General features: G+C 39.5%; 1 protein-coding gene and 1 long non-coding RNA gene across 2 annotated transcripts, besides 1 other annotated feature; one reads left to right on the forward strand and one right to left on the reverse strand.

The window, feature by feature from the left end:
* Nucleotides 21732–22610: an enhancer, noted in NCBI's record as "OCT4-NANOG-H3K27ac hESC enhancer chr7:123634231-123635109 (GRCh37/hg19 assembly coordinates)". NCBI's record gives its function as "activates a minimal SCP1, AML or CMV promoter by ChIP-STARR-seq in naive and primed H9 embryonic stem cells {active_cell/tissue: H9 hESC(naive and primed)}" and the evidence as "EXISTENCE:reporter gene assay evidence [ECO:0000049][PMID:30033119]".
* LOC105375483 (uncharacterized) lies at nucleotides 22177–55201 on the forward strand. Its single transcript, NR_133947.1, has 5 exons — nucleotides 22177–22272; nucleotides 22483–22657; nucleotides 26578–26704; nucleotides 40666–40762; nucleotides 53956–55201. It is a non-coding gene; the product is annotated as an uncharacterized LOC105375483 (long non-coding RNA).
* Nucleotides 55202–58475: 3274 nt separating this feature from the next.
* Nucleotides 58476–60622, reverse strand: TMEM229A (transmembrane protein 229A). Its single transcript, NM_001136002.2, has one exon. It carries the CDS (start codon nucleotides 60556–60558, stop codon nucleotides 59416–59418), a length of 1143 nt encoding a protein of 380 aa, NP_001129474.1. The 5' UTR covers nucleotides 60559–60622; the 3' UTR covers nucleotides 58476–59415.
* Nucleotides 60623–72089: the final 11467 nt, after the last annotated feature.

Consider the following 72089-nt stretch of genomic DNA (forward strand, 5'->3'; position numbering starts at 1 on the left):
ATCAGCTGGCTGCATAAAGGATCTTCTAATTCCTTCATCACATGTCTCAAAATACTAATTTTAAAAAGCCAATCATCATGGAATTATTTTATTTTGTTTATTTTTTGAGATAGGGTCTCAATCTTTACCCAGGCTGGAGTGTAGTGGCATGATCTCGGCTCACTGCAACCTCTGCCTCCTGAGCTCAAAGGATCTTCCCACCTCAGCCTATGTGGAGGAGCTGAGACCACAAGCACGTGCCACCATACCCAGGTAACTCTTTGTATGTTTGGTAGAGATATGTTGCCCAGGCTCTTCTCGAACTCCTAACCTCAAGTGACCCTTGTGCCTCGGCCTCCCAAAGTATCGTGATTATAGAAGTGAGCCACCATGCTTGGCCGATAATTTCATTTTATATAAGCACTACTTTTACCTGCTTCTTCTGCTTCAAACCACACACTAAATTATTTCTGGGGTACATGGCTTTTACCAATTAACTTGTTTCTATTTTGACAGTATGCTGCTGCCTAGTGTCAAGTCAGATCAAATTTTGGCAACGTTTTGCCTTTTCAACTCCAGCCTTCCCTTCTTAAAACAGATCTATGCTAATATATTTTTGGAACAAAAAGTATGAGATGCCACTTCAGCATTTTTGGCTTAATACTCTTCTCATTAGCAAGAATGTTGTCATAAACAAAGCACATGGGCTTTGGTATTCTATCACACATAGTAGAAAGAAAAGCCAAAGGATATTTGATATTTTTTGTTAGGTTTTTTTTTTGCTTGTGACATTTTTATAACTTAAGCCAGTTCTAAAGTAAAGATAGATGCTCATTATCATCATCGCAGGACACAGATTCACTAATTCCTACCAGTGGGAAGCTGTTCTGACATATCATGACAACACTGATGAGTATACAGTGCTTGTCTACAGGAGCAGCCCATAATAGACATGAAAATAATGTGTACAGCAAGACGATTTGGGTAAATAAAATAAAAATCACTGCTGCATATCCGTGTGCATTTCTGTTTGTGAGTGTATGTGTGCATCAGGTACATATCCACATGCCTGATTCACAGACCTCCCTTTGATCCCCTTCCGCAGACATCAGGCTAAGATCCCTGCTGTAAAGGAGTGGACAGCCCCTTCAACTGAACCCCAAATTCAATGTGATGACAAAGATCCATGTGAGCCCAATGAAAGGAGAAACCTCCTTTCCTGGTGGCCTTAGAAAAGGCTTCACAAGGACCCAGTAGATAACACTTGAGCTGCAGCTTCAAGGTGGAGTAGAAGTTTATTAAGTCGAGAAGAGGAGAAAGGATATTCCAGGCAGAAACTAAAAAGGGAGATGTCATAATCTGGGAAATGTCGGGGAGTGTGGGTGACACTAAGAAACTAAAGAGTTACGTGGGAAATGTTTAGCTATCGAGACAGAGCTAACTGCTCAGGCTTGAATTTTAACTCTACTATTTATTTCTTTGATCCTGGACAAATTATTTAATCTCTTTTTGCCTCTGTTTTCTCATTTTTAATATGGGAGAGCAGTCGGGGTCAACATGTGCTAGGCATCTTTCGTTTACCCACTTAAGATTAGTTTAATCCCTCTTTGCCACGCTAAATACACGAATGCCCTCTAAATATGGATACAGCCACTCCCTCTTCGTTAAGGGTGAGTAACAATAACAATAATAGTAGTAATTCTAGTAGATGAAATATAAGGAACCTCTACTTTATGTCAAGTATTCTAATAAGTGCTTTGCATGCACCCTCACATTTGTTCCTCATAATACTTGAGATAGAAGCTGTCATTATGTCCATGATGAGGAAATTGAGGCTTAGATATGCTAAGTGACATAGCCACGATGACACAGATAGCAGTAAGAGAGTTGGGACTGAAATCAGATTTTTTCCTCTCTGCTGTGTTTTAAATTTCCCCTGGTGACTGATTTTCAATTGTATTCGGTGAACTTCATGCTCTGCCCCTCAGGTTGATGCCTCCCGTGGATGATCTGCTCACATCCCATTGGCTTCTTTCCATGAAGCTGCTTCTCAGATCATCCTGCCCTGCTGGCTGCACACACCTCAGTCTGAGTGCAAGTAATACATGCCTCCACTTGACCTGGAATTGAGGAAACAGCTTCAGCTAGAGCCCAGGGGTGTAGGACCCTGCTTGTCTGGGAGAAGGAATTTGAGGGACTAGTGAGTTATTGTCAGGCCTGAGTAAAATACTTTTGGCCATTAAAAGTAATGGCCAAAACCACAGTAACTTTTGCACCAACTCAGTAGTACCCCTGATACATCTGTGTGGCATGAAAGTGTATTGTAACTGCCTTGAGTTTCACTTGTATGATCAGGAAACGAAACACAGAGAGGAGAGAAAGAAAAAGAACACCAAATAATAAAACAAATTCTTTTAAAAGACGCTGATAGCGTCGGGGCATGGTTCTTTTCTGGGGTCCATACAAACACGTGCTGTTCCTTTTCTGAGGAATCCTGTCAGGCTACAACCAATGGAGGAGCCTGTTCCGCCTGGGGGAAATGACTGCAGCTGGATCGAGCTTGATTTATCTGTTGTTTATATTTTTGAATTTCCTCCTTCATATCTTTTCCTGTAAAATTATCCATCTGGCTTAAGGTTATAGAAAGGGAGTGTTGATTTCTGCCATTTTTATTTATTTAGGTTGATTCTGTGAAGTAGCATGGTAGAGTAAATTGGGACAGAGCAGAAAATGGGGCTTGCCCACCACTCCACTACTCTCAGGAAGATTAGGGCTAAGGATGCTATTGTCCACAGCCCTGTAAATCCCCTGGACTCCTTTCTGATTCTGATTCTAAAACACTGTCTGAGGCTTCCTGCCACAGTGGTGGCAGAACTATCTTCCTGCTTAAGATAGTTACATTGAAAGTCACACAGATGGACTTTCTGGGTGGCATCATCTGCTTTTTTTAGTATCCCTCACCCACATTTTGATTATACTATATATTTTGAGCTAGATTGTTGTCACTTCAAAGGCATATTTGTAGATATAAATTAGCAAGGGATTTCATTCAGCCAAGTAACAGAAGAGACACTTTGGCCTGAAACCTTTCTCCAAGATTACTTTCTTTACCATAAAAAAGTATTACTACATACTCTTGCATGTAGTAACCATTGGGTCTCCCACATGAAAGCCTCTAAATGAGGAAATCAGAATAAAGAAAATATTTATATCTGAATCACTTTGAACACAAAAAGGGGTGCTATACAAATGGATACTTGCATTAGGGTTGCATTTGAATTGATGGCTGGTCACACTGCAGTTTCATTTTAGTCCATTCCTAGCTTGAGGAAGTTGCACCTAAAACCCAGACATGTTTATAAGGAACCTGTGCAGCCAGGCTGTCAAGAACTTAAGTTTCCTAAGAACGAAGCAAGTTCTCAAAATACCTCAGGAGCTTTTAATTAGTCCTCACAACTCTCCCATGAAGTAGGACATTTTTTATCTGCCTCCAAGCAAGTGGTAAAACATCTATTTGACTTAAGGTCACAGAGAGAGAGGGGGAGTGCCAGAGAAGACCAAAACAAGAACTGAGCTTGATGTGAAGCCAAGCCCTGTTAGCTCAACAAAGTCAAGGAGATGAGCACAGGGGGACTTGGCAGTGCAGTCGGTGTTTTTCACAGTGATGATAATACAGTTCAGCAGACAAGGATGCTAAATGTATGCCTTGTGCCTTTCCTTAGACTGAAGAGGCTCAGATAATGGGGTGGGATGAGGATGGGCCAGTGTAGGTGAAGAGGAAAAAGCAGAGATCAAAAGCCATGTGTCAAGATAAGCAGCAGGTAGAGAGAGAGACTGAGGCTGAATGTAGAAGTGATGAGGATGGGGAGAGTGGGATAGAAAAATCCATCAGAAATAGATCTAGAAAGATGGAGGAGGAGATTTGATTGGCCTAGGAGTCAAGGTAGGAAGGTCGAAGTGGGTAGGTATGTGGCTTAAGATCATACAGACTATGATGCTTAGAGACTACCATGCCAAGGGTAAGAGTGGGAAGTTATTCGCCAAAGACTTGGACTCACATTCTTTCCCTGATGTAGATGTGATCTATCCCTCATGAGGGTTTTACTATTTTGTCTGTAGAAATATTTGCTGGCTTTCTTGGGGGTATAATGGAGTTTATAATTCTCAGTGTGGAGAAATTATAGAAAGATTCTATCTTCAGCCTACAAAAGCTACCAGGTTACCCCTTCTCAAATCTGATTTAATTCTGTAGTGCTAATTTGATCTTCTCTTTAGTTGGGTCTAGATATTGCTTGTGAAATCCTTTCCATTCTACCTGTGTTCTCCTCATTCTAACCATCATTCCCAGAGCTGTCCATGACTGACTGACTTGCTTCTACTCCCTAAGTCTTCCTTCCCCTCTTGTCCTTGGAGCATCTATCTTGAAGTGCTTTTCTCCTCCTTCTCTGTCTTTTATCTTAAACTCCAGTCCCAAAATTGTATTGCCTTTGTGTGTGAATCGTTAAATGAGTTTCCCGCTTCTTCATATGGAAACCAGGTCAACCACCATCTTGCTCGTTGCCAATGGATTTGGTATCTGGGGTATGTGGGGATGGAAGAAGTGGATATGCTCCCAAACCATTCTTTATTACACTCTCCCCACTAGTGTTATAAAACAGTTGCAACAAGTCTCACATCTCTAGGAAGATTATTTACAGTGTGACCACATAGCAAAAGTTTTCAATTCCTTTTTGAGTTAAGATAATAATAACAGTAACAACAATAACAAAAAAACCAGCTAATCTTTATTAAACATTTACCAAGCCCCAGACATTGTTCTAAATGTTGCACATACAGTCATGAGTCACTCAACAACAGGAATACATTTTGAGAAATGCATCATTAGGAGATTTTGTCATGGTGTGAACCTCATAGGATGTACTTACACAAACCTAGATGGTATGTATATTTGCTTTTACTTATTTAGAGACAAGGTCTTGCTATGTCACCCAGGTTGGTGTGCAGTGGCACAATCATAGCTCACTGAAGTGTTGAACTCCTGGGCTCAAGCAATCCTCCTGCCTTAGCCTCCCAAGTAGCTAGGAATACAGGTGTGTGCCATCACTCCTGGCTAATTGTTCTTTACTTTTTTGTAGAGACAGGGACTTGCTCTTTTGCCCAGACAGGTCTTAAACTCCTGGCCTCAAGGGATTTTTTGCCTCCACCTTCCAAAGCTCTAAGATTACAGGTATGAGCCTTTGCACCCAGCTCATATTTGTATTTACATGTTTTTTTAATATAAAAAACCAAATGTTCCAATGCCACTTCTGAATATCAGTCTTTTCCACACCTTGGTCTGCAATGCCAATATCCAGTGCCATATATCAGGTTTCTATATATGCTCCATTATAATTTTATGGAACCTTCTTGTATATGCAGTCTTTCATTGACTGAAATGCAGTGGTGTGACATATGAATATGTTTAACTTATTTAATCCTCACAACCATCCTATGAGGTTGGTACTATTATCAGCTGCAATTTAAAGATGAGGAAACCAGGCCTAGAGGGCATTAAGTAACTTGTCCATAATGGCTAAAATACAAAATGATGGTGAAAGTATAGAACAACCAGAACTCTCACACTCTGTTGGTGGGAATTTAAAATGTTACCACCACTTTAGAAACCTGGCAGTTTCTTATGAAGTTAAACATATATTTACCATACAATCCAGCCTTTCCACTCCTAGGCATTTACCGAGGAAAAAGTCAAAAAACATGTCCCCACAAAGACTTGTTGTGAATGTTCATATTAATTTATGTTATGTTATGCTTTATGCATAACAGCAAACAACTCTAAACAACCCAGATGTCCCTTAACTGATGAACGTATAAGCAAGTTGTGGTACGTCCACACAAGGGAATACTCTTCAGCCAATAAGAAAGAACAAACTTCTGATACATATAATAATATGGGTAAATATCCAAAGCATTATGGCAATCAAAGGAAGGCAGACACAAAAAATTATAGAATATGGGATTGTATTTATATGAAATTCTAGAAAAGACATATCTCTAGTGACAGAAAGTGGATGAGTGGTTTCCAGGTGCTGGGAGTCAGGAGGGGAGATTGACTATAGAGGGTAAGAAGGAGCTGTTTTGTTTCTTAATTGTGGTGATGGTCACACAGCCATACACATTTAACAAAACTCATTGAATTATACATTTAGAATGGATGAATTTTATTACATATAAAATAAAACTTAATAAATCTGCTTTTAAGGAGAAAAATAATGCACAGCTCACTTAAAAAATAAATCTAACTGTTCTAGTTCCAGAGATGGAAGCAACATGCTCTCAGACTCTAGGCAAATCACCTCAATATTTATGGCAACAATTTTCTTCTCTAACATGAGATTGCTAATAAAAGTCTAACACATGTAATTATTGTAAGGACAAGTTAAGATAATGAATAATAGATGAGAAAATAAGAATGAAAGAATGTCACTTTCTGGAATAGGACCTCAAGGTCTCCCAGAAAGTCCCTCTCCTCTACCCTATTCTGTCATGAGGAGGCTCTGCTCAAGATAAAGCAGCCCTTTGGTAGCTATCACATGATACTGGAAAAGTGACCCCGCCAACTCAAATTAATGCTTTCTATTTTAAGATGTGTTTATGGAAACTCCTAAGTCCGTCCAATGAAGATATATATCAAAATGAAGCAATATGAGAAGAAGAGATAGAGACATACCTAATTCTAAATTGTTAAACTTATTCTTGCAGTATAACTAGCTAGCATGGTTTGTGGAATCAGACAGATGTAGATTTAAGATCTGGATGCACGCTTCTGAGCTGTGAACCCATCTCTAAGGTTTTTTCATCTGTAAAATCAGGAAATTGTGATGAAGTTTACATGAGATAAAGCATAAGAGAACTTAGTGTGATGCCTTGCATAGAAGAAGTATTTCATAATAATAATGATAAATTACTAATTACTGAATTTATTATTATTACTGGGAATATTGCAACTGATAATTTCCAATTTAGTTTATGTATAACTTCTGCTTTATCATTGCTAAGAATTTTTTCAAATCAAATGTCCTGTGTCTAGCTTGCTATTCTCATTTGATAAACAATAAGTGTTTTAAGATTAAAGATGTGTTTATTCTAGGATTAGTAGGATACCTGGAAATTACTATTGACTATTATTAGATAAGATACTCATTCTCCTTAGGCCTCAGTCTCCAGAGGGTAGAAAAAGTTGCAACCCGCCTTCTAAATTTTGATAAGGATGTCATCCGTATTTAGGAAGCTGCTATCCACATTCTAACCCCTGAGAAAATTACTCCACAGGAGGAACAGTCTTGATGACAGATGTGTTTCTTCCTCAGTGATCATTTCTAATTTGATAATTTATTAGTTGATCTCCTCTTTGGTCTGAGATCAATAGAGCATTCCACAAAGCTAGGTTCCTTGTAGGCTTCCTGGAGCCCTGATGTCCTGATCCTCCTTCTATTCCCATACTTTTTCTCCCCACATAGTTGATGGCAACTCCTCTGATTGCTCAGGCCTGAGTCCTTGAAGTCACTCCTGACATCTCTCTGACACCACATGTTCAATTTATCAGAAATCCTGTTGGCTCTGCCTTCAAATATGTCCAGAATCTGACCACTTCTCACCACCTCCACTGCTGCTAAGCTAGTGTGAGTCACTATGCTCTCTGGCCTGGCTGACTGCCACAGCCTCCAACCTGGTCTCCATGCCTCTAGTACTTCTATTTTGAAGATTTTTGCTTTCTTTCTTTGTCTGTCAAAATCAAGTAGATATAGTAGTGCTGTTTTGGTCTATTCAGGCTGCTCTAACAACATACCATAAATTGGGATAGCTTTTAAACAACAGAAATTTATGTCTCAGTTTTGGAGGCTGGGAAGTCCAAGATCAAGGTGCTTTGAGATTTGGGTGGAGACACAACCCAACCATATCACTATGCTATCCTGGAGAGGGTCCTCTTTTGGTTCATAGACAGCACCTTCTAGTTGTGTCCTCACATGGAAGAAGGGGGCAAGGCAGCTCTCTGGGAGCTCTTTTATAAAGACATTCATTCTGTTCATGAGAGAAGTGCCCCAAAAGCCCACTTTCACCTTAGGGATTAGGATTTCAACATATGAATTTTGCGAGGACAGAAATACATAGACCATAGCAAGTATGTATTCTCTAGAAAAATGAGATTAAAAGGTTCCATAGTCTGTTAAACATATGAACTACTGAATTTTTTATCCTTATGATCAGAGAAAACTACAGAATGTAATTTCTATTGAAAGACTAATATTAGAGAATTAACCAGGAAAAAAGCAACTCTGAAGAAAATTTGCAATTCATCAAATTGCTCCAGATTAATTTATGTTATAGAAGCAAACTAAATAAAAATAAGAATGATAGGCCAGGTGCAGTGGCTCATACCTGCAATACCAGCACTTTGGGAGGCCAAGGTAGGAGGATCACTTAAGCCCAGAAGTTTGAGACTAGCCTGGGCAACATGGCAAGACTCAAACTTTAGAAAAAATAAAAAAAATTGGCCAGGTATGGTGGCACACACTTGTCATTCCAACTACTCAGGAGGCTGAGGTGGGAGGATCACTTGAGCCTGGGAGGTCAAGGTTGCAGTGATCCATGATTGCACCACTGCACTCCAGCCTGGGTGACAGAATGAGACCCTATCTCAAAAAAGAAAAATAATAATAATAAATTTAAAAAATTAAAATTACCACCTGATAAACTTATTACTTCAAAATAAAACAAATTTTATCTAGAATAAGATTAATATACTAATAAATATCCTCTGTAACCAGAAATGTGTAGAGTCACCTTCAGTAATTGTTTTAGCTAAAATTTATTGATTATTTTGGATCATTTCCAGTTCACAACTCTATTAATTCACAATTAGTTCTATAATTCATGATTATTACTATAATGTTTTTTATTTTATTCTTTTTATAACAATAGTCTTATTGAAGTATAGCATACATAAAGTATACAGATTACACATCTGCAGTTTCAAGCATTTTTACATTGAAATCTTTTTGTATTCTTTCCCAGTTACCACCCTCCCCATCAAAGGTAATTACTGTCTGACTTCTATTACCCTAGATTTTTTGTTTTATAAATTTATATAAACAAAATCATAATAGTATACACCCTTTTGTGCCTGCCTTTCCCCCTGCAACATTATTTTTGTGAGGTTCATTCATGCTGTTTTGATGGTAGTTTGTTCATCTTCATTGCTGTTTAATATTTGGTTGCATACAAACACACACACACACACACACACACATATATATGATTTATATAATAAACCACTCCTAGGTTATACCTAAGAGAAATGTATAGAATGCGCACCAAAGAAGAGGTTCAAGAATGCCCATAGCAACACTAGTCCAACTTAAATGTCTAGTCAACATTTTCTCCCATTCTGGCAGCTTGACTTTTTATCTCTTAATAGTCTATGTTAAAGAACAAAAGTTCTGCCATATGCAGTGGTACATGGTTGTATTCCAGTTACTTGGGGTCTAAGGCAGGAGGATGACTTAAGGCCAGGAGTTTAAGATCAGCCGAGGCAACATAGGAAGATCCCCCTTTTTTTTCCTAAAAAGAAAGGAAGACAAGTTCTTAATGTCAGTGTTGCCTGATTTAACAGCGTTTTTCTGTAAGACTAGTATATTTATGTCCTGCTTAAGAAATCTTTGTTTAAACCAAAGCCATTAATACTATCTAGGGGATAACTATGTGTATTAGTCCATTTTCATGTTTCTGGTAAAGACATACCTGAGACTGGGCAATTTACAAAAGAAAGAGATTTAATGGATTTACAGTTCCACATGGCTGAGGAGGCCTCACAATCATGGTGGAAGGCAAGGAGGAGCAAGTCATGACTTACATGGCTGGCAGCAGGCAAAGAGAGAGAGAGAGCTTATGCAGGGAAACTCCTCCTTATAAAACCATCAGATCTCACTGTGACTTCTTCACTACCACAAGAACAGCACAGGAAAGACCTGCCCCCATGACTCAATTACCTCCCACCAGGTCCCTTCCACAAAACATGGGAATTCAAGATGAGATTTGGGTGGGGACACAGGCAAACCATATCACTATGCTATTCTCAAGAAGACTTATTGTTTTACCTCTCATGTTTACACCTGGAATACACCTAGAATTTTTTTTTATCATGGAAGATAGGGTCAAAATTAATTTATTTTCCTATATAGATATCCAATTTAACCAGTGCCACTTACTGATAAGACCATTGTTCTTCAGTATCATCTTAATCAACTGGTTTTAAATAACACTAACCACAGGAAGTAAAAGCTGAGAAAAATGTTCTTTTTCATCACTTATACTGTATCTTTTTGCTTATGTAAGTATCTGAAATCTATGGTAAAAGATTTCTCTAAAGTTTTTATTTTCTGCTAATGCAGACTAACCAGTCTTAAATTTTAATGATTCTTAAACCAAGGCGACAGCAAGGTCTGACTATGGTCTTGAGAAAGTGACTTTTATTGATTTTTGTTTTGCTTTTGTTTCTTTTTGAATAATTGTCAAGAAATAAAATGGATAAATGCTTAGGGTCAAATATTTTTCCCAAGATAAAGCATATTTTTGTTGAAAAAATCTGGACTTCTATATAAACAAAAAAGAAGCAGCCTAGTCACTGAAATGTAGTTAGCATCATATATCTGGAAGATACGTAAGTTTCATAAATTATTGAAATAATGTAAACATTTTTAAAAGTGTTGACTTCTAAGGTTCATGGAAATTGTACACTCTGCTTAGATGTCAAGAAATGTAACATAATGTGAAGAACACTGGACTTAGAGCCATGCTCCTGGGTTCCTCTTCCTGCTCTGCCACTAAACAGCTTTGCAACTCTTCTTCATTTTCTTCTTTTTTACAATTAACTGGGCCAGATCGGTAGTCCTGAATTCTTTTCCTGCTATGACTATGTCACACATGGTTCATCGTGCAGCCTACCCCTATGTGCTGGCATGGATCACAGTCTGACCCCTATTTATTAGTTTCATTTCCAGTTTTACCTCCACCTCAAGGAAGCTTTCCTGAAAGCAAGAAAATAAAAGGCTCCTGGGTAGCAATGCAGTGTCATTCTCTCTAATTGATTAATAATATTTTTTTGAGATGGTGTCTTCCTCTGTCACCCAGGCTGGAGTGCCGTGGTGCGATCTCGGCTCACTGCTACCTCTGCCTTCCAGTTTCAAGTGATTCTCCTGCCTCAGCCTCCCAAGTAGCTGGGATTAAAGGTGCCCACCACCACACCCAGCTAATTTTTTTATTTTTAGTAGAGACGGGGTTTCACCATGTTGGCCAGGCTTGTCTCGAACTCCTGACCTTGTGATCCGCCTGCCTCAGCCTCCCAAAGTGCTGAGATTACAGGCGAGTTATTACTCCTAAAAGCTTTCTCTTGGCCACATTAAGCTGAGAGCTTAGAATTGCCTATAACTCCTAATAAGTCTTCTTTTTTTTCCCCTCAATTTTTGTTACCAAAAAGACCTAGATATTATTGGCTTTTCTTGCAACACAAAGATGATTGCTGATTTTTCCAGCAGTCCTAAGGAAATGTGTAGTTTCTCCTATGCATTCTCAACTAATTCCACCTTGTGACAAAAGGCATGTATTTATCTGCCACGTGATTAAAGGTTAAAGATAAGTTTGTGACTATAAGATATAGTGAAATTAATTGACAACTTGTACCAACCATATGTCATTGAATCAAATACGCCATCAACTGTAAGATGAACCATCATTTTAAGCACAGCAAAAGAAGATGCTGTCAATTAAACTGTTAACATTACCAATTGTAAAATATGTCCCCATTTAGAAAATATTAAAATGCATTACAAGTGTCTTGGAATCTATGAAATACAGTAATAATTATTTCTCTATCAAAATAATTTGTTCCATCATATCCAAGAAAAGATTATAGATATGAGCATGGTAGTCCCCAAACCTGGCTCTTAAACAGAACTACCTGGGGATTTCTAGTTTCCTCTTACCTGTTGTGTCAGAATACTGGGGAATGGGCCCAAGGAATGTATATGAAAATAAGCCAGCCAACAATTAAAAAAAAACACTCCCCACTTAGTTCTGATGGTCACTCATATTTGAAAACTATTGGAACAGAGGAAGCCCATCTCTGATAATTGGCCTTACATCTCTATTATTCTGCTTCTGTTGCCTAATACCTAGAACCAGCAAAAGGGGAAGTTAATGGAAGAGATACCTGGTATGTTGCTGTTTTTTTTTTTTATCTTTCATAAGGAGAAAATGGATTGATGGAATAATGCTTTTCATATTTTTTGAAAATTGGAAATGTGAATTCTATTAATGCTGGCATAGATTCTTGGCAAAAAGTATAAAACAAGTATTAAGCAGATAGTTTGGTATTTTAAAAAAGAATAAGTTGATTACAAGAACCATAAGATAGACTTGATAACAGCTAAATTAACCAATTATTTGTTTTTATTTTGCAAGTAAAATCACTAGGTTATCCAGGGATGATATAAATATAGTGTATTTTAAGTGCTGCAAGGCATTTGACAAGCCTCCTGTGATATCCTTGAGTACCTGATGATGAAATATGTACTAGTTAATAGTAAGCAAATTCAAGTTTCAAGGCTGGGCAAATAAATAAAGCAAGGTTATATCCTTGGCCTTATCTATTAATAACACGTTTGTCCAACTTGAATATGGCCAAGGCTGGGAGGGCTCACTAGTACTAAAACAATTCAAACGGAGTTTGACTATATGATCTTGGCATGCCGGGATATTAGGGCAAAAACAAACCTTCTGTAATTGAAAACTGTGAAGTCTCATATTTAGTTTAAAAATATAATTCAAGGTTGGGTGCAGTGGCTCACGCCTGTTATCCCAGCACTTTGGGAGGCCAAGGCGGGCGGATCACGAGGTCAGGAGATCCAGACCTTCCTGGCTAACACGGTGAAACCCCGTCTCTACTAAAAATACAAAAAATTAGCCGGGCGTGGTGGCGGGCGCCTGTAGTCCCAGCTACTCCGGAGGCTGAGGCAGGAGAATGGCGTGAACCCGGGAGGCGGAGCTTGCAGTGAGCCGAGATCGCGCCACTGCACTCCAGCCTGGGCGACAAAGCGAGACTCCCTCTCAAAAAAAAAAAAAAAAATATATATACATATATATATATAAAAATATATATATATACATATATATATTTCGAAAAGTATGGTATATGTACAGTTAAGATATCTGAAAAAGTCTTGAGCATTTTAGTTGATTTAAAGTTTACTGTAATTATAAGGTGTAATGTGATTGTTGAAAAGCTAAAAGTATTAGCATGCTACAAGGAAACTTGCCAGCTCCCTTAATAGAATAATTTTCCAATTCTCCAGGCTTGGTCATGGACAGAGAGTCTCCAGATAGGGAGGGGCAGCTGGACCTCACAGCTCTTGTCTTACCTTTTAAGAAACTTCATGGGCACCAACAAATTGCACCCTGTATATTCTTATTCTGGCACAGCCATAATTTAAGCAGATTGGATAGTCTTATGACTATAATTTAACTAAAGCCTTCAGGAAAATGGAGAGAATTTCTATATAAGAAGCATCATATACAATTGGCTTCTGGGAATGGCTTTTCTTAATAACAGAACCCTAGCTGTCCTCTGGGTCCACTGTGGGTGTGACCCCTGCCCAGTGAGAGGGTTATATCTCCTTGTTAACTACCTGGTCTGCCTCCTTGTGCAGTGTCTATTTTCCCCATCACCCCAGAGCCCTCCAAACACTTCTGAAGACTCAGAGTAGAGTGAAGAACATGATTCTTTTTTTTTTTTTCTCATTGTAGACTCTCTTCCAAGTTATAATTCGATTCCCAGGATTTATCTTTTTCATGGATAACTGGCACTGGGAGTGACTACTTCATTACAGTGAGACCTCAATTTCTACTCATGTGGTTGGCATTACAATACACTGTGGCCTCATTAGGACAACTGTGTCATAATGCAATAGTCCAACATTAGTATGAGATACACACATGTGGGCAAAACAGGGATATCTTCTCCTTCAAACCATATTATTACCATATTATAATTTAATTACATTATATATCACATATAATATAATATCTCTCATTCTGTGGTATACAAATTTCATACTAAAATGTTATATTCAATTCTGCATATCAAAACTCAAGAGAAACTTTGACAAACTGCTGTGGTTCCCAAAGTACATCTTAAATGTGGTTCCCAATCTGGTTCCCAAAGAGCCAGATTGAAAAAATTAGAAAAGAGAGCGGCTGGTCACAGTGGCTCACGCCTGTAATTCCAGCACTTTGGGAGGCCGAGATGGGTGTATCACGAGGTCAGGAGTTCGAGACCAGCCTGGCCAGCATGGTGAAACCCTGTCTCTACTAAAAATACAAAAAATTAGTCAGGCATGGTGGCGCATGCCTGTAATCCCAGCTACTTGGGAGGCTGAGGCAGGAGAATTGCTTGAACCTGGCAGGCAGAGGTTGCAGTGAGCCAAGATCGTGCCACTGCACTCTAGCCTGGGTGACAGAGTGAGACTCTGTCTCAAAAAAAAAAAAAAAAATTAGAAAAAAGAAACTTGGGAAATAGTACAGGAATAGTACAAGAGATATGATAGCTCTCCTCAAATTCCATTTAGATGAGGAAGCACTTGATATTTGGACAATGTAACTGTTAAGGTTTTTTTTCAACTCATTGTCTACCGATTCTCTGACTTGTTATATTTTTTCTAGATGGAGGTACTAAGACCACTTGGTATAAATTACAGGGAAGCAGACTTTGACTCAATATGATTAAAACCAAAAGCCATCAAATACCTAGAACTACCCCTATAAAATAGACTCTATTATGATTTCAGTCCATTGTTTAAACTCTCTAAAAATTACCCTGGAATGAGTGCTGGTAGGTGAGTGGTTAATAGTACTGTATCTGCTTGGTTCAAACCTTCGCTCCACCACTGCGGAGTTGTGACCTTGGTTATGGTTTACAAACTGTGTTTCTCAGTTTCTTTAACTGTAAAACTAGATAACAATAAGGTTTTTAGGGACAAAATAACTTATAATTTAAAAATTCTTAGAACAATGAATGGTAAATACTAAACACTTAATAATTACTGAGTGTTGTTAGTTCTTTCCAAACACTAATGTTTTGCGATTCTAATCTTAGCTATTTTGCTAAGAATGCATCTGGCATTCTTCGTAGATAAGAAAGAGTCTATTAATACAAAACTCAGATAAGGGAAAGATTGAATTGTTGGGCTTCTCTGGTTGTGTGCTATGGCTTAAAATTTTATTTAGTAGAAATATGGAGTAGATATTAAAACACATAAGTTTATGCTGTTATAAAAACAATTTACCATTTGGTGCTTGTATATGACTAATTTAAATTTGATTTAACATTAGTTTAAAAATTAAGTATAAAAATAGTAGATACTGAAACAAATGTAAGCAGGGTGGAAGTACATAAGTAAATTAAAAAATTCTTTTGGACTACATTTTAAGCATATAAATAAACATATATAATTTTATTTAGTTCACCAAAAATAGAGTAATATTTACAAATTGCTTTGCAGTTTCCTTTGGTACACTGTTACATTTTAAAGGAAAAATTCCTTTGAGGACGCAGATTTTTAAAAATTCTGTAAAGATTCTTGATATGCTTATATCATGTAAAGTTGTAGGGACTGTTTGCTTCAATGGAGCCTTGCTCCTTGGGGTCCATGGCTTCAGTCCAATCATGCCTACATATCACAGATCAATTCAACTTAAAAAAAAATAAGTTACCCGCAGTCTTTCTAGAACAATTGTTTATAACACTTCTCCAGGAATGTATTTATTTATTTATTTCATTATGAATAATTTATTTATTAACAATTCTTTATTGACCGTTTAGGTTGTTCCTTTTTTTTTTTTTGAGACAGGGTCTCACTGTGTCACCCAGGCTGGAATGCAATGGCATGGTCTCAGCTCACTGCAGCCTCCATCTTTTGGTTCAAGCAATTCTCATGCCTCAGCCTCCTGAGTAGCTGGGATTACAGGCACGTGCCACCACGTCCTCTAAGTTTTGTATTTTTGGAGAGACAGGTTTTTGCCATGTTGCCCAGGCTTTTCTCAAACTCATGGCCTCAAGGGATCTGCTCACCTTGGCCTCCCAAAGTGCTGGGATTACAAGTGTGAGCCACCACAACTGGCCTTGTTTCATTTTTTATAGTTAAAAACAACACTTCATAGAGTGTTTAAAAAGTCAGAAACATAGGACTAATTTATTTTCAAACAATGTATTAGTAACATTTTGATACGATATGCTCAATATATTTTCCTTCAACTTCCACATACCATCTCAGGTAAGTGTCTCTAAAGCAATAAATCCAATAGTTAATCTAAAGTATGATATTAAAAATACACCATATTCTCTGTGTTTCCAGACTTTTTTTGGACAAGATTTGGGGTATTTTTACAATTACTTATTATTTCCTTGAATAGGCAGATATTTAAGCATTTAGAAATTGGGAAAAAAATTCAGTGGAAAATAAATGCGTGGCTTCCAGATCTTATGCCCTACATAGAAAGTAATACTTGGAAAGTGATACATTAGCTCAGAGCCATGATCAACCTTTTCCTGTGTAGTTTCTGGCTTTGGTGTTATGTTTATTTATTTATTTTTTAGAATTAGCCATTTTTTATATATTTTTTATTTTTCCATAAGTTATTGGGGTACAGGTGATATTTGGTTACATGAGTAAGTTCTTTAGTGATTATTTGTGAGATTTTGGTGCATCCATCACCTGAGCAGTATAGAATGCACAATATTTGTAGTCTTATCCCTCACCCCCACTGCCATTCTTCCCTCCAAGTCTGCAAAGTCCATTGTATCATTCTTATGCCTTTGCGTCCTCATAGCTTAGCTCCCACATATCAGTGAGAACATATGATGTTTGGTTTTCCATTCCTGAGTTACTTCACTTAGAATAATAGTCTCTAATCTCATCCAGGTCATCACAAATGCTGTTAATTCATTCCTTTTTATGGCTGAGTAGTATTCCATCATGTATATATACCACAGTTTCTTTATCCACTCATTTGTTAATGGGCTTTTGGGTTGGTTCCACAATTTTGCAATTGTGAATTGTGCTGCTATAAACATGTGTGTGGAAGTATCTTTTTTGAATAATGACTTCTTTTCCTCTGGATAGATACCCAGTAGTGGGATTGCTGGATCAAATGGTAGTTCTACTTTTAGTTCTTTAAGGAATCTCCACACTGTTTTCCATAGTGGCTGTACTAGTTTACATTCCCACCAGCAGTGTAGAAGTGTTTCCTGATGACTGCATCCATGCCAACATATACTATTTTTTGATTTTTTGATTATGGCCATTCTTGCAGGAGTCAGGTGGTATCACATTGTGGTTTTGATTTGCATTTCCCTGATCATTAGTGATGTTGATTATTTTTTCATATGTTTGTCGGCCACTTGTATATCTTCTTTTGAGAATTGTCTGTTCATGCCCTTAGCCCACTTTTCAATGGGATTGTTTGTTTTTTTCTTCCCGATTTGTTTGAGTTAAACCATCCCTGCATCCCTGGTATGAAACCCACTTGATGATGGTGGATTATCTTTTTGATATGTTGTTGGATTCGGTCAGCTAGTATTTTGTTAAGGATTTTAGCATCTATGTTCATCAAGGATCTCAGTCTGTAGTTTTCTTTTTTGGTTGTCTCCTTTCCTGGTTTTGGTATTAGGGTGATGCTGGCTTCATAGAATGAATTAGGGAGGATTCCTTCTTTCTCTGTCTTGTGGAATAGCGTCAAAAGGATTGGTACCAATTCTTCTTTGAATGTCTGGTAGAATTCTGCTGTGAATCCGTCTGGTCCTGGACTTTTTTTTTGTTGGTAATTTTTAAATTACCGTTTCAATCTTGCTGCTTGTTTTTGGTCTGTTCAGGGTATCTAATTCTTCCTGATTTAAGCTAGGAGGGTTGTATTTTTCCAGGAATTTATCCATCTCATCTAGATTTTCTAGTTTATGTCACTGAAGGTGTTCATAGTAGCCTTAAATGATCTTTTGCATTTCAGTGGTGTCAGTTGTAACATCTCCTGTTTCGTTTCTTAGTGAGGTTATTTGGATTTTCTCTCTTCTTTTCTTGGTTAATCTTGCTAATGGTCTCCGCATGCAGCTCTGTCTGGAGCTTCAATCCAGTTCTGCCTCCCATCTGCCATGATCCCGAAATTGAAGTAGCATAAACACTTTTTATTTTAAGAATTGTGTATATATTTTAAATTATTAAATTTATATTATAACTAGGTCTCATGAAATGTAGGATATTGACCAAGAAAGAAAGGAATCCTGACATCTGGAAAGTGATATCTGGAAATGTTTGGAAGATTTGGAGAAAGCTAAACCTTAAAACTTAGAATCACTCACTTTTACTCCATGTCTTGAGGAAGTAATCCCTGCCTCTGACTTTCCTGAAAACAGTTGAACATTTCTCTTTAAGAAAGTGCTGCTTTTAATCAGTTATCAGAATGCAAATTTATAAGTTCTGAGGGATAACATGCAGATTTATATTATGAAAACAAAATGTTACAACCAGAATTGGCTAATTGATATATATATATATATATATATATATATATATTTTAAAATTTCAGTATTGCATTTACTTATTCACTGTAATAAATATTTATTAGTGGCTATGATGGCAAGGTATTGTGTTAGTTTCTGATCCTTAGACTTCAAGGAGAAAATGATATAGCAAGGCAGTCAGAAAATAATTCAATAATTTTCCAGCCAATATAAAACGGCATTTGTGACAAGTGCTTCCAAGGACTGGCCTGCTGATCCATGAGCAGCTATAATAGGAGGTTTGACTTATTGGGGGAAGGTTTCCCTGATGGGTTACAGTTAAAGTCGTCTCTTGATATTCATAAATGATCAGTTCCAAGACTCCCAAGGACACCAAAATCTGTGGATGCTCAAGTCCCGTATATAAAATGGCATAATATTTGTATGTAAGCAACGCACACCCCCTCGTATACTTTAAAACATCTCTAGATTACTTAAAATACCAATACAATGCCTACACATCACTTCATTCCTGTGTATTCGATGTAGTACTTGGTGTGCAGCACATTCAAGTTTTGCTTATGGAACTTTGTGGGATTTTGTTTTCCAAATATTTTTGATCTGTGGTTACTTGAATCTGTGGATCCAGAATTCAGAGATAAAGGGTCAAGTGTAATCAGGTTAAAAGGCAGGCCGGGCACAATGGCTCAGGCCGGTAATCCCAGCACTTTGGGAGGCCGAGGTGGGCAGATCATGAGGTCAGGAGATCGAGACCATCCTGGCTAACACGGTGACACCCCATCTCTACTAAAAGTACAAAAAATTATCAGGGCTTGGTGGCAGGCGCCTGTAATCCCAGCTACTCAGGAGGCTGAGGCAGGAGAATGGTGTGAACCTGGGAGGCGGAGCTTGCAGTGAGCGGAGATCCTGTCTCTGCACTCCAGCCTGGGTGACAGAGCGAGACTTCATCTCAAAAAAAAGAAAAAAAAAAAAGGCAAAGACAGCATTCCAGATAGGCAGGATAGCGTGTACGCACGTGCTATGGTGGTGTTACTGGAAAGGGGTCCTGATTCAGACTCCAAGAGATGGTTCCTGAACCTCGCACAAGAAAGATTTCGGGGCAAGTTGATAAAGTAAAGTAAAAGCAAGTTTATTAGAGAAATAAAGAAACAAAAGAATGGTTACTCCATAGGCAAATCAGTGGTATGGGCTGCTTGACTGAGTACACTGTGAAAGGAAAATACATCTTGGGGCCCCCAAATCACTAAGCTAAAGGGAAAAGTCAAGCTGGGAACTGCATAGGATAAACCTGACTCCCATTCTGTTCAAAGTCATCCCTCGGCTCACTGAGATAAATGCATATCTGATTGTCTCTTTTGGAGAGGCTAATCAGAAACTCAAAAAGAACGCAACCATTTGTCTCTTAACTACCTGTGACTTGGAAGGCCTCTTCCAGCTTCGAGTTGTCCCACATTTCTGGACCAAACCAGTGTTCATCTTACATATGTTGATTGATGTCTCATGTCTCCCTAAAATGTATAAAACCAAGTTGTGCTTTGGCCACCTTGGGCACCTGTCGTCAGGAACTCTAGAGGCTGTCACCGGCCTGCCTTCTCAACCTTAGCAAAACAAACCTCTAAATTAACTGAGACCTGTCTCAGGTATTCAAGGTTCACAACACTTATAGTTATTCCTTGGTTATATGCTAAAAAAGGGGTGGATTATTCATGAGTTTTCCAAGAAAGGGAAGAGGATTTCCTGGAACTGAGGGTTCCTTCTCCTTTTAGATTATATAGAGTAATTTCCGGACTTAGCTATGGCCTTTATAAACTGTCGTGGTGCTGGTGGGAGTATTTTTGAGAAGGCTAATGCATTATAATTAGCATATAATGAGTAGTGAGGATGACCAGCAGTCACTTGCATAGGCATCTTGGTTTTGATGAATTTTGGCTAGCTTCTTTACATCATCCTGTTTTATCAGCAGGATCTTTGTGACCTGTATCTTGTGCCAACCTCCTATCTCATCCTGTGACTAAGAATGCTTAACCTCCTGGGAGGGCAGCTCAGGAGGTGTCAGCCTCATTTTACCCAGCCCTATTCAAGATGGAGTCACTCTGGTTCCAATGCTTCTGACAGCAGTAGAGATAACACAGATAGGAGGGATTTAAAGAACGTCACCGTAGCTAAGATACAGAGAACAGCATAGGGGTTAAGCAAGGTCCAATATGGGACTAGCTTTGTTAAGCAGCTTTGCTTGAAGTGATAAATCTTATTTCTTCTTCAAAAATTCTTTTGAGGAATTTTGTTTAATACCTAACAGAAAAATCAATAATTAAAAAATTATGGTAGATATCTTCAAGTCAACTTTATATTAAAAAGTGTTCCTTCTTTGAAAGGAAACACCCTTTTCAACACCCTTGGCTTTTTAAAATTTCATTTTTATACTTATCAGAGTTTTAAGAGTCAGATAGATAGTTCTAGAAGACTGAAAATACGGTAACTTGCTAGACTTCTCAACTGCTGCCTCCTAATTCCCACTTTCAGAGTCAATCATTTTAAATTATTTCAGAAGTTTCTTCAGGTATTTACCTCTGTTTTTCTATTATAATATGCTTATAGTGCTATTTCTTATTTTTTCATTTTAGAAACCATTCATTTTCTAGTATTTTGTATACCATAAAAGATGAGGATTTAGCTCTCTCATATGCTGTGTATCATCTCTATACTTTCCTACTCCCATCCTCCCAATATGGTTCTATCATATTATAATATAAGCACTTAATATTCTTCTGTAATATTGTTCTATAATAATTATATTATATAAGTATATTAATATTATATTATAAAATTATTCTATAATTATATTGTAAGCATTAATATCTTCAAATTTTAATTAGCATTTTAATTGTGTGGTTTCTTTTTATGCAGTTTTTAAACCTATCTTTTTATTAAAAGTAAACTAGCTTATGTTTTATATTAATAATTATATTTTTTATTTTAAAATGCATTTAAAAATAGAGTGAACTTAAATTTTGTAATAAATAAGATTACATATGTTCGTAGATTTGGCAAAAACCATGAAAGTGTTATGGATATAATGCAAGTCTAAGAAACAGTATGTCCGGCCAGTGTTTGGCAAATTATGGACCTTGGGCCAAATCCAACTGGCTCCTGCTTTTGAAGTAACATATTATTGTAACATCCATTCAAACTATTTTCTGTGACTACTTTCTCCTACAATGGCAGAGTGAAGTAGTTGAGACAGAGTCTGTATGGCTCCCAGAGCCTAAAATATTTACCATTTGGCCCTTTACAGAAAGTTTGCTGATCTCTCTCCCAGGCTATACTATGAAAGCATTTAAAAAAAACCTTAATCATCAGTATAATCATGACTCTATAAGGCAAAGATATATTTAACAAATTTGTCCTACATTGTCCCTTTTCTACATTCAAGATGGTTTAGTGCCTTTCTACAGATCTGGAGCATTCCAGGACACCTAAGGCTGGAGGCCATGTGACAACACTGGGCTATTATGAGAGTTTCTTTGTTTACTGTTTGACAGGACAGATTCTGTCTTCTCAAATTCTGTTTGATCAGAAATGCTGTAGCATAATAAAGGGAGCAGATGAATGACTGAAGCCCTACAGCTCCACTAAAGATTAGAGTAAAATCTGCACTTCAAAAGATCCTGGTAAAGCAGGGAAGGTCCTTAGCTTTCCATTTTAAGTGGGAATGAGACAAGGGGATGGGGATGAAAGAACTGGGAGCCATCATTGCCAGATGCATGTTTGCAGAGCAGTGTGGGGATCACCTCATCTGTCCTTCAAGGTTCTGCAATGCTCTGCCTTCATTTTCCTTCTCAAGTTAACAGATATATTCTGACTCTGTCTTTCATGCTCAGTATTCTTGCAAGAGAACAGAGCTCCTGATCACCTGTGTGCGTCCTTTGAGTGGATGGCAGCTGCATCTCTGCATTACAGCTAGTTAGAATGATGAGTCCTTGCTATGCCTCAAGCACTGTTTCGAGTGTTTGATGTCTATTATCTCACTTCATCCTCACCAGGACCCCATCCGAGGTAAGTTCTATTATTGCTATTTTACAAAAGAGGACACTAACACACAGAGAGATTTAGTAACTTGCCCCAAATCACATAGTTGTTACTTGGCAGAGTAAAGATTTGAATCCAGGATTTCACTCCATAACCTGTTTTAAAATTATTATATGAATTTACCTCTTTTCCAATCTGGATGCCCTGATGAAAGGAGAGTGTAAAGCCACACTCCGGTGCTTAGGGGATGGAATCTCCCTTGAAAGGGATAAACATGGTTAATGTTAATCCCTAAAGAGAACAGGGTTTACGCAGGAAACTGGGACTAGAAAGACTGGCCTTGGTCAGGCTGGAGAAGGAATTTCTGGCCCCCACACTTGGCCTTTTCCTCTCTAGGCTAGCCTTTTAGGGAAGCAAAGATTTAGACTTTAGTTCTTGAATGTGGGCTACCAGTCAGCCCCTTTACATGGAAATAAAGCCTTGAGCTCAAAGAGCATGTGGTATCCTGTATTTCAAATTAAATAGTTTCAAGTTACTTCGTGGATTAATTTCCCTTTTGTTACTCCCTGGCAAAGTCTTATTTAAATATCCTGGCCTCATTTCACTTGTGTTAAGGGGTATCAAAGGGAAGAGACGATGGTGCATACTGAACCAGAATATCTAAAGGGAGAACTATATGCCCTGACTCTGAAACTAACATGTGGATGGCAACAGTGAGCAGAGAACTCTAAGGGGAAATGGGACTTTCCAGACATAAGTTGAAGTTACAAGCCAGAAACTCCTCCCACAGAAAAGCCCAATCGCTAGCATTAGATGATGAAATTGTGAGATGCAAAATGCAATAATGATGATAATGATGATGTTGTTCCCATTTGGGGACATGTTCACTATCTCCTAGAGAAACAAATATGAATCTATCCATCAAATAGTCACACACAATATATGTTAACCACAATACAATGCGGTGTTTCATAATATCAGTATAAACAAAGAGGGTAGGGGAGGGGTGCTGTGAGTTATGCCATAGTGGGGAGGGGCAGGCAAGCTGGATGAAGTGGGATAAAAGTTGCCGAAGTGGCTACCTTGTCCGGGGTATGTACCCTGGGATTCATTGTCGTGTGCTAGGAAACTTCAGGACACGGACACACATGAGGAGTTTAGGGGCAGAGGTTTAATAGGTAGAAGAAAAGAGAAAGAGAAATAGTTCTCTCTATAGAGGAAGGGGTCTCCGAGTGGAAAGGTCCGGCCGGTGGCAAATGCACCGAATTTTATAGCCCACTTTGAAGAGGCGGTGTCTGATTTATGTAGGGCTCACAGATTGGTTCTATCAGGTATGACATTTACACAGTGCTCAGGGAAGGCTGGTTGCCCCACCCTAATCTTATTATGCAAATGGGCTTTCCAGTTGATCGGTGCCATCTTGTCTGCTTTGTATGGTACAAGTGGCTGGCAGGGAAGAAACGGGGAGCCGCCATCTTGGAAAGTCTAGTCCATAGTTCCTCTCGGCATTTGTCCCTGAAAGCTCCCAGCTTGTAGGCTGCTCTTTGTTAGAAAATGATTTGGGGCTGCTTTTCATTAAAAAGAAAAGCCTTACCGAGGACCCCCATACACTTGCTTCTGCCTAAGTGATTTCTTCTTAACTCCTATATCATTACTTTGCACAGAGACAACAGAAGACATACAGCCCAGACTGATCTTGTAGGACTTGGTAAGAAATTTTTAAGTGAACAAAAAAAAAAAAAAAAAAAAAAGAAGGCGTTATTGCCAAAGTTTTAGTAAAGGAGTAATATGTGTGCTTTAAAAAGAAAAAAAGGGGGCCGGGCGCGGTGGCTCACGCCTGTAATCCCAGCACTTTGGGAGGCCGAGGCTGGTGGATCATGAGGTCAGGAGATCGAGACCATCCTGGCTAACAAGGTGAAACCCCGTCTCTACTAAAAATACAAAAAATTAGCCGGGCGCGGTGGCGGGCGCCTGTAGTCCCAGCTACTCGGGAGGCTGAGGCAGGAGAATGGCGTGAACCCGGGAAGCGGAGCTTGCAGTGAGCCGAGATTGCGCCACTGCAGTCCGCAGTCTGGCCTGGGCGACAGAGCGAGACTCCGTCTCAAAAAAAAAAAAAAAAAAAAAAAAAAAAAAAAGAAAAAAAAAACCTGGAAGATCTTCTAGGACACATTGGAAAGAAAGTTGCAGTCAAGTACAAACTGTTGCAAATCTGCAAAAAGGAGGAACAGGAGAGCACAGTGCTGAGTGCCGCTGCTGGCCCTGTTGCAGGGTCAGGGAAGATGAGACTGATTGACCACTGATTTGGCAACTGGAGGTCACTTGTGGCAGTGAAAAGAAAAATTTCCTTGAGTGGTAGAGACAAAACTTTTCTTCAAGAGAAAAAGAACAATGAGGAAGTAAAGACTGCATATGTGGGAATCTTTTTCAGAGAGTTTTGCTATGAAGGCTAGCAGAGAAACAAAAGCTGTAGGAGATTTGTGAAGGCAGGGAAGTTTTGTTTTGTGTGTGTGTGTGTGTGTGTGTGTGTGTGTGTGTGTTTTAGAAGGGAGGGAGCTATTAAAGTACATTTGTTGGCTGATAAGAATGATCCAATGGAGAAGGAAATTTGATGATGCAGGCAGTAGTGAGATTAATGTAGGTACAAAATCCTTTAGTATGTAAGAAGTGATTGGATGCAGTGTGCAAGGAGAGGTTGGGCTTATATTGGAACCCTGATGTTTACTCTTTAAATAGGAGAAAAGCCAGAATACATGAATTTGTATTCATGATGCAGTGAGGTTGAAAGTTTGGTGGTAGGTAGATGAGACGTCTTCTACTGTCATTCTTCTATTTACTATAAGCATCTAATTGCTTCTATTTTCTCAGTTCATAAGAAGTAGGTCTTCATTTGATGTGAGAAGGGGCTAGCAGTATCAGAAATCTGAGGGAAAAAGAGAAACTGTGAAATAGTAAGAGAACTACTTGACTAGGGAAAATTATTTGTATTGCCTGTCAGCGTTGAGGCCCAGTCTGGTTTTAAACTTAATATAAGGCCTCTGAGCTCCATTCTATCTCTCATTAGCTGCTCGAATGAAGGCATGAAATAAGCAGACAGTGGATTTCTCCACGTTTGAAATTTTGGAAATGATGTATAACAAGAGGGAGAGACAAGTAAGAGTGGTGAGGGAATGCATACAAGGCACTAATTATGATGATGGATCGTGTCATCCAAGCTGAGTAGAATGGAGTGAGGACAAGAATTAGGTTGGAGGAGTGAGGTGCAAAAATAAGAGGTGATACCTCTCATGCTCACATGTATCAGGACCAGTCACCTAATTTGTGGGGCTTAGTGCAAAAGAAAAATTTAGGGCCACTCATTCAAACATTATTAGGAATTTCAAGAGCTGGGCATGTTGGAGTATGCCTGTGATCTCAGTTACTTAGGAGGCTGAGGCAGAAGGATTACTTGAGGCCAGGAGTTTGAGTCTGTAGTGTGTTGTGATTATGCTTATGAATAGCCATTGCATTCTAGGTGGAGCAACATAGTGAGACCCCATCTCTAAAAAGAAAAAGAAATGAAATAAAATAATTTCAAGACAGTAACAACTGAGCATTAAATGAAGCATAGAGACTGTGTAAACATGGGACTGTGATTGCTGCAGAGGCCATAGACCCATGTAGCTGGCCCCACATATGAGCATATCCATATATAAAAGTCTGTTTTTGAAGACCCATTTTTATTTTTTAGGCCCCAATAATAAATGATCAATTATTAGTAGTTAAAGAAAAAAAGAAGAAAAGAGGTGGTAACTAGAGAGAGGGGATGATGAAAATTAGTTTGGGAGAGACTAGCTGGTCTAAGATGTAATCATGTTAGCAAGAGGACAGGATTACTGACATTAAAAGGCCAAAAGACAGAGAGGTGAGGATCTTGGTTGTATTAGTTACGGGGCTGTTATAACCACTAGGATTTGCGACTTGAGTAGCATTGACGGTGGTGATGGGGAGCCTGGCAAGACAGCAGATGTCTACAGCAAGAGGAGGGAATGGGAAGCTGCTCTGATGGCGTAATCATCAAGGTTGCTGATAAAATGGGTAAGAAAAAGAAACAAAGGTTTGGAAATATGAACAAAGGGCTGGGAGGTTATTACCACACTTTCAGCCAAGAGGCACATGAAATGCCGCAGAAAAACTGCCACATCCTGAGATGGCTGCAGGGGAGGCTGTGTTTTTAGAGGAAAGTCAAGTTCAGTGGAGCAAGAAGGGGCATAGAATATTCAAAGAAGAGTTTGAGAATCTGTGAAGTTTTACTGATGACAAATTATGGCTTCCAAAGGGTACAGTGAAAGGGCTTGGGAGGTTAGGGATGGGTAGAAGGTGAAGTCAGACTAGCTTTATGAGGATAAGAATCCAGGAGATAAGGGAAGACCTAGAAACTTGGATTTCTTGTGAGTCACCAAGGAATATAGGAATCTAGGGGACAGTAAGATTTATCCTGATGGTTTCTTAGGTGTAGGTGATAATCAGGTATAAATTTTTAACTAAGTCTCCAAAAGCAACTGCAACAGAACCACAAATGAACAAATGGGACCTAATTACACTAAAGAGCTTCTGCACAGCAAAACAAACTATTAACAGAGGAAACAGACAACCTATAGAATGGTAGAAAATATTTGTAAACCATGCACCTTAAAAAGGTCTGATATGCAGAATCTATAAGGAAATTAAATCAACAAGCAAAAAACAAACACATTAAAAAATGGGCAAAGGACATGTACAGGCAGTTCTCAAAAGAACACATGCGACTGGCCAACAAACATACGAAAAAATTCGCATCAACACTAATCATCAAAGAATTGCAAATCCAAACCACAATGAGACATCATCACACACCAGGCAGAATGACTATTATTAAAAAGTAAAAAATAAAACCAGATGTTGGTGAAGCTGTGGAGAAAAGGGAATGCTTATACTCTCTTGGTGAGAATATAAACTAGCTACTGTGGAAAACAGTTTGGAGATTTCTCAAAGAACTAAAAACAGAGCTACTATTCAACCCAGCAATTCCATTATTGGATATATATCCAAAGGAAAATAAATAATTCTACCAAATAAACATGCACTCATGTGCTTATTACCATGCTATTCACAATAGTGAAAACATAAAATCAACCTGGGTTCCCATACTTGGTGTATTGGATAAAGAAAATGTGGTACATATACACCATGAAATATGATGCAGCCATAAAAAGAATGCTATCGTGTCCTTTGCAGTAACATGGATGCAGCTGGGGCCATAATCCTAAGTGAATTAATGCAGGAATGGAAAGCCAAATACTGTATGCTCTCACTTGTAAGTGGGAGCTAAATATTGAGCACACATGGACATAAATGTGGGAACGATGAGCATTGTGGACTACTAGAGAAGGGAGGGAGAGGGGCGTGGGTTGAAAAACTACCTGATTGGTACAATATTAGTCAGTTTTTGCACTGCTATAAAGAAATACCTGAGAATGCATAATATATAAAGAAAAGAGGTTTAATTGGCTCATGGTTACCCAGACTGTACTGGAAACATGACTGGGGAGGCCTCAGATAATTTACAATCATGACAGAAGGTGATGGGGAAGCAGGCACATTTTACATGGCCAGGGCAGAAAGAAGAGAGGGAGAGAGGAGGTGCTACACACTTTTAACAACCAAATCTTGTGATCACTTACTGTCATGAGAATAGCACCAAAGAGGAAATCCATCCCCATGATTCAGTCACCTCCCACCAGGACCCACCTCCAATACTGGGGATTACAATTCGACATGAGATTTAGGTGGGGATAGAAATCCAAACCATGTCATTCCACCTCTGGCCCCTCCCGAATCTCATTTCCTTCTCACATTGCAAAATGCAGTCATTCCTTCTCAACAGTCCCTCAAAGTCTGAACTAATTTTAGCATTAACTCAAAATTCTACAATCAAAATTCTCATCTGAGAAAAGGAAAGTCCCTTCCACCTATGAGCATGTAAAATAAAAAACAAGTTAGTTACTTGCAAGATACAATGGAGGTACAGGCATTGAGTAAAGACTCTCATTCCAAAAGAGAGAAATCAGTCCAAACAAAGGGGTTGTAGTCCCCATGAAGGTCTGAAAGCCAGCAGTGCAGTCATTAAATTTTAAATCTCCAAAATAATCTCTTTTGACTCTGTGTCTCACATCCAGGGCATACCGGTGCAAGGGATGAGCTCCCAATGCCTTGGGAAGCTCTCTCCCTGAAGTTTTTCAGGGTACAGCTTCCACAGCTGCTCTCAAGTGCTAGTGCCTGTGGCTTTTCCAGGTTCATGGTACAGGCTGTCAGTGTATCTACCATTCTGGGGTCTGGAGGACTGTGGCCTTCTCACAGCTCCACTAGGCAGTGCTTCAGTGGGGACTCTGTGTGAGGGCTCCAAACCCACATTTCACCTTCATACTCCTGTAGTAGAGGTTCTCCATGAGGGCTCTGCCTCTGTAGCAGGCTTCTACCTGGACATCCAGGCTTTCACATACATCTTCTAGGGTTTTTATAGTTTGGGGTTTTACTTTTGGGTCTTTAATCTATCTGGAGTCAATTTTTGTATGTAGTGTAAGGAAGGGGTCTAGCTTTAGTCTTCTGCATATGGCTCGCTAGTTATCCCAATACCATTTATTGAATAGGGAATCCTTTCTCCATTGCTTTTTTTGTCAGCTTTATCAAAGATCAGATGGTTGTAGATGTGTGGCCTTATTTCTGTGCTCTCTATTCTGTTTCATTGGTCTATGTGTCTGTTTTTGTACCAGTACCATGCTGTTTTGGTCACTGTAGCCTTGTAGTATAGTTTGCAGTCAGGTAACATGATTTTTCCAGCTTTGCTCTTTTTGTTTAGGATTGCTTTGGCTATTGGGGCTCTTTCTTCATTCCATAAAAATTTTAAAATAATTTTTTCTAGTGGTGTGAAGAATGTCATTGGTAGTCTGATAGAAATAGCATTGAATCTGTAAATTGCTTTGGACAGTATAGCCATTTTAATGATATTGATTCTTCCTATTCATGAGCATAGGATGTTTTTCCATTTGTTTTTGTCTTCTCTTATTTCTTTGAGCAGTGTTCTGTAATTCTCATTGCAGAGATCAAAGAGAAAAAAATGTTCCTTGTCTTTTTTGATCTTTGTTGGTTTGAAATCTGTTTTGTTTAAAATTAGGATTGTAATACCTGATTTTTTGTTTTCCATTTTTATCCATCCCTTTATTTTGAGCCTGTGAACGTCACTATATGTGAGACGGGTTTCTTGAAGACCATTGGATCCTGCTTTTTCATCCAGCTTGCCACTCTGTCCCTTAAGTGGGTCATTTAGTCCATTTACATTCAAGTTTAGTATTGATATGTATGGATTTGATCCTGTCATTGTGCTGTTAGCTGGTTATATGTTGGCTTGTTTGTGTGGTTGCTTTACAGTGATAGTGGTCTGTGTGTTTAAGTATGTTTTTGTATTGGTAGCAGCCTTTCCTTTCTATATTTAGTGCCCCTTTCAAGATCTCTGGTAAGGCAGGTCTGGTGGTAATGAAATCCCTCAACATTTGCTTATCTGCAAAGGATCTTATATCTCCTTCACTTAGGAAGCTTAGTTTGGCTGGATATGAAATTCTTGGTTGAAGATTTTTTTTAAGACTGTTGAATATAATGTTTGTAATTCTCATTGCAGAGATCTTTCACCTCCCTGGTTAGCTGTATTCCTGGGCATCTAATTTTTCTTGTGGCAATTCTGAATGGGATTGCCTTTCTGATTTGGCTCTCAGTTTGGTTGTTGTTGGTGTATAGGAATGCTAGTGATTTTTGTACATTGATTTTGTATCCTGCAACTTTGATGAAGTTCTTTATCAGCTAAAGGAGCTTTGGGGCCAATAATATGGGGCCCCAATCTCTTCTACCTTATAGGGTTTCAGCTGAGAGTTTCACTGTTAGCCTGATGGGGATTCCTTTGTAGGTGATCTGCCCTTTCTTTCTGTAGCTGCCTTTAACATTCTTTCATTTTGACCTTGGAAAATCTGACAATTACATGTCTTGGGGATAATCTTCTTGTGTAGAATCTTGCAGGATTTCTCTGTATTTCCTGAATTTGACTGTTGGCCTATCTAGCAAGGTTGGGGAAGTTGTCATGGGCTATATTCTGAAATATACTTTCCAAGTTGTTTCCTTTCCTCCTTTCCCTTTCAGGGATGCCATTGATTAGTAGATTTGGCCTCTTTACATGATCCTATACTTCTTGGAGGTTTTTGTTCATTCCTTTTTAACATTTTTTCTTTATTTTGTCTGACTGTCTTATTTCAGAGAACCAGTCTTCAAGTTCTGAGATTCTGTCCTCAGCTTGGTTTATTCTGCCATTAATACTTGTGATTGCATTGTGAAATTCTTGCATTCTGTTATTCAGCTCTGTAGATACATTAGATTCTTTTTTATACAGGCTATTTTGTCTTTCAGCTCCTGCATTGCTTTATTGTGATTTTTATTTTCCTTGGATTGGGTTTTGCCATCCTCCTCCTGAATCTTGATGATTTTTGTTCCTGTCCACATTCTAAATTCTATTTCTGCCATTCCAGCCAGTTTGGCCTGGTTAAGAACTCTTGCTGGAGAAGTGGTGTGGTCATTTGGAGGACATATGACACTCTGGCCATTTGAGTTATCTGAGTTCTGGCATTGATTCTTTCTCTGTGTGTGAGTGTTCATTTAACTGCAGTGTAGATTGAGTACAGTCAATAGACTTCTGGATCTTTTCACTGGGCTGAGGCTTTATGTAGGGTCTTTATTTGAAGCTGACTTCTTGTCTCTGGTTTCAGAGGTGGGTATGTTAGTAAGGTATTTTTGGTGTGGAAGCTTTGGGGTATGATCCAGCAGGTGACACTTAGGCCTATTGGTCAGTTGGTAGATTCTTGCTCTGTTGTGTGGCTCCCCTATATTTCCTCACAGTTGCAGCTGTGTTACCCCTCAGTGCTCTGAAAGTGTGGATTCCTCTCCCCATTGAGTGCTGGCTCTAGTTCATGACTTGGCACTCCTGAGCTGCCCACTGCAGCTCTAGGGCAATCTTAGTGTTTATGTTCCTTCCCCAGCTTAGAGGCAGCAAAGCAAGGGACCTTAGTAGTGGCTGTGGCCAAGGGTCATTTCCTTGACTCCTGGGGGCCCCACCCCAGAGAGATGCAGATCATCAATCACTCAGTGCAGTCAGTCCAGGATAGAGGGTTTGTGCTATGGACCCAAGCCAGGGTTTCCCTGTCTGGTGATGAGCCATGGGTGGTAGGGGGTGTGGCACCCATGGGAGATGAACTGGCCTTCTCTCTTTGGGTTGACTGCAGATTGTTGGAGGTGTGGATAAGACACAAAGGGCCTTTGCGCCTTTGTTAGTCCAAAGGTGGCAAGGGCAGTTCTTCTGCAGAGGCAGGGGCCAAGAGGCTTTCAGTTGCCCTTGGATGCTCTGTCCAGGGAGTTCCTGAGTTGGTGCTGGCTCAATAGCTCTGGTAGGTGGTGGCTGGAGGCCCAGGCCTAGAGGACCTGCCTGGTGAGGAGATATGGGAACAGGTACCCACATAACAGCTGACCACTTTTCTGTACGGCTGCTGCGGTATGCTTGGGGCCCACTCCAGTCTCTGGTCACGTTGGATTTTCCAGAACCCAGAGGTGTCACCAGTGAAGTCTAAAAAACAACAAAGAAGGCAGCCTGTCCCTCCCTCTGGGAGTTTTGTCCCAGGAAGGTATGAACCTGTTGCCAGCCCAAAGACACCTGTAGGAAGTGTCTGGAGACCCTGGTTGGGAGGTCCCACCCAGTAAGGAGGACTGGGATTGGGCACCTGCTTAAAGCAGCAGTCTGGCTACATTTTGGTAGAGTCTGTGCTATGCTGGGGGATCCCTTCCACCCCAGGTTAACTCAGACACTCCAAAGCCTAAAGGTTGGAATGGCTAAGTCACCCAAACAGCAAAGATGGTGGCCCACCCCTCTGTCTGGGAGTGCTGTCCCAGGGGGAATTCAGATCTCTGTCAGTTAGAGAGCTTGGGTGGGGGTGGCTAGAGGCCCTGGTTGGGAGGTCCTGCCCAGTGAGGAGGAAAGGGATCAGGCACTCGCTTAAAGCAACAGACTGGTCACTTTTTGGTAGAGCAGCTGTGCTGTGCTGGGGAATCCCTTCCTCCCTGGGTTGGCTCCAATTCTCCAAAGCCTGAAGGCTGGAATGGCTAAAGTGCCTGGACTGCAAAGATGGCTGCCTGCCCCTCCCCCTGGGAGCTCCTTCTTAGGGAGGTGCAATGGTGCTCCTGATAGCTGGCTGGAATTCTAAGCCAGTGGGTCTTACCTTGTGAGGTGCACTGGAGGTGGGAGTGGAGCCTGTGGGCTGTTGCTGCTTAGCCCCCTGGATTCAGCCTCATTCCTAACGGTATGTGCAGGAGCCTAACGTCCCAATTTCCACATTCTTAAGCTTACCAATTAGTCCAAAGTTATTTTTTCTCTTAGAGAAACCACCTTCCTGGAACATTCCCTCCTCTCTCTCTCTCTCTGTCTTTCAATCTCTCCCAATCTCTCTTTCTGTCACCTTTTTTAAAAGTCTTTTCCTGTCACCCAGGCTGGACTGCAGTGGCACAATCACAGCTCACTGCAGCCTCAAACTCCTAAGCTCAAGTGATTCTCGCACTTCAGCCTCCCAAGTAGCTGGGACTACAGGTGGGTGTCACCACGTCCAGCTAACATACTGTTTTTATGCTGCAAATTGAACAGGCTGTGAATATGGGATCAAATAGATTAAATGTGCAAAGGTCATACAGCTAGTGTATGACAGAACTGGAACTGAAACGCAGGCCGTCTGTTCATTGCATTTCCTATTGGTGGTTGTATTGGTTATCTATTGCCAAAATAATGCTGTGTAACAAACTACCTCCAAATTCAGTGCCTCCAGAAACATTTCCTTAATTTTTCTCATGTGTCCAGGCTTGGCTGGGCTTGACTGACATAGCTCATTAGAGGCAGATCTGTTCCTTTTACCTCCAGTCTAGCCCAGTCCTGTTCTCATGGGGATAGCAGGAGTGCAGGAAAACAAACAATTTTGCCAGTGCTTTTCCTTTTCAAACTTTGATCCTTACTTCCTCTTAATGTCTCATTGATCAAAGCAAGTCACATGGCCAAAGCCAAAGTCAAAAGGCAGGAAAATTCAGTCCACCCATGTAGTAGGGGGGAAGGAGGGAATCAATACTTATTGATAATAACTGAATCTACTACAATGCCTAAGTAGCAAGATATATAAATGACATGCAACTCCACTAAAATGTCTAATAATTAAGAAATTAACTAACCTTAAGATTTCTCAATTAGTTACTTTTTGCTGAAGCGTAAGCAGTTTCCTCAGTTCTAACCACAAATTCTTACATAAAATATGTAAGCATTAAAATCATATATTAATACAGTATTAAATATATTTCAATAATATGTCAAAATATTTCAATTTGATTTTATTTGCTTTCTTCTCATTCTCCTTTATAGTTTCTGAATTTTGTGCCATATGTATGGCAAATGCATTTGAGAAATGAAATGTTATAAAAAATAAAAGTTTACTAATTTATTTGAACCTTAAAACAGAGCACTAAAGTATCTTGCTCTGAGACCGTATCTATATTTAAATGGTAAAAATACACAGATCAGTTTTATTCCAAATTAGTATTCCTAGAGTTAAACTATATCCATACTTTTTACATTTATAGCAGGGCATATTTTAAAAACACATGACTATAACATGCGAATGTAATCATTCCTTATGGGCCACTGAATAATAAGTATATCTAAGAAGAAAGCAAGGATATTTTAAAAGGTAAAAGGCTTGCAAATTTCTGTTTGAAAATTTTAAGCAAATTAAGATATGCTTGTCTGTGAAAAAAATGTAAAAGTTCAGCTGTATAAATCACTTAATATCCCATGCAAAGTAATAAAAAAAAAAACTTGGACTAAAACATGAAAGTTACTATTATACATTTATATGTATTGTGTTTATATACACCTGTAAATCCAGTAGGAAATAGTCTACTACTAAATCTTTTCTTCTTGTTTACACTTCTACAGCCTATGGCTAAACGGATTTTTCACTTTTTGTTTGGACAATGTGGAAGTACCAGGTACCAGGACTCTCCCTTGTCATAACTCCCATGTAGGTGAATGAATTGAGCATGGTTAGTCTGTAACAGGCTCTAGTATACATGCTTGGTGGGGTTAAAAAAATAGAGATCCACTGAAGGATTCTCAGCCATTAAACTTGGGACTTTACCCAGCACCTCTGTGCCCTACTCTAAAAGTATCCATAACTTAGCTCTGATCACAGTGCTTTCCTGCAAGCTGCAATTAGGTGGGATGTCTTAGCTGTCTTGCTAAAAATACACACTTTGAAAGATAGTCTTCAGCAGTCTGCGGGAGGATAAGAGAGGGTGAGGCACAAACCGTCTGTTTACCTTGCTCAGGAGCGCTGCTTGTGCTTATTTTCTGACCCCAGGTCCTGGCACTTGCCAGCACCAATCTTTCAATTCTGTTATGTCCTCCTAGGGAGAGACTAAAATTGCCCAGACCTGCTTTATGTTTAGATTACCTCTGAAGCCACTTAATTTGCAGTTGCCAATAGTTGCTTTGTCTTTCTCAATTATGCTCTAAATTGGTGTGAAAACATTAGGATTATTGTGCTAATTAAAATATCTTTTGCACAGCTGTACTTTGCCAGGAGTGGGTGAAGGAAAGCCCCATGGGCAGCCCCAAAGCCCCTCCAGGGAGCAGGTTTGTCATCTCAGGTGGCCCAATGTGACACCTTGAGGGGCTTCTCCAATGCACCTCACCCTCAACCACTACCTTGTCAGGTTGTCTGGGACCCTTGGTCTTTAAATATCACACAATATATACAAAACACCTTAGAAGATGAGACAAACCAGCATCTGGCCAAGTGAGTGTTTATTAAAATAAAATACAAGAAAAATAACTTATGCAAGCTATCTAATACTATAGAATCAGAAAGGTCATGAGATATTTTTACATAAGGTAATTCTATCAGCTTTGACAATACTACGTTTTAGGATAAGAAGCTAGCTAAAAACGTGAAAAAAGAAGAGAACGAGAAAGAAGGAACAGGATGTGGATGATGCACTGTTTAATCTGTCATATACTTAAAGCTAAAAATCTTGAAGTCACAACCCTTCCTGTCAGGCCTCTGAGCCCAAGCTAAGCCATCATATCCCCTGTGACCTGCATGTATACATCCAGATGGCCTGAAGTAACTGAAGAATCACAAAAGAAGTGAAAATGGCCTGTTCCTGCCTTAACTGATGACATTCCACCATAAAAGAAGTGAAAATGGCCGGTCCCTGCCGTAACTGATGACATTACCTTGTGAAATTTCTTCTCCTGGCTCATCCTGGCTCAAAAGCTCCCCCGCTGAGCACCTTGTGACCCCCTCCCCTGCCTGCCAGAGAACAACCCCCTTTGACTGTAATTTTCCACTACCCACTCAAATCTTATAAAACGGCCCCACCTCTATCTCCCTTCGCTGACTCTCTTTTTGGACTGAGCCTGCCTGCACCCAGGTGATTAAAAAGCGTTATTGCTCACACAAAGCCTGTTTGGTGGTCTCTTCACACAGACGCGAGTGAAACTTCCTATGCCTCTTTTGCCATATCCAGGATGTTTCCAGAGCCTACTTTCCAAATAACATTCTCTTCTGCCATAAGCTTAACTGAGGCTCTCAGCATTTCTTACTTCGATATTACAGTGACTTCCCAGGTTCTCTTTCATTTACTATGTCCCCCTACTAATAGGTATAATTTTTCTAAAACCATATCTGGTTACAGATGGTTCACTTTCCTGTTTCAATTAATACCCAATATACTCAGGATAAATTTGACCTCAGCATGGTAAACATATCTCTTCATAGCCTGACCCCTACGCCGGTTTCACCACTCCTACCTTGATTCTACCTCCTTGCTTCTGATTGGAACATTCCATTACGCTCCATCTCTATGCCAGTTAAGTGTTTATCCCTATGCTTGGTTAAACAGAGAATTTGTGAAGGATTCTGTTTCTTATTCCCTTATAGGTACAGAGGGGATACTCAATACATAGCTACTCCCATCAATCAATTTGGAATTATGGTATAATTCTAATCAAACTTTAAAAGAAGTCTTACAAGTGTAGAATTTTGAGATAAATGAGCGTATTTATGGAAGCTAAAGTGATTCCTGACTCCATTATAGTTTGGATGTCTCCTCCAAATCTTATGTTGAAATGTGATCTCCAGTGTTGGAGGTGGGGCCTGGTGGGAGATGTTTGTATCTTGGGGGTAGATCTCTCATGAATGGCTTGTGCCATCTCCTTGGTGATAAGTGAGCTCTCACTCTTGAGTTCACATGAGATCTAGATCTGGTTGTTTGAAAGTCTGTGGCACCTCCCCTCCCCACTCTCTCACTTCCTCCTGCTTTTGCCATGTGAAACACCTGTTCCCACTTTGCCTTCTGCCACGAGTAAAAGCTCCCTAAGGCCTCCCCAGAAGCTGAGCAGATGGCAGCACCATGCCTGTACAGCCTGCAGAAGCATGAGCCAATTAAAATTCTTTTCTTTATAAATTACCCCGTCTCAGGTATTTCTTTATAGCAATGCAGAAATGGCCTAATGCACCCCAATAGGTAAAAATATACTTAAAATTTTCTATTAAGAAGCAGCTGGTATTTAAATTAAATTAGATCTGGCCCATGGGAAGGAAGAGGGAAAGTGCAGTCTTATATACAACAGAGAAAACATGTTAGGAAAAGGTAATGGCGGCCGGGCGCGGCCTGTAATCCTGTAATCCCAGTACTTTGGGAGGCCGAGGTGGGCGGATCATGAGGTCAAGAGATTGAGACCATCCTGGCCAACATGGTGAAACCCCGTCTCTACTAAAAATACAAAAAATTAGCCGGGCGTGGTGGCAGGCTCCTGTAATCCCAGCTACTTGGGAGGCTGAGGCAGGAGAATCGCTTGAACCCGGGAGGCGGAGGTTGCAGTGAGCCGAAATCGTGTCATTGCACCACTCCAGCCTGGGCAAAAAGAGTGAAACTCCGTCTCAAAAAAAAAAAAAAAGTAATGGCATTTTTTATTGTGATTTATAAAATAAGTTTTCATCCCTGATAAATCATAGCTATGGATTTCATTAATTTAAGAGCAAATTTTTAATGGGAAGTGAATTAAAGAGTCAGCTTAAATATTTACATATTTAATTTTAAATTAACCTACTTAATCTCTGTGTGAAAATTTTGCATCACTATTTCATTGGCCAATAAAGAGAGAATTCAAAGATGGATGAATACAAAAAGATAAGATTAAATCTGAATTTATCTGTATACCAACATGGACTGATCCCAGGGGAGTGGATCATTCACTAATCAGTAGTAATGGATCACCTTAGTGTCCAACTGGTTGGCACCACATCTAGGTCAGTACATTCCACAGAGAAGACACAGGAGGGAGCAGGGAGAGTTAAAAGGCCTTCAACAGAGGAAAGCCTCTAGCAAGAAAGAGAAGAAAGCGATTATGGGACTCTAAAAGGCACCATCAGATAGGGGAATACATATCCTGTTGTTTCTGAACAATGGCAGGCTTTCTTTTCAGGGTCTCATTCGTTTCTATTCCACATATTCATTGATATTAAAACCTGCACTTACACTCATTTCCTTCAAATTCATAATTTTGTTTTCATTTCAAAGTTTGGTCTCCTAAGGACTTTACTACGTGAATACAGAATACAGAAGACTCTAACAATGTATGAGGGTTTGAATTTCAGACTTATTCAGTCAGTTTACATTTCTTCATTCTTTTCATCTCCACTTTTCCAATTTCCTCCTAGTCTCATAAGGAGAATAAGAAATGCAGTGGTGTTAAGAAGAGTATTCTATAATGCCTAGTAAATGCCAGGCATGCAGATGTAGCCGAGTTTGAAAACATTTTAATGGGTTGTTTAAAAGTTTTGTTCTGATACAGCCACAGCTTGGGGTTATGAAGCTCTTCCACTAATCAGATTATATCAAAAACTGAAAGTTGCAAAACTGTTTCTAAATTTATGTCACATACTCCCATTAAAGAGAAAAGAATTATTGTGGAAATGATATCTATCATTAATTTGCTTAAATAATAGAAACGGGCAAAACCTTGTGTTTATAGCTCTTACACAAATATAAAACTTAAACGAATCTATACATTAATATAAAGCAAGCCATAAAGCAATAATGTTAATTTAACATGATGGATGATATTGCTTGCTGAAAGTCAATTACAGATATTGGGTGTAGAGTAGGAAGATGTAGCTTCGGATATTGTCCCCTGTTTGATCTGTTTCTATGCATCTGTTCACATAAATGTTGTATTTCCACAATTCACTAGTATTGGTGCCTTTGAGATGCTTATAATGTTGTTACTTCAAGATAACCAAATCCACTGAGTAATCAAAAAGGCCAATTTGAATGAGGTGGTACGAGGCAACTCTGAAAAGCTGTTCTTTTGTTTAGTTGAAGATAAATTTGCATGTAGTGTTAATTAAACTTACTTTGATTAGTGATCTAAATTATTACCACATTTGAGAACAGAAAAATATTTTTGGTGCTAATAAAGTGAAGTGATTTGGCAATTCATCCTGTAGAATGAGTATGGTAATCATTCATCTGGGTTCAATTTCCCTGTAATATCATGTACATTGTGATAAATCAATTTTCCTGTCATGAACCTTAGTTCATTTGGTGTACCTTAAAGTCATTAGCTTTTCACTTGGCACAGCCTCAAGAGCGACCCCCATAATAACTAAAATTATAAACATGGGCAATAATATTGTAATGCAAAATTATAAGATACAGGACTTAGTTACATCAATAAAATAAAAGTGCAAAGATTAACAAAAAAAACCTTAGAAATGAGAAATGACAACCTTCAGATCACATTTTACAATAAGCAGACTTCCAAATTAATCAATCTTGGGGAGGCCTTGTGACTCTATGGTGACATTCTGTCTCTCAGTAAATAATAAATTCCTCAAATGGTTATACTGATCAATGTATAACCTGCAGACACTAAATAGGATGCTGATTTATTTTAAGATTTGCTGAAGCATGAAGTTCTGCTGATGGTCCTACATGTAGACATTTTTAACTCATATGATGTTGTCTGTAGCCGATGATTATGCCTTTTGTATTGTACTCTCTAATGAAGAGGGGACAACTACATTATGAGGAGTCTCCCTTTTTTTAAAAAACTTTCTTTTTTTTTTTTTTTTTCTGGTGATAGAATCTCTGTCACCCAGGTTGGAGTGCAGTGGCCTGATCTCGGCTCACTGCAACCTCCGCCTCCTGAGTTCAAGTCATTCTCCTGCCTCAGCCTCCCCAGTAGACAGAATTACAGGTGCCCACCACTACACCTGGCTAATTTTTGTATTTTTAGTAGAGATGGGGTTTCACCATGTTGTCCAGGCTGGTCTGGAACTCTTGACGTCTGGTGATCCACCCGCCTTGGCTTCCCAAAGTGCTCAGATTACAGGTGTCAGCCACTGCATCTGGCCTAAAACTTTCTTATAAATATCTTTCACCTTGTGACAGGCTGTGGAACACCCCCAGCTCTGCTGGTGTGTCTTCCTGGGTCAATCCTCACATTTGGCTTCCAATAAACCTTTATGTGGCCGGGTGTGGTGGCTCACACCTGTAATCCCAGCACTTTGGGAGGCCGAGGTGGGTGGATAACTTGAGGTCAGAAGTTCGAGAACAGCCTGGTCAACATGGCAAAACCCTGTCTCTACTAAAAGTACACAAAAATTAGCCGGGCATGGTGATATGTGCCAGTAATCCCAGTTACTTAGGAGGCTGAGGCAGGAGAATTGCTTGAACCAGGAGGCGGAGGTTGCAGTGAGCTGAAATTGCTCCACTGCACTCTGCCTGGGCGACAGAGTGGGACTCCATCTCAAGAAAATAAAATAAATAAATAAATAAATAAATAAATAAATAAATAAATCTTTATGAAATTATTTCTATCTCAACAGCCTTAATTTCAGTTGACAGTAACTATTGGATCCCCAGGAATATGTTTGCATATTTGGGGAGAAAATACTATTGGAGGGGAACAGAAATGCTACTAAGGTAAGTTTTTGTGATATACACATATACATTATATAAAAATATATCAATATATACAAATATTATCATTATTATAAAAATATATGATTATATAAAATATATACGATTTTTCTAGTGAGAAGTAGGCTTGCTGTAACTTGCCCTGAAAAAGACATTTTCTTTCATGGAAAAACAGCTACATGATTTGACTGTGGCAAACTGACCTTTCTTTATCTGGAGAAGAGAAAAACAACTCTGAAGACATGGCAACTAAAATCCTTTGAAGACTTATTCAGTTAACGAGTTGTAAAAGAGGACAGTTAGAGAAATGAATCCAAGCATAGCTGATTGTCAAGTAATGCCAGCTTCAGAGGAGCCCTGGAGTTTAAGTGATAAAAAAAGACATGATAAGAAATGGTAGGCTCATCATTTTAAGTGGTAACCACTGATAGTTCCCACGAAGAAAAGTCAAAATCAGACAGAAAAATCTGTTTGGACCTCTAAGAGCTTTCCTAGGAAGTATTTGATTCCAAGCCAAATGATTAGGCTGCCTTTGTTCTACTTTAATTTGAGAATAAATCAAGAATTGAAAAAGCAATAATTCACAATCTTAGGCATTTAATGACCAGTTAGTTAATAGTGGCTAATCTAATTATTTTTCTACTAGACAAAATTTGATAAAATGCTGCTTTAATTTCTTCTTCAATGTGATGACTATGGTAATTTAAAGTTTAGTTCAGACAGATTGAATTACATAGAAATGGGCACAAGTAACGTAAACTACATGATTTATGATTTGGCTCTGTGTCCCCACCCAAATCTCATCTCAAATTGTAATCCCTATGTGTCAAGGGAGGGACCTGGTGAGAGATGATTGGATCCTGGAGGCGGATTTTCCCCTTTCTGTTCTCGTGATAGTGAGTTCTCACAAGATCTGGTCGTGTGATAAGTATCTGGTGTTTCCACTGCTCCCTCTCTCTCTCCTGCTGCCTTGTGAAAAAGGTGCTTGCTTCTCCTTTGCCTTCCGCCATGATTGTAAGTTTCCTGAGGCCTCCTGAGCCATGCAGAACTGTGAGTCAATTAAATCTCTTTTATTTATAAATTACCCACTCTCAGGCAGTATCTTTATAAGCAGTGTGAAAATGGACTAATACACTATAAGACTGTTGCATTAGATGTCTATTCCTTCTGAAGACTGAGGGAATGAAAAGAAATGAATATAAACTATAATTTCAAAGATGTGATAAGAATTGATTACTGGTTCCATATACAGTAGGCAAGAAGGAATAGGTTTTTTTGCTCTTCAATTTTGATACTTTTTGAATAAGTTTATGTCACAGGCAAAAGGGCTGTTATAGAGTTACCAAGAGTAGGAAGATTACAGTGAAACATGGGATAGGTAGAAGATTAGTTGATACATTTAGGGAATGTTTCTCAGAGCATATTGTGTGAGAGGCCAAAACACAAGACAAAATGAAAAAAAATCAAGAAATCTATTCTGTACTCAAAAAGTTTGGGAAATAGTGTATGCTATATCAAGCTCTTGGAAGCTCACAATGAGCATTAGCTAACATGATTTCTGGTAAGTTCTACAGTAAGGAAACGTCTTGAATGTTTTTAAAATCAGTTTCTCAGATTTATTTGGATGTCAAACTTTTTTATTCCCAAGTGCTGATTTAGGGAGAAGCAGCAACAGGTTCACAAAAAATCCAAGAGGAAAGGAATTAAATCAGTTTTCAACTTAAAAGTTTGTTAAGTTAATAGCAATCTTATATACTTGCTTTTTTTTTGGTTTTTAGATGCCAAACACTATCTAATAATCTGGGTTATCTGAAGTTATTTAAAATGCCTTTTTTTCTGAAATTCTTTTCTGAATTACTTTTTTTTTTTTTTTTTTTTTTTTTTTTTTTTTTTTTTTTTTTTGAGACGGAGTCTCGCTCTGTCGCCCAGGCTGGAGTGCAGTGGCGCGATCTCGGCTCACTGCAAGCTCCGCCTCCCGGGTTCACGCCATTCTCCTGCCTCAGCCTCCCGAGTAGCTGGGACTACAGGCGCCCGCTACCACGCCCGGCTAATTTTTTGTATTTTTTTTTAGTAGAGATGGGGTTTCACCGTGTTAGCCAGGATGGTCTCGATCTCCTGACCTCGTGATCCACCCGCCTTGGCCTCCCAAAGTGCTGGGATTACAGGCGTGAGCCACCGCGCCCGGCCTCTGAATTACTTTTGTTTAAACTGAACTGAAATATTTTGATTACAAATTAAAGTCAAAATTAAGGTGATGATAGACCCAAGTAAAAGTGGTACACTTTCAGTAGCCTTAATGGTAATGATTAACTTAAGACAACACATTATTTTTCAGTTTTTTATTTTTCAAAAGTATGGGTTTATGGTCTGAATTAAGTCTCCCTAAAAGATATGTTGAAATCCTAACCCCTAGTACCTCAGTATGTGACCTTATTTGGGAATGGGATTGTTGCAGACGTAATTAGTTAAGATGAGGTCACACAGGAGGTCACACAGGTTGAGGGCACTTTCTGGCTGATAGACTATGTCTTTTTGCTGTGTCCTCACATGCTGGAAGGGATGAACCTGTTCTCCGGGATCTCTTTCAGATGGGCACTAGTCCCAATCATGAGGGCTTTGCTCTCATGACCTAATCACTTCCCAGAGGCCCTACCTGCTAATACTATCACATTGGGGACTAAGATTTCAATATATGAATTTTGTGGGGACACAAACATTCAGCACAGCAACAGACAGAGAGAAGATGACCATGTGATGAAGAAGGCAGAGATTGGAGTGATACATCTACAAACTAAGGTACACCAGTGATTGCTGGTAAATACCGGAGGCTAGAGGAGGCAGAAAGGATTCTCCCCTGCAGGCTTTAGAGAGAGCATGGCGCTACTGACACCTAAATTTCAGACTATTAACCTCTAATAGTGTCAGATAGTAATTTTTGGTGTTTTAAGCCACCCAGTTTGAGTCACTTTTTCTAAGAGCCCTGACAAACTAATACATATAGACTAGAGCTGTAGAATTCAATACAGTAACCACTAGCTACGTGTGATAACTTCATTTTAAATTAGTCAAAATTAAATAGAATTTAAGATTTAGCTCCTCAGGTAGACTACCTCTAGTCCAGCTGTTCAGCTACCACATATGTTTAGCGGACATTAAATAGTGCAAATGACATTTGTCATTACATAATATTCTGGATAGAAGTGGTATAAAGTCGATTTTCAAATTATCTATCAACATTTAACTGGTGTAGTGAGTGGGCCTATTCAAGAAAGTTTGGTAATGGAAAACAAAGTGGCTTTGTATAAAGACCATTTTGAATAGCTAACTTCAGCCACTCACCTTTTCTATTTTGAGTTTTGATCTCATTAAACTATGTGGGTGCAGGTTGACCCCTAACAGAATTCCTTAACATTAAGATACCCATATTATCTCAAATATGTAATTTGTGTGGTAAAGTCAAAAATCTGGAATTTATTTTATCTTCATATGGTACCCATGTTAAGGTACCTATATTTCCTCAAATATATAATTGGTGTGGTAAAGTTGAAAAATCTGAAATGTATTTATCTTCATAAAATTCACCTCATTGCTTCAACAGAAAGTTTTCTTCACTCAAACTATTTTCATTTTTTTTCAGAGGCTAATGATTTCTAACACAAAGAATGATACCAGGGATGTGTCTCTTTACTATGTTGTGCTTTAATTGGAGAAGGAACACACTGAACATTTAAACTACCAACAGTGGTTCCTTAGAAGGACACTATTTCCCTCGGACATTGTATCTAAATTGCCTGATTTGCACACAGCTTCCAAAGTAATATAAGATTATCTGGACTAAAAAAAAATAATTCATTTGCCTAAGAAAGCCAAATACCTTGTTATCTGTGTTATCTATTTTATGCCCTAAAAAGCAAAACATTGATAAGCACATTTGGAGTTATTTATAGATCATCTAGAAATACAATTAGGAATTCATGCTTCCAAAATGAAAATAAATACCCTATAAACTTAATGGAAATGTAGTTACCCATTTATGATACACCATTTATAATGCATTGAAAATTGATTTTGTACTCCTGAATATCATTGGTCAAATATTTTAAACTCTCATCTCAAAACATGTTCCATGAAATTAAGGAAATTGGCTCTGAGTATAGTTGCTCTCCAAGGCCTCTGTCTCAGCTCTCAGAAAGGCCTGGAGACAGAGTGTCTGTGATTAGATGTTTGCAGAGAGCTAATTTTCTGAGTAACAAAGTAGACAGACTCAGAAGAAAAAATTAAAATGGCAGGGGAGGGGGCTGATTTAGCAATCTGTGTACAAATTGTAAGAAAGGTTAAAATTAGGCATAGACAAAATAGAGCTCCTCCCAAGAGACAATAAAAAAGCAATGACAATGAGATTATATAACATAGTCCAAGGATAAAACTAAGAGGATGCTCCCTCTTTCTCTTTTTGGATGCTCTTTTCCCCTGCCTAGTGACACAGCCCTGAACTTTCTGAGGGACATATAATGTTGCCAAACAAGAATGGTGAAATGGAGTGTTATTCCTGTCTCTTACTAACTGTATGGCAGGGGAAGTCTCAGTGGCTTTATCCATGAGTTGTAGATAATAATAATAATGATAATAACAATTATCACACAGGGTCTTGGTTGGAATTAAAAGAAGGAATTAAAAGTGCTGTAAATGGAATTGTGTTCCCTCCAAATCCATATGTTGAAGCCCTAACCTTCAATGTGACTGAATGCGGACATAGGGCGTTTGTAGAAGCAATGAAGATTAAATGAGGCCATAAGAGCAGGGTTCTGATCTGATAGGATTAGTGTCCTTATAAGGAGAGACACTGAGGAGCTCAATCTTTTTCCACCATGTGAGGACCCAGAGAGAAGATGACTGTCTGCAAACCAGAAAGAGCGGCTTCGCCAGAAACCAACTCTACTGGACCTTGATCTGGGGCCTCTAGCCTCCAGAACAGTGAGAAAAAAAAATTACTGTTGTTTAAGCCACTCAATCTATGGTATTTTTGTTAGGGCAGCCTGAGCCGACTAATACAATAAGGTAGGTAATCAAGGTGTCGTGTCAGACTTGCTTGTTTTTTATTCCTAGAGCATTCCTAGTGTCTGCTTCTGTTATATAGCAGGTGCTCAACAAATCATTGCTGATTTATTTATTTAAATACTTACGGATTTAAATTCCCTTTGAGTAGAGCTGACTTCAGAAGCTTTCTCTGGGTTCTGCATTGGATTGTATAAGATGGGCAGCGTGCAAATTCAGTGCAGTGCTAGCTCCTTATGTCTTTTTCCCCTTTCAATCCTATGTTGCTTTTCTGTCAATGTGGATGTTTAGAGAATGCAGCTTGGTATCCAGACTGCCTGAGTCCAAATCCTCACTCTACCCCTATGGCCTTGGGAAATACAGTCAGTTCTCCTGTGTCCCATTTATAGCATATAGAAAAATGGAGATAATAACAGTGCCTACCTCATCAGATTGCTATGAGAACTAATTATGCTTAGAAGATAACTTGTAAACTCTCAATAATGTTGGTAGCTATCAATTATTCTTAAGCATGCTTTAACCGTGAGACTTTATGTCCTTTTTATCTTTTGTATCTTCAACTTCTATACTGGGTTGCATTCTTTCTCACCAGCATTTATATTCACACAAATCTCCCGATTTAGGATATAGAAATTCTTCCTTGACTCCACACACATGTTGAGCTACAGGCCCCATCCTTTTTTTCCACTATATAATCAAAATTTCAAACAAGTCATTTATGCCATTGTCACCATTTTCTCAGGTCACACTCCTCAATATATTTCTGTACTTTGCCTTTCTGAATATCCTGAAATATAATGGTCATTGACCTTGGTCTTATTTTAATTTTATGCCAAATTTGATGATAATGAACACATGCCCCTCCTCTTCCTCCTCTCCTCTTGCTGTGGTCTGAATGTTTGTGTCCTTCAAACTTCATATGTAGAAATCCTAGTCCCCAGTGTGATGGTACTAGGAGGTGGCCTATGGAAGGTGATTAGATCACAAGGGAGAACCCCTCATGAATGAGATTAGCGCCCTTATAAAAGAAGCCTGAGAGAGCTTGCTTGTCTCTTTCACCATGTGAGGACACAGCGAGAAAGTGCCATCTATAAATCAGGAAATAGGCCTTCACCAGATACCAAATCTGCCAGCGCCTTGATCTTGAACTTCACAGCCTTCAGAGCTACAAGAAATACATTTTTGTTATTTTGTTAAGCTACTCAGTTTGTGGAATTTTGTTACAGCAGCCCATAAGGACTAAGATGCTTCCATTGTCAGTGACACTACATTCTATTGGTCTTGCCCATCTGACTGTATTTATTACTGTATTTCTTGCAGGCTTCCTGTTTTCTCTTACTTTGGGAAATTCTCAAGTCTCTGAGTCAACCTTCACTGACATGGAGTCCAGGAGACTCAAAATGTCACTGTGGCCCTCCAAAGTAGAGGCTTATGGAGGTCAGGTGGCCAGTAAAGTTTTAGGTCAGGTCCATCTTACAGGGGGTCCAGGGGGTTGCTGAACACATTCTGTGATTATTTCCCCAGTTCCAGAATGCATAATTGGAATAGACAAACTTATCAGTTGGCAGAATCCCCTCACTGGTTCTCTGACCTGTTGAGTAAGGGCTATTACTGTGGAAAAAGCCAAGTGGAAGTCATTAGAATTGTGTTTATCTAGAAAAATAGTGAATCAAAAACAATTCCATATCCTTGGAGGAACTGCAGAGATTAGTGCCATTATTGAGGACTTGAAAGACACAGGGTGGTGATTTCCACCACATCCCCATTCAGCTCTTCAGTTTGACCTGTGTAAAACACAGATGGGTCTTAGAGAAAGACAGTGGATTATCATAAACTTAGCCAAGTGGTGACTTTAATTGCAGCTGCTATACTAGATGTGGTTTTATTGCTTTAGCAAATTAACATAGCCCCGATACCTGGTATGTAGCTGTTGATCTGGCAAATGCCTTTTTATCCATACTTGCTGATAAGACACACCAGAAGTAATTTGCTTTAAGCTGGCAAGGCCAGCAATATACTTGCACTGTCTTATCTCATGAGTATATTTATTCTCCAGCATTATGTCATAATTTAGTTGTCAGGGATATTGATTGACTTTCCTTTCTTTGATTGACTTAGATATCACACTAGTCCATTACATTGGTGACCTTTTGCTCATTGGACCTAGGATCAAGAAGTAGTAAATACTCTAGACTTGTTGGTAAGGCCATTTGTGTGCCTTAGGATAGAAATTAAAACTAGCAAAATTTAGGCACCTTCTCCCTCTTGAAAATTCTAGGGTTCCAGTGGTGTGGGGCATATTGAGATCTCTCTCCTAAGTAAAGAATAAGTTGTTGTATCTGGTCTACAACTCCTACACCAAAAAGAGGCACAACAGCTAGTGACCCCCTTTGTATTCCACATATTCTAGTATGTTACTCTGGCCCATTTACTGAATGACCTAAAAAGCTGCCAGTTTTGAGTGGGGCCCAAGACAGAAGAAGGTCTTGCAACAAATACGAGTTGCTGTGTAAGCTGCTTAGCTGCTTGGGCCACAGTGATATTTTGGGCCTCCTGGACTCAATGTCAATGAATGTAGTCTCAGAGACTTGAGGACTTTCCAAAGTACAAGAAAACAGGAAGCCTGCAAGAGATACAGGAATAAATACAGTCAGATGGGTGAGAGACTCAGAGATTGTGGTGTCATTGACAACTGCAGATCCAATGGTGTTTGAAATGTCAATGGCAGATAGGGATGCTGTTTGGAGCCTTAAGCAAGCCCCCATAGGTGAATTGTACTGTAGGGCCTTAGGATTGTAGAGCAAATCCCAGCCATTCTCTATGGATAGCTACTTTTTTTTTTTTTTTTTTTTTTTTTTTTTTTAGAAATAACTCTTGGCCTGCTACTGCTACTGTGTCATAGTAGATACTGAATGCTTAACCATGGTTCACCAAGTTACCATGTGACCTGAGCTGCCCATCATGAACTGGGTGTTATCCGACCACCAAGCCACAAAGTTGGGCATGCAAACCAGCACTCCATTATCAGATGGAAATGATATATATGTGATTGGGCCTGAGCAAGCCCTGAAGGCATAAGTTAGTTATATAAAGTGGCTCAAATGCCCATGTTGCCCACTTCTGCTACACTGCCTCCTCTCTCCCAACTTTTACCTATGCTTCATGGGGTTTCCTTATAATGAGTTGACAGAGGAAGAGAAGACTTGGACCTGGTTTATAAATGGTTCTGCATGATATGTAGGTACCACCCAAAAGTGGATGACTGTTCCAATACAACATTTATCTGTAAGGACTGTATGAAAGAAAGGACAGTGATGAAGAAAAATCCTTCCACATAACTTTGAGCAGTGTACTTGGTTGTTCACTTGGTTTGGAAGAAGGAATGGCCAGATGTGTAATTATGTAACAATTCATGACTGTGGCCAGTGATTTGGCTGGATGATCAGGGGCTTGGAAAGAATATATTTGGAAAATTGGTAACAAGAAAATTTGGGGAAGAGGTATGTGAATAAAACTCACTGAAAGGGCAAAAATAATTAAAGATATTTGAGTCCCATGTGAATACACACCAAAGGATGACATCAGCAGAGGAGAATTTTAATAATTAATTGAATAAGATAACCCATTCTGTGAATACCAGTAAGCCTCTTTCTCTCACCACCCCTGGCATCACCCAGTGGGCTCATGAAAAAATGTCTATGATGGTAGGAATGGAGGTTATGCGTGAGGTAAGCAACATAGACTTCCACTCACCAAGGCAGGCCTGGTTACTCCTGCTGCTGAGTACCCAATTTGGCAGCAGCAGAGATCAACATTGAGTCCCCAGTATAGCACCATACCCCAAAGCAATCAGCCAGCCAGATGATGGCAAGTTGATTACACTGGGCTGCTTCCATCGTGGAAGGGGCAGCATTTTGCCCTTATTGAAATAGATGCTCACTGAGAATATAAATTTGTGTTTCCTGCATGCAATACATCTGCCAAAACTACCATTCATGGAATTACAGAATGTCTTATCCATTGTCCCGGTATTCCTCACCGCATTGCTTGTGATCAAGGAACTCACTTCAGAGAAAATATAGTATGACAATGGGTCCACACTCATGGAATTTACTGGTTTAACCATACTTTCCTCCATCTTGAAACAGCTGGCTTGATAGAATGGTGGAATGGCCTTTTGAAGACTCAGTTATAGCACCAGCTGGATGACAATGCCTTGCAGGGCTGGGACAAGGTTTAGCATCATATGAATTATATGAGTATTTCTCCCATAGCCAGCATTCATGGGTCCAAGAATCAAGGGGTGGACCTGGATTACACATGGTGACCCACCAGCAAAGTTTTTGCTTCCTGTTCCCATGACCTTATGCTCCACTGGCCTAGAGGTCTTAGATTCAAAGGGAGAAATGCTTCCTTCAGGAGACACAACAATGCTTCTATTGAACTGGAAGTTAAGACTGCCACTCAGTTACTTTGGATTCCTCATGCCTCTGAATCAACAGGCAAAAAAGGGAGTTACTGTGCTAGCTGGGGTGATTTATTCTGACTAACAGGGGGAAATTTGGACTGCTGCTTCACAACGGAGGTAAGAAAGAATAGGTCTGGAATACAGGAGATCCCTTAGGGAGTCTCTTAGCATTACTATGCCTAGTGATTAAGGTCAGTGGAAAACCATAGCAACTGTCCAGTCCAATCCAGGTCTGTAATGACCCAGACCTTTCAGAATGAAGGTTTGGTTTACACCACCAGGTAAAGAACTACGATCAGCTGAAGTATTTGCTGAAAACAAAGTGAATACAAAATGAATAATGAAAGAAAGTAGTTATGAATACCTGCTGTGCCCATGTAAACAATTACAGAAGTGAGAAATATAATTGTCATGAGCATTTTCTTCTTGTTCCATTCAGGAACACATAATGTTTTGTCCTGAATGGAATCCTGGGAAAGGACATTAGGTACAAACTAAGGTAATCTGAATAATGTGCGGGCTCTTGTTAGTAATATAGGTACCTAAATAATAACAAAAGACTCATACTAATGCAAGATGTTAATGGGTATGTAAGAGCTGTGTACTATCATCACAGTTTTCTTGCAAATCTGAAACTGTTCTAAACAATAAAATCTCTTTTTAAAAATAAAAAAATAAAAATAGCTGCAAACTGAGCAAATCAGTCTTTAGAGAAGAGTCACATCATAAAACATACTCTTTCCAACTAGTTCACATGAACATCAGTTTTTCTTTCTAAATTCATGGTTCAGAAATAATGTTTTTAACGGTAGCTAGGTTCTTTGACTAGCCTACAAATTTAAAAGTCCACCATGTAGTTAAACTCTCTTAGAGGGCTAACTGAGCTTTTTGCCTGGGTAAAGAAGCTGCTGAGCAGAGTAGAGAAAAATATGAAAAATTAAAAAATTCCTACCTCTTTTTCTAGGCACAAGGTGATTCTTGTATATGTTCTATAAATAAATGTCCTATTGAAATCACATATGCCACCTGGTAGTATTTCTAAGTTCTGCTTCCACTATTATGTCTGACATAAACATTCAGAACCAACAAAAAATTTCTGAGCATCTACTCTTAGCTATGTTCTTTACTAAGTGTTGAGAAAACAGGGAAAATGACATTACATCTAATCCCAGGAGAAGAGAGCAGGAAAACAGAAGAAACAAAAGAAATGAAGAGTAAATTCAAGGGTAACTTTTCCCTTCTTCACTCTACTTGCTGTCACTTCTCTCTAACTCACTTTCAGGTCCTAGTCATGCAGTATTGGAATAACAGAGATCCATGTCCACTATCTTTATATGAATGTATAAGTGCATAAAGAGGACCAGCTGGCTTAATGGTAGTTCACTGGAAGGAGACCTAGGGTATTTCGAGAAATGAAAATTCAACTGAAACAATGGCAGAGTTGAGCTGCAAAAATGGCCAATTGTGTGTAATGTTGTTTCCTATTTGCAGAGATAAAATTTCTAGACCAAGTTGGAAATAGCTCCATCATTATACTTTATTACATATTGCTGCAATATTTTGGGATATTTAACCTGGAGTAAGACAATTATGACACACTTGGAAACTTTCTTCAAATCTTTGGTTTTTGGTGGATTATAAAACATGCTGCTCTAAAGACACATGCACACGTATGTTTATTGTGGCACTATTCACAATAGCAAAGACTTGGAACCAACCCAAATGTCAAACAATGATAGACTGGATTAAGAAAATGTGGCACATATACACCATGGAATACTACGCAGCCATAAAAAAGATGAGTTCATGTCCTTTGTAGGGACATGGATGAAGCTGGAAACCATCATTCTCAGCAAACTATTTCAAGGACAAAAAACCAAACACCGCATGTTCTCACTCATAGGTGGGAATTGAACAATGAGAACACATGGACACAGGAAGGGGAACATCACACACCAGGGCCTGTTGTGGGGTGGGGGGAGGGGGAGGGATAGCATTAGGAGATATATCTAATGTTAAATGTCAAGTTAATGGGTGCAGCACACCAACATGGCACATATATACATATGTAACAAACCTGACGTTGTGCACATGTACCCTAAAACTTAAAGTATAATAATAATAAAAAATCTTTGGTTTTTGGTTTGTCCATGAATTGAAAACTCCGAAAAATGACTGAGTTACAGATGTGGTCTTATCGTTTGGACCTTTCTAACAATCTAAGCTGTAGAACAAAGAAACACATTTTCTTGGGAGATCTGAGTAAGTACAATGATCTCTGTCATTGAAAGTGATCATGAAGATGATGGATGGACACATGTCCAAGATGATCTAGAAGGAATTACCGTATGGGCTGGGAGTTGAACTAGGTGACCATTAGTTATCTTCTTAAGCTCTAAAGTTCTGTGATTTTAGATTTTCAATAAGTTGTGGTCTCTTTACTCATGCACTGAGTAGACACTTCAATAACACTATTATTAAAACTTTCATAGCATGCCCAATAACATCATTACACAAAAAATAAACTCAGAAATTCCACTAAATAAATATTAATAAAGTATACATTTGGTATTCTGTCAAACCTAGGGTGTGCAGTGTTTCCTGAACCCAAAATTTACTTTGGAATGCAAATCTGCTAGAAAGATATAGAATAACATTCACATATTCCAATTATTTTACCCATAGAAAATTAACACATGTGCCCTCTATGGCTATCGAATAGTATCCTTCTCAATTGATCTTCAGTTTCTGCCTTAATTATTCTTTTGTTTCTGTTTTGTTTTGTTTGCTTTAAATATCAGCATTATGGGTAAGTACTATGATGAATTTTATTAAACTCTTGCTTTTAAGTATTTGGAATCTGATTGCTCTCTCGTACACCAGGGAACTCTTTTATTTATTTTTTCTTCCTCTTCATTCATTGCTACTAAGGAAAGAATTAGACTAAAATAGTTCTTCTTCAGAAGTGTACAAGAGCCTATTTAATTTTGTTTTTGTCCTAAAAGTTAGTAGGTAATCATAACAAAATGATATAAACTTTCTGCATGTTCTCAATATTATTTTCCCCCAGTAATGACTTTTCAATATTTGAAGTTTGGAATCTGAGATCCTATAAGGCTACTTTTGTTTTTGTTAGGGATATTAATATTTTAATAAAATATCTTGTATATAGTATAAACATCTGTTGAAATCCCATGAAAAGTGGAGCTAATTTTCTCCTTAATATGGTAAGAACAATTTCTTGGATGGATGATCGATGGAATCTTTCACCCTTCTTTGGCTAGCTCCTTGTCTCTGTGACACCTATGGCCTCTCAATTTCTTTCTTGGTACAGCTGTTTAGGTCTGCGAGGGTAAGTTACCAGGAAACTTCACCAGGTGATGTTCTGTAGGTTGACCAGAGCAGTTCGCCAAAGGCTTTTCTTGGCTTGAACCAGGTTGAGACTCCAACGACTCAAGCAGAATGTCTAGAATTTAGTCTTCTAAACCTGCAATCAATGTATTTTTTTAATTTTCCGAAGTAATATAATTACGCTAAAAGCTCTCAAAGACTTACTGCTTAGACTCCATGAATGAAGCATCATTTGAAAAGCTACAATAAAGAAAATAAAGAGATCATAAGTATCATGACAAAAGAATGAAACACTGATTTTTTTTTTTTTTTTTTGATACAGGGTCTCACTGTGTCACCCAGGCTGGAGTCCATCAAAGCTCACTGCAGCCTTAACCTTCTGTGCTCAAGGGATCCTCCCACTTAAGCCTCCTGAGTAGCTGGAACTACAGGCATATGCCACCGAGCCTGGCTAATCTTTGATTTTTTTGTACAGATTGTGTCTCCTTATGTTGCTCAGGCTGGACTCAAACTTCTGGTCTCAAGCGATCTTTCCATCTTAGCTTCCCAAATTGTTGGAATTATGGACATGAGCCAGTGTGCTTGGCCTGATTTTTTTTTTTTTTTAATGAGAAAAACGTTCCTTAAGAAAAGTTTCATTGTAGTAAGTAATCAGGATGAATAGCATATATTAGCTCCGAAAAACTTTGGAAGCCTTCTTACTTCACTGAAAGTGGGGTTTATCAACTCAGCTGCCAACGGCTTTCCTCCCATTTAGCCTTTGTGTGAAAAACACAATTAATACTTTCTTGAGTAGTACAAGCTGAGCCGAGAAACCATCTTTCAGAGGTGTAAATTCTTGCCTTGGGTGGAAGGCTGGATGTTATTAACTTTCACAATTTCTTTCAACACTTGATTTTCCTCAATCATGGTAAAGACATATTATTTATTTTTCTTTTTAGTTGGGAAAGTTGATTCACGTGACTTTTGCATTTTGTAGAATTTTTAAGAGGTAAGATGAAAATTAAACATTTGTGCGTGTTAAGGATCCATGTTTCTCTGTCAGATGTCTGGTAATTTGCTTGACGATTTTTGCAAAGATAATTTAGAAATTAAGGAAACCATTCTCTACGTTTTTCTTTACATTAAAAGAAAAAAGTCTCCAATAAAAAATTTCTCTATCCACATTACAGGTTAATTTACAATTTCAGCTGCTGGTGGCTGGCTTGAGGCCTCAATGTTAAAAATGAGAATGAGGCTAATTCTAGTGAATAGAGGTCCACACAGACAATTGCTATCTTTGTTAGATGCTCCAGTACCAAGCCTAAGAATAGGAAAAAAACTAAAAACACCCTGGAAATGTAACAGAATCATCTTTTGCTGCCATCTTTCTCTTCAGTATAAGCTGAGCATGTGTTTGATGCATAGCGGTGTGGGAACTATATACTTTCTTCTTACTTTCCTTCAGTAAAGGAGCTTAGCTCCATTAAGCATTGTTCAAGATAGTGTATTTAAAATTAACATAAAAGGTAAAAGATTTTAATGCCTTTTAATATAAGGAAAATTGATTTTATTAAAATGCTTTAAGATACTACAATACAATTACTTATTTATCACTCTAACTCTGTATTGTGAGTGTAGCTTCCTTTCCAAGTATACTGATTTTTTTATGGGTTTTGGAAGTAGGAAACGAACCAAAGTAGTCTATCAAAATTCTCATTCACCGTCTTTCTTAAGCAGAACCAAGTCCATCATGCCGACGGAGACTATTTCAAGAGTAGAAATTCTTTTTATTCAAAGGGGTAGGATTAAACAATGAAAGACAGGTTATATTTTTCTAACCTGTGTTTTGCTGAGCTGAAGCATGAAATATCAAATATTTATAATAAAGTATTCATAGTTAAGTACACTGAATCATTAAAATGTTGGAAATATTGAAATGGATGATCGATCTTATTGGAGTCCTTGTGTGATACAGGAACTTCTGTATTTACTGTTAACAAGAAAAACTCAAAAGGTTACATTCCTTTTTAGATTCAGAGCTCAAATAGAATTGATTTAAAATTTAAAGCACTTCTAATAAGACATTTCAGCATTGCATAAGTTAAACATGGAGAAAAAAATAAATACATTTATGTTTTTCTATTAATACTTACTCTAAGTTGTTTACTAGAACTCAGAATAAATGTCTCTAAAGATTTAGTTTTAATTTTTGGCTGCTTAGCTCTTACAATGACATTTATTCTGAGTACCATATTAAATGTGTAGTAATAATTATATGTATTTTTCCTAGCTTGTGATATGAGGTATCTTGCATTTTGGCATATTATTCTGATTTTAGAGACAGGGTCTTGCTCTGCTGCCCAGGCTGGAATGCAGTGATGTGATCACAGCTCACTGCAGTCCTGTACTCTTAGGCTTAAGTGATTCTCCTGCCTCAGCCTCTGAAGTATCTAGGATTACAGGCATGTGGCACTATATCTGGCTAATTTATTTTTTAATTTTTTTGTAGAGACGAGGACTTGCTATGTTGCCAGTTTGGTCTTGAACTCTTGGTCTCAAGTGATTCTCCTGCCTTGGGTTCCCAAAGCGTTGGGACGGCAGATGTCAGCCACCGCGCCTGGCCTTATTCTTATAAACTCAAAATTATCTGAATTCAAGCAAGGTAATGTATTTCACAGCATCACTGAAATATAAAGATGTATCATCTCGGGATAAGAACTAGGCTGATGTCAGTTATGCATCCTGCTATTAGCTCCCTTGTTATTTAATACCATGGAATAAAAAGGCAGCGTGAAAGTCTTTTTGCCACTATTGCCTGGCTTTTATTGCAGCTACTCTTGCATCTATAATAGTGGAAGGGAAGAGCAATACGGATTGTAAAATGAACTCCATAGAAGATCCACTGTGGTCAGTAGATCAAGGCATGACAGTATTGACGTTAAGAATGGACACTGGAGTCCAGTATATACGGATTCAAATCTGAATGCTCAGTAGCTGTATGACTTGGGCAGTTACTTAACCTATTTGGGTTTGAGTTTTCTTGTCTTCATCTGTAAAAGTAGGGCTGTTAGAGGTTTAAGTGAATATATGTGCACATATGTATATATATTAAGAGATATACATGATATATATAAATAAAATATATATCTATTCCCTTGAGATATATATATGAATATGTGTATTCCCCTGAGATATATATGAATATATATATATTCCCCTAAGATATATACATATATATATTTTCACATATTTCTTTACACACACACACAGACACACACCCCTTAGAAGAGTTCCTTGTAGGTGGTAAGTGCTAATTAGATATTAACTATCATCACATTGCCGTCTCATTTCTGTATTTGAATTACTAATTAGTAACACAATTGAATGATCTGATGGTTCCTTCTTTTCCCTGCTTTTTCCTTAAAGGATCAAAGGTTGCAGCAAAATGTCACATTTAAGAAGCTGAGTAAACACAGAATGAGAAGCCCTAAAGCGAGGTGCTGTGTTAATAGACAGGCTAATCACTTCCTGAATACATAAGAACTAGCTCTTTGTAGAACTAGCAGAGAGACTGCTAACAGGTTTTTGTTTTAGATTGATGGATTGATTTTCCAGGAACAGGCCTGATGAGAGCCCTCATAAAAATTGCCTCTCATAGCCTATTGCAAATAAGTATAATCTTACATAAATCAAAGCACTAGTACGTAAGCATCCCAAGGACAGAGATTTTGTCTGTGTTGGTTCACAGCTATATCCAGAGTTCAGGCAAGTGCCTGGCAAATAGTGGAGGCTCAGTAAGTATCTCTTGAGTGAACTGAATGAATGAAAACCTTGACTTTTCCTTTAAATAGGATTAACATTAAAAGCAAAACAAAACAGCATGCTTTCCTACTTCCTTGATGGATTTCTGACCCTAAGAATGCTGTTAGGCAAGTAAGAAGGGCTGGAGAGCAGCATGTGAAGGGCACAGTGCAAATGTGTACATTTAGCAAGTATTTCAGAAATCTCGGATTTGGTGAAGTATTTGCTGGAGTGTGTGGTGTGATGTCACACTTAACTCAGATACATGTGTCACATTTGAATTACAAATATTCTGTCCAGCATCTCCCTAACTTGAGTGACTATGCTTATACTTTTTTCTACACAGGGTTTTCATAAATCTTTGATCCTTGACCAAGTGTCATAGAGAACTTTTCTTAAGTGAAACTCTCTGCAAACAGTTAGCTTATATTTAAGTTTCTATTCAGCTTTGAGTATAGTATTTTGGCTAAAATAATGTTTTGCATGGTCCATTTCACAGGTGAGGTTGATTATATAGCATTCATTACTCTTAATTTAGCTTACAACCTCAGATAGTGGTTTAAAATATATAACACTCATAACTATGTCTAAGTTAATCAAATTTAAATTATTTTCTACTCCTGTAGCAAACATTTTTTGAAAACAGAAAAAAGTCCCTTTTTACAGCATAGGCTCGCTGATAATTTGAATAGAAAACCACTCATTTCTATACATGAAATTTTCCTGATTGTCTTTGTAATAAAAACTGAGAGGATATTCGTCATCCCTGGCTGAGCTGCACTGAATTCTACTCTTTTATACATGTAATAAAACAGCAAACAACATCAAAATACATTATTAATTAGGCATGAATTTCTTAAAATGGTTTACATCATCTCATTTAACTTCAGAGCTTGCAGACATTAACAGTAAGTCACCACAAAGCTACCATTGATTTATAATGCACATTACCACATCAAGCCTGGCCCAAGGACTCTGGGCCCAGAAGGAAAAACAGCCATGGCAGAAATATAATGAAAACATATCTGTATTCACAGAAAACAATTAGGCTTAATGTAATTAGAGTGAACATTCAGGTTCATTTTATTCAAAGGTAATGTTTCTGCCCTTGAAGTTCCATGTAGAAAAGGGTCCTTGGAGTTAGAACACTGTGGAAGGTGATATAATTTCACTTGGCCCTCGGCTATGTAAGGTAAACATTTTACATTATTGCACAGTAACAAAAATTTACAGCCATAGATAACACAGGATCTGATCAACGTTAACACACCTGCTGTTTAAGGCTTACCCACATTGGAAAGCAATCATTTCCAGGATGGAGATCAAATATCTTAACACAGTGTCACCTGTGTGAGTTGCTAGAAAAGACCTCTCATTTAAAAATCTGTTCATAGAACGTGCTTTCACATTTTTCAGCCTCTTTTCACTTGTGTGCTAGACGGAGGCACTTTAAGAGCTATTAACTGTAGTCTCAAGAGTACAAGACATTGAGTTTCTTCAGTCATTGGTAAATATGGCAAGGAATTAAAATGAAATTAGATTAAAAAGAAAGTAAAACAAATCACTGAATCAGAAAATTTAGCCAAATCTTGTAAAAATCACTGGTCTCTGATTTAAAGATCCCCCCCCGCCAAAAAAAAAAAAATTAGTAGCTGTCACTCATCTGTTGCCAGATGGGTAAACACTACTACATCATTCTGATGTTAAGGTATAACGGTTTTGCTGTTTGGGCGTGTAAACGTTTGGGCTTGTAAATGTTTTAAAACATTGGCAAATAAAGTACTTTGAATTATGTTTCGAGTAGTGTTTCAAAGTATATTATACACGGGTTTCAAATAGAAAAACTAAAAGGTGGAATAAAACAATTTGGAAGAGTTTAGTAAAGCGTATAAAAATTAAAGGACTAAAAAACCCACTTCATTTTAAATGTGTAAAAATAAATCGCATCCATTCGTGGGAATCCAGTGACTTTTTCCTTTTCTTTCTTTCTTTTTTGGTTTTAGTTAGCTGGTACGTACTGCACCCTCCACAACACGTTGGAAATTAGGTCCTGGTACACACTAAGGAATATCCAGCCAGGTAAATACATCAGGGTGATGAGGCCCATAAAATTGAGCGGGTAGTGAGAATAGTCCCAGGAACAAGCCCCGCACGTGCGGAGTCCCAGACCCCAGGACAGCTCCCACACGTAGATGAAGATCACGTAGATGGGCACCCGCTTCCAAGTGCCCCAACCGCGGCTGTAGTGGAGGTGGAAGTAGAGCTTTTCCACCACGAAACTGCAGCTGCCGTACATAAAGAAGGACCAGAGCGACGTGTGGCCGCTGGTTGTCCCGTCCCCCTGCCCCAGTACGTTGAAGAAGAAGGTGAAGAAGATCTCATCCAGAAAGCCGTGCATTCCGAAGAAAAGAAAGCGGGGTAGGTCGGGCAGCCCCTGGCTGGGGGCTCCCCCGGCGCCCCTGGGGCCACGGGGTCGTCGCCGCCGGGCTCCGGCCGCAGTAGGGACCCGGGCGCCGGGAGGGACGGGGAGCGCGCCCCTCCGCTGCTGCTGCTGCTGCTGCTGCTGCTGTTGCTGCTGCCGCCGCCTCTGTCGCCCGTACCGCAAGCGCAGGAAGCGCTTCAGGAACACTTGGCAGTGGTAGAGCGCCAGCACGTACTGCAGCGCCAGGTCCAGCGCCCCTGGCGCCACCGCGACCCCCGCCCCGCCGCCCAGGCTGAGTAGTAGCGCCTGGCCCGCTAGGGTCTGCAGCCCCACGTGGGCCGAGGGGTAGAGGAGGAAATTGAAGACGAAGGCGTTGGGACAGCGCCGCTGCTGCAGGTACACCTTCTCCAGGGCGAAATGGGTGAGCGAGTGCAGCAGGCAGCGGTAGGGCGAGGAGAAGCCTAGCATCCGCAGGTCCGGGCTGCGGGCGAAGCGCCGGGCCGAGGACACCAGCACGTCCAGGGTGATCCCGTGCATCCCGTAGAAGTAGAGGCGCATCCAGGCGGGCAGCGTGGCGCTCTCAGCCGGCGCTTCAGCAGTGGACAGCGGCTCCGGGCAGCCGGCTGCCGCCTCGCTTCCTGGCCCGCCAGGGGCCCCCGGACGCCGCGCCGCGCCGCCCCTCCGTGCGGGGCCCTCGCTGTCCACGTCGCTCCCCGCCATGGGCTCGGAGGCTGTCCGAACGCCCGAGGCTGCACCGCCGCCGCTGCCGGGTGCGCGGAGCTGCAGGGCCGAGCGGCCGAGCCCCGCGCCGCCTCCTGGCCGCTGCCGGCCCCCGGGGGGCGCGCAGGGAGCTCCGTCCCGGCCGCGGTCCCGCGGCAGCGGGGGCTGATGCACTCAGGGGACTCGCGGGCCGCCCGGCTAGCGGAATCCCCCCGCCGTGGCCCCGCTGCGCCCTCCCTTCCAGTCCCGGGCGAGGTGCCGCCCGCCCGCGCCCGCTCTAGCTCTCACCCTGCGCGGCCTAACGGGCACCGCGGCCCAGCCAGGGGAGGCGGCGCCGGGGCTGTGAGGGGAAATGCAGAAGCTTGTGGAAGCCCCATCCCCTCCGCTGCTTAGCCCCGCGCCTCCGCTGCAGGCTCTGGGAACGTAACGCGAGCAGCGGCGGCCCTGCCCCCGCCCTGCCAATGCCCCTCTCCGCCTGCCTCGACCTCTCCCGCCTTCTCAGGCCGCCCCCACGCGCCCGCCCGCCGCACCGAGTCCCACAGGGTCTGCTCGGGAAGGCCCGGCCCTGCTTCTTCCTCCCGGTGCGCCCACTCAACACAGGGGCTCCGGTCGTGCGGGGGGCGCTTGCTGGGCGGAGGCACTGAGTGGAGAAACACCTAACAGGTGTGACTGCAAGTTGATGGGCATTCCCTGCATCGCGGCAATCAGGGCCAGGGCCTGGCTGGCGGAGACGAATGGCTGAGTGCCACGGGCTGGAGGCTGGGCTCAAGACCAAAATATGGTGCTGTATACTTAATGTTCTTATTCAAAGCCAGCTGTGTCCCAGTCATAGAGAATAAACTCGAGACTCCACGCCTGCCCGCCCCTGCGTTACCCTCCATCTAAATTGCTGCCGCGGGGCCTGATCCACTTTTCCAATCTATTTCTTGGCCCATCTACTTTTCTGGGTTTACTCAAGGCCAAGGACAGAGATTCGATGTCCCCCAGAATTTGTGAAATGATTTCAGGCCAGTTGGGTTGGGTTGGGGTGTGGAGAAGAGGAAATGCTTTGTTCTAGCTACTGTGGGGTCTCAGGTGGAGAATAGTACCTCGTCCTGGCACACCCCGCTGCTGGGTTCTTCTTTTGGCAGAACTAGGTCATCCCAGAAATGGAGAGTGACATAAAGGGCCAGGGTTTATCTTTTTCTATCTTTTCCCTCCCTCCCTTCACCTCTCCCCTCTTCTCCCTTCCCTCATTCCCTACTTCCTCCCCTCCCCTCCCCTCCCCTCCAATCCCTCCCTCCCTCTCTCTCTCCCTTCCTCCCTCTTTATCTCCTTCCTTCCTTCCTTCCTTCCTTCCTTCCTTCCTTCCTTCCTTCCTTGGTTGAGAGAGTGGAAGGGGTTCAGAATGTTGGTGTGTTGGTTCCACCATTCTCTCCAATTTTGAATCAGTCTTGGAACTGGAAAGAGCCTCGGGGGTGAATTATACCGATTACCTCCCTCTTTCTCCTCCTTCCCCCGAAATTCATGTGCGGATAGATAACAGTTCTGTGTTAGAGTTTAGATCCTCCCTTGATGAAAGGCTTTCTGGGGAATTTTTTTTTTTCCTTCTGGCGAATAGACATAATGAGGCTGATCCTCTATTTCTAAGGCAACCTCCTCCTCACGCTGTCTCCTTGCCTATTTCAGCCCCTCACGTTCCAATCTGTGGTAGCTAAGTTGACTGTGAATTAAGAGAAACTTTCATGTCAGGGACAGGAATGTCAGGAAGTTTTCATGTGAGGGACAGAAATGTCAGGTAGCAGGTTCATCAAACTTGTTGCAAACCAGGTTTGATCTAGTTGCCCAAGTGCCTGAGCAAATACATTGAAGGGAAATAATGTAAACATTTTTGTGAGCACCTTGCTATGCCTACACTGGGAAAATAAAGGGTTATAAGATGCTCTCTTTAAGAAGTGTGTAATCTAGTTAAAATGATAATAATCTATTATGCCTTCATAAAGCCTACTTATGATTATTATCAATAATAACTGATCGTGATCATTTAATAGTAAATACTAGATGTTTGTACTACTAGATTAATGTTTATTTTGAGTTTTTATTTCATTAAATAAACTCAATCCTGGGCCCAATTTATCAGATATTACAAACAAATGCACTCTTTCTCCATAACTGCTATTTAGACAACGGAAAGCACTTCTTCATAACACCATAAATGTAGTCATTCAAACATGTATATGCTAACTTGCTATATTAAACCTGAATTGTTTTCAAATAGCAAATTAAACTTCAAGGGCCCAAGTCTTCTATTTATTCTAACTTTTCTTAAGGATGCAAGGAAAATCTTGAAAATCTGTCGTCCAACCTAGAATTCATCCCAGGGAGTGTAGGAAAATCTTTTGGATTAAAAAAAAATTAGAGCTTTCATTTCTGTATTTTTAATTTCAGCATTTAAAAATTTCTATTTTGTATACCTTATATATTTTATAAATTACACAGTATAATAGAACATGTATAAAATTTATGTGTGTGTATATATACATATGAAACATTAAATTTTTTAATGAGGAGTATTCAATAAAAAGTTTGGGCTCACTACTGTCCTCACAGTAGTTCTCTATCAAGTGGGTTAGACTACTAAAAATCTTCTCATTCTTTTGGTTCTTTTTCTGAAATGGTTTTCCATTTTTCTTAGGAGAAATCATACAAAATATAAATGAACAGTTAGAAAAGCATAGTAGAAAGTGCAGCTATGATCTGTTATTCTCTCCATGTTTCTTTTATATTTTCATTGTGGCCTCTTAGTTAGACCATTTCGGAATGTGAGTGAAACTAACTTAAAAAAGTAAACAAACAGACAAACAAAAAAAACTCGGCATAAGACAAAGTATAAGAAAAATGCTCATGGTATATATCACCTTTAATTCTTTTTTTTGGTCTCATTTAAAAAATCAGTATTCTGTGCCATTCTTACCCCAGCAATGATGCCAACCTTTGTTTTTGCTTTATCATCACATTGTTCTTTTTGTTTTACGTGCTTCATTGCTATATTTCTAAAACTATTCTTCATTTTAAAACTGCAGGATAGCTTTAGTGATCATCATCATTTTATATTAAAAATCCTCACATTAGAGTCTCTATGAACATAAAAAGATTAAAAGCATTTCTTGCTGGTCTTTGCAGCTGTATGCTGTCGGGGCCAAGGGAAAACCTTCCTCTTTGCTCTGTGAATGTTCACTGAAAATCATGGACAAGAGGCAGATTAATTGGAGAAAAGGCTTACAAATTAATGTGTACATGGAGGCCCTCAGAGTGAAGACCTGAAGATACAGGGGGAATTGTCTATTCTTTTGCTTAGGTTCAACAAAGTATGGACAGTTGTGTCTGTACATTTTGTCCAAATGTGATTGGAAAAAAGAGTATGATCTAAGGCTAACAGACTGAGTGGGGAAAACTCAGCAAGGCCTGTCTGTCGAGAATCTTCTTGGCCTCCCTGAGCATACATTCTCTTCTTCTGGGTATGGAGCAGACACTCTCTGGAATGGGGATCTTATGACCATAGTCAAAAAAAGGTAGGTTGGATAACTTCTTGATGGCCAGTGTTTACACAGAAAGGCAGAGGGAAAGTTAGAGTAATAGTTTTAGGTTTTTGGCTGGCTTTGAGGAAAAGGGGTTTTGGTGACTATGGCCTGCCTTGGGGAAGAGGGATGCTAGTTTCTGTGGCTAGCCTGGTGGGGAATGGGACTGAGAGATAGAGGGGAGGTGAAAGTCAGAGAAAAACTTTTGTTTCTCAGGCTGCTTCCAAGGCTTTCATTGTGGAGTCTTGTTTTATGAGTCCCAACATTGCATTAGGTTGCAAAAGTACATCTGTAAACCCAGCAAATTTGAGAGTTGGTGGATATGAGGATAAAGGGAGTTTAAAAGTAAGAAACAGGAAACAACAATGAAACAGCATCATTGAGATTCCTTAGGTCTGGGGGCAGCCATTCAAAGAATACTTTGGGATGTTTTTCATCTGTGGTAAACACAGGCATCTTTGACCTCAGGGACTAAGAAGCTGTTTGGGAAACCATCTCTACAATGGTGTAATAGTTCATGTGGCATAAATACTGACTGGCCAAGTTGACTATAAACTGGTACAACCCCTGGAACAAGGGTCATCAGTGTGACCATGGAGAAATTTGAGAATTAGTACAAGGGCCCTTCGGAGGCTCACGATCATCTTTAATGAATTGTTGCCTAGTGGCCATAGGTTCAAGGTTGTCTTTTAGATGGATGGCAAGCCTGAGATCTTTCATTGCATACCAGAAGAACAGAAGGCAGGTGCATGGAGAACACAACATTAAGAAGACAGCTAAAGAGAAGTTCAATTGGGCAAGACATGAATGTAGTGATAGAGAAAACAGCAGTCATATTAGCAGTAGATATACAAACCCACAAACTTTTCTTTTTCCTTTCTTTTTTTTTTCTTTTCTTTTTTTTTTTTTGAGACAGTCTCTCTGTCTCCCTCTGCTTCCCAGGCTGGAGTGCAGTAGTGCCATCTTGGCTCACTACAGCCTTGACCTCCTGAACTCAAGTGATCCTTCTACCTTGGCCTGCCAAGTAGCTGGGACAACAGGCATATGCCACCACACCTGGCTATTTTTTTTATTTTACATTTTTTGTGGAGACAGGGTCTCCCTATGTTGCCCAGGCTAGTCTGGAAGTCCTGGACTCAAGTGATCCTCCCACCTTGCCATCTCAAAGTACTGGGATTACAGATGTGAGCCACCACTGTGCCCAGCCTAAACCTTTCTTTCTTTCTTTCTTTCTTTTTCTGAGACGGAGTCTTGCTCTGTCGCCCAGGCTGGTGTGCAGTGGCGCGATCTCGGCTCATTGCAAGCTCTGCCTCCCGGGTTCATGCCATTCTCCTGCCTCAGCCTCCAGAGTAGCTGGGACTACAGGCACCTGCCACCACTCCCGGCTAATTTTTTGTATTTTTAGTAGAGACAGGGTTTCACCGTGTTAGCCAGGATGGTCTCCATCTCCTGACCTCGTGATCTGCCTGCCTTGGCCTCCCAAAGTGCTGGGATTACAAGTGTGAGCCACTGCACCCGGCCAACCTTTCTTATTAAGAATAAAATTATACACACATACTTATCTCTCATATACTGTAATCATTAACTAAGAAGGAAGACGTCCATCCAAGAAGGCTTTCAGTTGTTGAATGTTTGCTCCCTAAAAATACCACCTAAGTAACTAATTTGATAAGGCAAAGCTAAGTTTGTGGCTTAGCATGGTAAGGGAGCTCTCTACCTTGAAAAAGTTTTAATAGAATCTTGGAGAGGGAGGGTGAAGTTGGGCTATTTATGAGGTTTGTGGTGCCTGGTTTAAGATGGGTTTTTCAATATGAGGGCTTGATGAAAGTTGGGTAATGATTATGAGATATTGGTTTATAACTGGTGGATGCAGCAAGGACAAGGTTTTGTTGTTGTTGTTGTTGTTTTGAGGTGAAGTTTTGCTCTTTTCTCCCAGGCTGGAGTGCAATGGTGCGATCTCGGTTCACTGCAACCTCTGCCTCCTGGGTTCAAGCAATTCTCCTGCCTCAGCCTCCGGAGTAGCTGGGATTACAGGCACCCACCACCATGCCCAGATAATTTTTGTATTTTTAGTAGAGATGGAGTTTCACCACATTGGCCAGGCTGGTCTCGAACTCCTGACCTCAGGTGATCCACCCCCCTCAACCTCCCAGAGTGCTGGGATTACAGGTGTGAGCCACCACGCCCAGCCAAGGACAGGGTTTTGAGGTGAGGGTTTCAAAAAAAGTGTTGAGAATAAATGGTAAACTTTTATCTCCCTGGGCCAGGGCTTCTTGTAATAATAGTACAGTTGTAGTATTACAAGAATAATACTTCATGTATGATTACAAGATGCCCTGCCCCAAGGAAATAAAGACATTGTAATAGTAAAGCCATGTTGAAGAAGATGGTCAGATTGTAAAGTAACATTCATGTAGACAATAAGCTGTGTGGGTGTAGGTGGTTTCAGGTTTGCACAATCTAATTGTTTGGAATTCAAGAGGAGAATAGTTTGAGTAAGGACAGGTAAAGATAATTAAGAAGTAGGACTGACACTCTGAGTTTACCTAAAATAATGCTCATCCCAGTGTGTGTGGTAGAGGGGAGGGCAAAGAGAGAGAGGTTTATTGACTGCAGTAAAACCATACCTACATACTAAAGATATAAAATGTTTGTATGCATATACTTATAGTTTCATTTATTTTACTTACATCTTCTTTTTAAATTTCTTTTGTTATATACTAAAGTTTCAAATTAAAGAACTCCTGTATGTTGCTTAAACATCAGGGAAGGCAAATGGACTGTCAGGAGGAGACTATTAGTGCTCGAGGTTAAATGCAGAAAGATCATATACGAGCATGTAAACTTTTTTGGATATGACACTGTTAGGGGATCATCTTGGAAATCTGCCCTGTTGTTCCTATTGTATATCTTTACAAAGCTCTTCTTTTTACCATACTCCTTTTATTCCTTCTTCTGATAATTTAATTAATGGGGAGGCATGTTGATATGAGGAGTTTCCTTCCTTTTCCTTTTGTACCTCTTCCTCATGGCTTCTTGTGCCCTCATAAAATTATTAATTTTTAACTTCAGGCCTTCTCTTCTGTTACTTTTCTGTCCCTAGAATTTCTTGGAGCTCCTATTTTTCATCAGGAAACATTGCTTCCGTTGAGGGTTGTTTCTGAGATTTCATGGAGAGGGGCTCCTAGGGAACAGATATTGAATACATTATTTTAATTCATAGAGATTAAGAAAATGAAAGGTAATGAGTTGCTTTGGAAGAATTTGCTTAAAAAAGAAAATTTCACCTAGAGCAATATTCAGATCAGGAGCACTCTTTTTGTATAATTTCTGCCTGTCTGCCAGTGCCTCACCCTGAGTCTGCCAGGGAGATTTTTTTCCCCATCCCAGTCAATTCCATTATGTTTTCAAAGGAAGTAGCTTATTTGGAATAATAATGCTTTCTTACATTAGGGGTTTACTGGTAACATAGAAGCTTTGTGAAGAGAGACTTTCACAGTTAATAGATACCACTTATTTGAATATCTACATATAGCTGTGCACTTTGCATTAGTAATTCATTGGCATTAGTAATTCACAGAACTGTTCTCTCTCTCCCTTTAAAGATGTTGAAACTGAGGCTCAGAAAAATTACTTGCCCAAAGTCTTATAGCTAATAAATCTAAAGCCAAAGCTTATGAAGCCATTTCCACTTGACACCAAAGCTTTCAGTGAGTGCTACACTGTGCTACCTCTTCACATCATAGTGAAGTCATCTTGAATGAGTTGTAGTAGCATATTTGACATATTTGATAAGAAAAGAAATCAATTCGTTTATAGTTCTTCTAGTGCATACTAACTTACCCCCAACTCCTCCCCAGTCCCTCCCTTTCTTTTGTTATCATGAATTTATTTTATTTTATTTTATTTTTTGAGACGGAGTCTCACTCTGTCACCCAGGCTGGAGTGCAGTGGCACGATCTTGGCTCACTGCAACCTCCACCTCCTGGATTCAAGCGATTCTCCTGCCTCAGTCTCCCGAGTAGCTGGGACTGCAGGTGCGTGCCACAATGCTCAGCTAATTTTTTTTGTATTTTAGTAGAGTTGGGGTTTCACCGTGTTAGCCAGGATGGTCTCAATCTCCTGATCTTGTGATCTGCCCACCTTGGCCTCCCAAAGTTCTGGGATTACAGGCGTGGGCCACCACACCCGGCTTATGCATTTTATTTTAATCAACAATATACATAGTCATTTCATATTTTTTTCTGCACATTTACTTATTTTATTCCATCCTTCCTTCTGGGTTTCTTCACAAAATAGTAAATGGCTATGTGGAAGGGGTTGCTGTCTGTTACCAATGTGAGAATAAAAGATGTTGGAAATTAGATAATATGAAAATGAGTATGTAACGCAACAAGTATTCCTGTCAACTGTTGGTACATGTTACTAGACAAGGAAGTTAAGCAAAACCATACCCTGCTCTTCCAGTTGTTAACACTCCTATTCATGGTTATCATCATTTTAAAAAGCTTGGCTGGGTTCAGTGCAGTGTCTTAAATACATTTGCATATGTTCTTCTATTTAACAGTCCATTTGTACCTGCTGAATCCCCAAAACATGTTAATATTTTCTGTATAGAAAAAATATACAAGTAACTAAACATGATTGCTAATCTGGATACTTTGGAAAGATCCACCTAATTTTTCAAAGCCTCATCTGGCAGTGAGGTGTGATGGCAGGCAGATAAAGGTAACTGAACAAACACCTCAGTCAAAAATACAGTTTATGATACGGAAATAAAGTCTCATGAATTTTTGGACCCTGTCTTGTTTCTCACATTTATTAAGCCTCTACTGCTTTCTAGTTATTCTGATGTGAACTGAAGATCCAAAGCTGAGTACATGGATCTTGCCCTCACTGAAATCACAGTTTAGGCTGAAGTGTTAATTTTTTAATCATTATGAGCAAGATAAGTTCTGGATAGAGAGAGATGTATACAGCACAGTAGGTGTGCAGCTTTTGGGGGATCTGATTTGATGTCAGCATGCAAGGACTGCCAAGTCCCATTCTCATAAACGAGCCCAACAACTGACGTCATTAATACACAGAGCAGGACAGAGCAATTGAGGTTGTTTGTTAACCTTACCCTGGTCTCTTGTCTCATAGTCTGCTATGGAGGTAGGTAGATAGGTAGGGGCCAGTGGGATTTGTTTGCTGCCTCAAGTGGAACTACATTAACATCATAATGAAATATCTTTCCTCTTACACTACTGTGATATGAAATCCAATCTTCTCTGGAGGCTGATTTATTTTATTTTATTTTTATTTTTTTGAGACAGAATCTCACTCTCTCGCCTAGGCTGGAGTGCAATGGCACGATCTCGGCTCACTGCAACCTCCGCCTCCTGGATTCAAGCAATTTTCCTGCCTTAGCTTCCTGAGTAGCTGGGATTACAGGTGCCTGCCACCATGCCCAGCTAATTTTTGTATTTTTAATAGAGACAGATTTCATCATGTTGGTCAGGCTGGCCTCCAACTCCTGACCTCAAGTGATCCCTGTCTCGGCCTCCCAAAGTGCTGGGATTATAGTGGAGGCTGATTTTATGGTAAAACTTAATTAATCACGAGGAGTACAAATAGTATATTTTATAGTTTAACACCTAGTTATTGCATTTCTTAATTTTTTTAGTCATTTTCTTATTTTATCCTCAATCTTGTGATGACAGGGCTATTTTTATAATTCATACTTATCCGGTAAAACCAGAAAATGTGGCTTACTAAAGTACACATGCACTGTTAGTGGCAGAGTTGTTTCTTCTTTAAAATCCAAAAGCTCCTTCCGACCACACTGCCTCTCTGAAAAAAGTCACCTGCCCAATGAAGGGTTCCAAGTACCCACATTGGTTGCATGAAAGGACCCACTAATGAGGGCTGTCTTAGTCTGTTGAGGCTGCTGTAACAAAGTACCATAAACTGGGTAGCTTATCGACAACAGAAATGTTATTTCTCGCAATTTTGGAGTCTGGGAGTTCCAAGGGCAAAGCAGCATCGGATTTGGTATCCAGTGAGGTCCCATTTCCTGGTTTGTAGATGGCACCTTCTAGCTGTGTCCTCAGATGCTGAAATGGGCTAGGGATCTCTCTGTGGTCGGATTTATAAGGGAACTAGTCTCAAACCTCATCTAATCACTTCTTATAGACCCCACCTTCTGATACCATCACCTTGGGGGTTAGGATTTCAACATATAAATTTTAATGGGACACAAATATACAGACCATAGCAAGGGCTCAGAGAAGAGGAGGTTTTTTTTTTTTTAACTTAAATTTCCGAAGACAGGTGAAGGAAGGCTAAGTCAGTCTTACTGGCCCACAGCCTGGATTTCTAGACCCTCAGGTGAGGGTGTAGCTCTTGCAGCTCAGTGTACTCATTGCCCTCCTTAGCTGAGCTACTGGCTCTGTTTCCAGCCACCTAGTAATTTTCTTCCTTTAGCTGCAAGTTATCAGGCCCAACCTGTGTGAACATGTTTCTTCAGAAACTGGTCATGTTGGTGACATATTGCTACTTTCTGTAATTGCGATTGATTGCTGTAACTCTTGCCTTAAATAATATATTTATTATATTTATATTATATATTAATCATATTTGACTTATAGCTAAATAGTAACATATATTTAATATATTTTCTTTATTCAACAATTATTGAACACTTCTGTGTAATGCTTGTACTATGTCTGGACATACAAAGTAAATATAACAAAGTCTATGTTCACTTGATATTTAAAATATAGGTTGTTGCAAAAGATATAGTTACTTATTGAAGAAACTGGAGAGAAAATAAAAAGTAAAACAAATACATACTACCCACGTAGGCAACCCAGAGCTGTCTACTCTTAATGTTTTACTGTATAGCCTTTGACAATATTATAGTATCACCAAAAGGAGATTATATTGTGTTCCTTTTGTAATTTATAATTTGTTCTTGTCGTTGATTAGAAAGCATCTTTTTATTTGATAGTTTGCTACCTCATCATTTGTAATGATTATAAAGAATTCCTTTGCATAGATATTCTGTAATTAAGTTAGCCAATCCCCAGAACCTTTTGTTATTATGAAATTCTATGTGGTAAGCATTCCCTTAGTCATCTTTTTCAAGCAACTATATTTATTCACCTAGAATGCACTCCTTAACCTTCAGTTGGAGGATTAAACACATCCACATTTTAAGGCTTTAGTTATTGTTACTAAATAGCTTTCCAGAAGCCTTGCTGGAACCTTTGAACACATTAGTAAAGTAAATACAGGTTGAGTATTCCTTATCTGAAATGCTTTGGGCCACGAGTGTTTGGGATTCTGGATTTTATTGGATTTTGAAATATTTGTGTTATATTTACCAGTTGAGCATCCCTAATCTGAAAATCCAAAGCCAAAATGCCCCAGTGAGAATTTTCTTTGAGCATCATGTTGTTACTCAAAAAGTTTCAGATTTTGGAGCACTTCAGCTTTCAGATATTTGGATTATGGATACTCAACATGAATTTTCCTCATATGGGACCAGGGAGTCATGACTAGAAAGAGATGGTCTTCTAGTAGAACCTTGGTATTGAGAATATATGTTTGGGGTATGCAGTACTATGGGTTGCACTGAGTGGACAGTAATAAAGGTAACCTTTGAAAAAATTAATAAGGTTAAATAAAATATATATTAGTTTGAATAATATACTGTTACTTCTATCTCTCCATGTATAAAATTCAATTTCTCATCTCTCCCTCTAAAACAAATACTTCCTTTCCTTCCCTTTCTCTCTTCCTTCATTTCATTTTGCATGCATATGAACATTTTTGTACCAGCTATGCCACAACCAGAACATGGTCTTTAGGTTTCAGCAGTTTGCAGTTAAGTCAGGGACATGGGTAAGTAAACAGTGACCACAACACTGAATAATAAATATTATAGCAGACAAAAAGCACTGAGTGTATTTGTGCATGCGGGAGGGA

Source organism: Homo sapiens, chromosome 7 (assembly GCF_000001405.40).
Source record: "Homo sapiens chromosome 7, GRCh38.p14 Primary Assembly".
In the NCBI taxonomy this organism is placed as follows: Eukaryota; Metazoa; Chordata; class Mammalia; order Primates; family Hominidae; genus Homo; species Homo sapiens.

Bases quoted from the DNA above. Each gene is read 5' to 3' on its own strand.
- TMEM229A (NM_001136002.2), bottom strand. From the start codon at position 60,558: ATGGCGGGGAGCGACGTGGACAGCGAGGGCCCCGCACGGAGGGGCGGC.